Source organism: Nuphar pumila, chromosome 1 (assembly GCF_984573655.1).
Source record: "Nuphar pumila chromosome 1, dmNupPumi1.hap1.1, whole genome shotgun sequence".
In the NCBI taxonomy this organism is placed as follows: Eukaryota; Viridiplantae; Streptophyta; class Magnoliopsida; order Nymphaeales; family Nymphaeaceae; genus Nuphar; species Nuphar pumila.
The window spans coordinates 30,233,763-30,305,851 of record NC_143249.1 but is presented as its reverse complement, the minus strand read 5'-3'; the positions used below and the strand labels follow the sequence as shown (position 1 = coordinate 30,305,851).

The 72,089-nt window shown below is 37.3% G+C and overlaps 3 protein-coding genes and 1 pseudogene across 4 annotated transcripts; all 4 read right to left on the bottom strand.

Moving 5' to 3' along the window:
- Positions 1–1,590: 1,590 nt before the first annotated feature.
- Positions 1,591–12,390, bottom strand: LOC149848562 (subtilisin-like protease SBT4.14; annotated as a pseudogene).
- Positions 12,391–20,483: 8,093 nt separating this feature from the next.
- Positions 20,484–31,997, bottom strand: LOC149848561 (subtilisin-like protease SBT4.14). Its single transcript, XM_090004679.1, has 11 exons — positions 31,826–31,997; positions 31,433–31,596; positions 31,180–31,296; positions 25,488–25,519; positions 24,231–24,335; positions 23,624–24,146; positions 23,407–23,507; positions 22,871–23,092; positions 22,157–22,265; positions 21,779–21,992; positions 20,484–20,908 (listed from the first exon to the last, which is right to left on the bottom strand). Exons 1-11 carry the CDS (start codon positions 31,995–31,997, stop codon positions 20,484–20,486), a joined length of 2,184 nt encoding a protein of 727 aa, XP_089860805.1.
- Positions 31,998–44,129: 12,132 nt separating this feature from the next.
- On the bottom strand, positions 44,130–50,815 carry LOC149848560 (GDSL esterase/lipase At5g03610-like). Of its 2 annotated transcripts, none has more exons than XM_089996108.1 (5): positions 50,745–50,815; positions 50,437–50,655; positions 46,533–46,807; positions 45,445–45,751; positions 44,130–44,475 (listed from the first exon to the last, which is right to left on the bottom strand). In XM_089996108.1, the coding sequence occupies exons 1-5, from the start codon at positions 50,788–50,790 to the stop codon at positions 44,261–44,263; spliced, it is 1,062 nt and encodes a 353-aa protein (XP_089852234.1). In that variant the 5' UTR covers positions 50,791–50,815; the 3' UTR covers positions 44,130–44,260. The 2 variants fall into 2 exon arrangements, with proteins under 2 accessions (XP_089852234.1, XP_089852241.1); XM_089996115.1 differs by having other exon boundaries at positions 44,130–44,472; positions 50,745–50,814.
- Positions 50,816–54,644: 3,829 nt separating this feature from the next.
- Positions 54,645–60,109, bottom strand: LOC149848559 (GDSL esterase/lipase At5g03610-like). Its single transcript, XM_089996127.1, has 5 exons — positions 60,015–60,109; positions 59,007–59,198; positions 58,065–58,336; positions 55,463–55,769; positions 54,645–55,027 (listed from the first exon to the last, which is right to left on the bottom strand). Exons 1-5 carry the CDS (start codon positions 60,058–60,060, stop codon positions 54,798–54,800), a joined length of 1,047 nt encoding a protein of 348 aa, XP_089852253.1. The 5' UTR covers positions 60,061–60,109; the 3' UTR covers positions 54,645–54,797.
- Positions 60,110–72,089: the final 11,980 nt, after the last annotated feature.

Genomic DNA, 72,089 nt, shown 5'->3' with positions numbered 1-72,089 from the left:
TAATTCATGACATATACAAATATAATTAAAAACATGGTGATTGAGACAGCTGAATTCGAGATGAGCTATCAAAAGAGGTCCCAATTCTAGAACCGCTAAACATGAGCATGTTGAACCAACATGTCCGGAAGCAAGACAGTGCTTCTGTTTTTGGGTTTCTTCAACATCATCCATTCTCTACACTCGTTGGTGGTTCTAACCTGTAATAACTTTATGCTTGGGGTTGCCCTCTAAAAAACAATCTCATTCTTGTGTAACCAAATCAGCTGCCATTGAAATCAAAACCCAGCTACTCCACTTGTAGTCCCCTTTGCCCGATCCTTTTGGGAGAGGAACACATCCCACAGACTGCAAAAACTATCAGTTGTAACCTCGTTTTAGATGAACTCTTGCAGCTTCCTAAACCATATCCATCCAGCGAAGAGGTGCTCATTAGATTCCACAACACACTCACAAAAATAGCACCGACTAACCAGTTGAAACCCCATCAATTGGAGATTGTCATCAGTTTTTGCCATGCCGTGGAGAACGAGTCACCCTTGGAGGAAGGTCCCCCCGTGATAGCGATCTGGCAGCCAGATCGCAAAAAGGGTGGCCGGTATCTAGTAACAAGAGGTCATATTTTACTCTCCATCTTTCTCGTATTTTCACCTTATTTTGTCATTATTGTTCCTAATCCTCATTCCTGCCAATGATCACAGCAAATAGTGAAGCTGTTGGCTAAACTATGTTGTCTAGCTACATTAATCTGCCATTGTCCCTCAACCGACCAACTGTTGTGAAGTTTTTACATCTCAACAAGTTTTTCAAAAAGTGGAAAGGGATGGCTCACAATGCATTTAAAACTTTACAATACAAAGTATTATAATCCGTTTATGTTTAGCACTTAATTTAAAGACATACCAAAATCTTGAAAAATCATAATCTAAAACATACTTTTTACTTCCTTAAAAGAATATTAATTAAAAAATAAAAACAATATGTATTGTCTGATTGAAGAAAAACTCAATTGTTGGACAATATATAAGCACCATATGATAATCCATGATTGTAGAGGGTGTTCAAGTTCAGCTCATTTCTTGATTGAACTGAGCCATGGTTGAGTTTGTGAAAAGCCTGAGCCAAACAAGCAAAGTACAAGCTAGTTCATTTACAAAATATATATATATATATATATACTTGTTCATAGTTGAAAATAATAGAATTTACAACATAAACCTACTAAGCCAAACTCAAACTCGGCTCATTTACAAAATAAACTATTGTTTCAAACTTATAACGAATAGGATTTGAACTCTAAACTTATTGCGTGCAGGCTAAACACTTCAACCATGCATCATTTCATTTCCAAGCGCAAGCTTTAAGATTTGAATATGAAGCATTTAGGAAACTGAAGAAGAAGAAAGTAATAATTGAAGAGAGAAAAAAGTAACATTAAAAAGGGTAGATAAAGCCTGCATTTTTGCTCATCCTTGAGCCTCTTCTCCAAAATAAGTCATAAATAAGTTTTACATGAAAAAATAATTACTAAAAGAACAATTCTTCTTATAAAGTAAAAGTGTATTTTCAATATCATGAAAGTTTGACATTTTACATGTGGGTGATTCCTTGGAATGGAGCCAATTGATACACAACGATGGGACTTCTGACTTTATGTTTTGAATCATCCCAAACAAGTGAAGCTGATGCCATAGGATTGGCGCCAAGAGGATCACCATTCACCTCTACCTTAAAGGATAGACGTTGTCCCCGTCTACTAAATAAGAGAGTTTCTGGTGTGACACTGATCTTATGCCCACTTGGGACATTGACCATTGCTTTGTAGACTGAAGTTGTTGCACCAACATTGGTCACTGTGCGATAGAACACGGCATGGATCGGGTCGGATCCATTCTTAACTTGGACTTGAATCGATGGGTAGTTGAGACCATCATAGCCTTGGCCGACAGGTATGGCGGAGCAGTTGTTATATTGACCACCAGTCACGATTCCCAAGGCAGCACCGTCTATGTGATCTTTATAGAGAAATTGGGCGTATGACAATTGGTCCATGTCATACACTAGGCCTGGGTGAACAACATGTCTTGGATCAAATAGACCCGAACCGTAGGCAAATTCTGCGTCCTCATTCAGCCTTGGGTCCATCATCTTTGCTGGAAATGAGAAAGAAAAACGGTTAAAGATATGGTATAGGCACCTTTGAATCTTCAGACATAATGGGCTATCTGGGTTAGCAACTTCCAAGGTTAGGCACATCTAGAGCAGTTACGGTCATGGGTTGTATTCAATCCATCTTGTACATCTCACTTGCAAACCATGAGAATGTTAAAGCGGGGGGCCATACATAGATAGCTCCATCAAGTGAGATGTGCAGTTGCTATGGAATATAACATCATATACAATAGCATGACAACTGCCCTCGTTGCAACTATTTGTAAGCACCTGCCATGGTTTTTTTTTTTTCCCTTATATTGGCAACCTACCATGTTGAGAATTGAGTATTCATTTCAATGGAGAGAGCAGAGACATTTTGCAGATTATTTTTATGAATTGCAATATAGAACTATTGGCATGTTATTTGGCTAATCTCACATTATATTTTTGTTTGCAAAAGGCAAATCAATGGATTTCCAAATTCACACATTTACAGACCGAAGCAAATTAAAAAAAAATAGAGAACAACACTACTATTTTGATGCAATCTACCAACTATAGAATTCTTGGAGTGAAGTAAAGGATCAAACTTACGAAACCACAAAGACAGATCTATACATCTACAATCAGATACTAGTGTGTATTTTATTTGTTTTAAGGCATCATTGTCAATGCAAAGCAAATATTATAGATGAAAAATATCAAATAAAACAAAATAGAAAACAAATTTACCTGTGGTCATGAGAGCAGACTTGATTGCAGCAGGAGACCAACGAGGGTGGAAAGACTTGACGTATGCAGCCGCACCACTCACATGAGGACATGACATTGAAGTTCCAGACATTATATTATAGTTAACCATTCGTTCGTCATCCTTCTTCCCAGTCATTGAAGATAATGGTGTATATGCGGCCAGAATATCTAGCCCAGGGGCAGTGATATCAGGCTGTAATCAAGGGTATGGTTATTAGATCAAGCAACAATGATTAGCACTATCCCATCATTTAGAGGACAGAAGGGGATGCATGGCATCCAGTCATTGGGCAGAGTAGCTACTCAGCCAATGACCCGATTTGCTCTCCCTTTTAAGCATGTAAAATACTGCATTACCTTGAGGATTCTTGGTGAGAGTGTATTCGGGCCACGAGATGAGAAAGATGCAATTTGTGGAATGCTCACATTAACTGTATAAGACTTGTATATAACTGCATAAGGCGACCTTCAAGAAAAATAGAGGAAAAAATCAATTTTAATGGATGATGTTTGGAACAATCTTTGTGCAACAAGTATATACGTGATGTAATATAGCAATTCATAGATCTTAATTTGGAGAATAATTAAGATGGCAAAATCAGGTTTTTGGAAGGTCTGTTGGCTTCAGTCTCCCATTGCAGACAACATTGTCAAGAGTTGGCAGTCTTATTGATGTGGCCAAATATCGTGGGTGGGCTTTAATTAGAGTTCCAGATATGACTACTCCATTGCTTAACTTTATATTGACATCGAATTGCTTCCCAAATACGAATTCGGGTGATATTCAAGGATGGGTTTGTGTCACAAATAACCCTATCCTCCTCTGGAATTAGCTAGATGAACAAGGTTAGGGTCCCAACCAAGAAGGAAGGAGCTGTAGGCTGACAGAGAAGGATCGTCACCTACGATACTCGCCACCGCGCAACAACTACGCAATTGCGCAAAAAGGGAGTGAAGATGATTGTATAGTGGTGGTCAATGCATGGAAGCCTCTCACTTCAAGGTTTCATTGTAACCGTTACCCATGTCAGGAATTTAAGTGAGGAGATCGAGTTTCAATTTACTTACCTAGTGGAATTGATGTAATCATTTATTGTCATTGATTTGTTGGTATCCACTAAAACTGCTGGTAGAGCAAAAGGGAAAGTTGTGTCTTGGCTTTTGTAACTCTGAAAGATGATTCCAGCCCCTCCAATGTCCCTAACACTGGAGTCAAGGTCTCCATTTACCAAATCACAAAGAACAATCTTCCCTTTCACCTTGTTGGGATCTAGAGTCTGATCACAAAAACTGCAAACAAATTGTTAAGCAATCATGAGTACAAGCTATAATCCTATTGCACACATCATTTTATAGGGTGCGAATCTTCAACCCACTTTTGAAAAAAAAAATTGACAAATATAACCGTACGGATCGGATCTCTATGGTCAAAAACCTAAGGATTGCCTCTTGTAGCGAATTCTTTTAACGTGTACGTGAGATTTTATAAAAATATATATATATACACTACACGTGCAAACGAACCCCAAGAATTTCTAAAAATTATCTTGAACTTTCCCGAGGAACCCAAAGACTATACAAGTATGCAGTTGTTCTTACGTTGGATATGGCCCGTAGCCACCCGAACTGCTTCCTGCCTGGGCCTCAGTGATGAGTGGGTAATATTTCTTATTCGGGGAATAAGTATTTAATGATATGCCCTGTCATTTTAAAAAGAAGAACCAAATTAACAAACTTAATATATAAGCTAAAAAAAGCGACCTAGCTAGAAAAAAAGATTCTGAAGAAAATTTTTAGTGAAGAGCCAAAGGTATACTGTAATCTGCATGCCATTGCCCAGTGCAAGTTTGGTTCTGAACTGCCGATCAATGGAACTCGCCGCCACCGTAAGGATCCATGGTGACACATTCTCCACCATGCCAGGGTCAGGGCCATCGTTCCCGGCCGACGCCACCGTGATAATTCCCTTACTCATGGCATGAAACGACCCGATCGATATTGCATCCTTGAGGTATCCATTGTTCATGCCGCCTATGGAGATTGAGATCACATCAACACCATCGGTGATGGCATCGTCGAAGGCAGCAAGAATGTCGATGTCGGAGCAGCCAGTGTCTTCCCAGCATACCTTGTATGCAGCAAGGCGAGCTGCAGGGACTGCACCCCGCGCAGTGCCATTAGCAAGCCCATACATGCTTGCGTTTGGAACTTGGACACCAGCTGCAGTTGATGCTGTGTGGGTGCCATGACCCTTAGTGTCAACTGTAGATAGTATATCAGAGGGTTGAAGTTGCGTGAAGGGTCCGTCTATTCTATAATAGTTGGCTCCGATGAGTTTGCTCTGTCAATTTAATTATTGAAGGTTGGGAGTGTAAATCTTTGATTGAATCAGAGAGAGAGAGAGAGAGCATACTTGTTACACCCACTAAAATGCTCAGATCTTTCACATGTGCCCTTCCATTTAGCAGGAGGAGGTCCAAGATCCTTGTCGTCAAAGCTCTGTGAATGGGGGCTGATACCTATGTTTATATTAGGAAAGATGGCATCATTTTCTTGAAAAGAATCAATTTTATGAAAAAAAGAAGAAGAAGAGCTCCTTCAAAAAAAAAAAAAAGAGCAACAAATGTGACTGGGTCAAGTTGGCTAGAAAACCAAGGAACAACTTATGCATATCTAATCAAACCATTGCTTACATTCATAATACCCTTTAATGCTTACCTGTGTCCAAAACTCCAATGATGACATCACTTTCAAACTTGAGCTACCTTTTTACATTCAAAGGGAAGCCGACGAAATCCCACGATCTTGTGGTGTGAAGCTTGTGATAGGAATTAGGAAATACTGATGTCACGCCTTCAGTTTCTGCACATTATTAAGTAATAGTATATTAAACAAGCTAAACTATTGGAAAAATTGATTGTGTATACAATAGTCAATGTACTTGTGTTTCATACTAACCAGCTAATCTTTTTGCTTCCTTCAGTGAGAGTTTTGCAGCGAATGCATTGAAACTTCGCTTGTAACTGTAGACCATTGTCTCTCTTGCAATGTCATGGCTGCCAAAATGAATTTCATGAAATTAAAGCAAATTGCTCATCACATGCTCAAGGAATGCCAATAATTCATTGTGAACGAGTGGAAACTTTTTTCATAGTATACACATTTATGATTTAGTATCAATAACAAATAAATTTTAGAAACTTAAGTTTGATAGGAAAACTCATTCATTTGAGATACTACTGCTACCATTTTGATGTAGGATTGGTTGGAAAACATCATGTGGCACCAGCCACGATTGTTTGGGCAAGCTAGGTTTATATATATATATATATATATATAGAGAGAGAGAGAGAGAGAGATTGAATGCTAAATGAAGCATGTTATATGGGTTGTATGAATTTTTTTTGTTTTATTTTAAAAGTTTGATCATACAGATGAGATCTGTGTGCCTGGTATTATACGGATCAAGTCATGTAGTGTTTGGTTTCAAGACATGGTTGGTTTTTATAATGTTTGAAAAATTGATGGCCAAAAATCATAAATCTTCAAGACTCCAAATATATATCATGATAGACTGCACCTGTCGATGGATTTAGAGAGGGAGAGAGAGAGAGAGAGAGAAAGGAGAACATTCACCATTCAACATTACCAAAATACATCCAACAGAATATTGGATGGGAGAGAAACAAAAGAGAAACAGAGAGAGAGAGAGAGAGCGACCTGCCGGTTACAGATGCAAGCATGTGATGGTGCGTGTCTGAGAGAAAATTGGATGGCACGTCTCCCATGTACACGATGTATGACTGCCAATTTTAGACAGTTTAATATATGAAATGATTAATCTATGTCAAGTATCAACAGAAAATCTTAAGTCATGTAAACCACCAATAATTGCATGAGATTTATGACTTCCAAATAATCAAATAGGCAAAATGATATCCAATTGACTCACTAGCTACCTACTTGTGAGAAATAAATTTGAGCTAGTCTCATCAATTACTTACCTTCCTTTCCGTGGTGCTACTGCAATGGACCACCGTGAGTAATAGGAAGCAAATTATGAAGGGCATTTTTGACGTACCCATTTTTCTTTATCTGTTTGGCAAAAGATACTTGGAAGAAATTGGTAAAATGGATTTGGTAGGAAAAATAATGGAATTTATTTGAAAGGAATTTGGATTCTTTTTCTTTGACTGCCTTTTACATGCATGCCAAACGGAAAAACAAATGCATTTTGGAATCCTTAATTCCCAAGAATCGCTCTACTTCCCAAGCAGAACCTTCACTTTTGCTAGACACAATGGAGGGCAAGGAGAAGATCGGTAAGTTGTTTTCACGTGGTAAGTTGATCAGTTGCTAGCCTGTGGTTGAGATCTTTTTCCCTTAAATTCTGGATGTTAGAAAACTTTCTGCATTTAGACAATCATAAAGATACCCTTGGCATTACAAAGAATGGAAAATCAATATATGAGCTGGATCCCAGCAACCTGGATCCGAACTTGAATTTTATGCTGCAAATATGGATCTGAACTGAAATTGCAGTAGAGTTGAACTCGTATATGAAGTTTTATATGGTAGTACTGATTCTGACAGTGTTTGTAAACGAGAGTTTTCATGGAAATAAGCATAAATAGTTGATTTGTATTGTTGTATATATTTCCACACATGCATGGATCTAAATAGATTCAGATTGAGTCCAAAATAACATAAATATGAAGTCGATCTAAATATATAAGTAGATCTTATTTTAAAATCCATGTATGGGTAGCATGTCTAATTTGTAGTTTGGATCAAAAGTCCCTCTGGATCCAGTCCCATTGATGACCATTTCTGATCAATTAGACAAACCGTGCTTGGAGATCCATTTGTTAAAACAGGCTGGCTTAAGCCCTGGACAATGGAGCAGGGCCCAATTCTGGCATAGGTGAGGTTGGTCCAGATCTGACTCAATTCCTAATTTTCGTCATTTCTTTTTTGTAAACCCTAAATGTAGAACCACCCATTTTATACGTTTTGAACCGATTGATTGCCCTATTAATTGAGAATTAGGGTATCTTCAAAGGACTTGCTGTCAATTAGTAAATTGAACATATTTACAGCCTACAATTGTTGTCTTAAAACTAAAAGGCTCATCAAGTGGTTGGAAGACCATGAGCTTCGGGTCCTATGATTCGGTTCAATTTCAAGGGGTATCCAAGCTTTTGGCTTGAACCACATGTTTCGATCCCAAGGTAAAACCCAGTCAATGATTCTGTTAGTGTAAGTGAAACATAGACCCTGACAGACCATAAATTGTGTGCCTGGAAAGTAGTCAGTCTTCCATGCTCTTGTGGACATTCAGGGATTCCATGGAGCCAAACGTTTGCTTTGAACCTTGCAATGTTGTCCCTAAATGTGGGTCAATGGTTCCATTACCAGCCATGTACTGGACCTGCTACTTGGCTCACAACCTACCGAGCAAGTACATTTGGCTTCGCCAAAAATATTAAAAAACAAAAAACCAGTAACAAAGACCATCATAAGTGTTTAATTTGGTGCACCTCTCTTTCCATTATTCGATCCACATATTCTTCGCATTGGGAGTGTTAACTTGTACAGTGTAACTAGTGTCCTGCAATCTGGCGCTATAGATGTGTTTTGATATGGTCAATTTGCTAAGAATCTACAGTTGAATTATGCTTTTTTGACAAAATTACGTTAACTTTCTGATGAAAAACATGCTTTTTTGGGTTTAGAAAGATAACAATAATTATGGGATATTGATTTTTCAAACCCTAATAAAAAACATGTTTATGTACCAAAAATTTGAATGATGCGAGACTAATTCACTTTATTCTTGACAGTTTTGCTCTTTTGTTTGGTCAAAATCATAGCGAACAATTGAATTTTTTGAGGTAACAACTTACATGGCACATGATTTTTTCAAGTAATAACTTACACAAGTAGTTTAACCAAGGCACCTAAATTTTTCAGGCAACAAAAAGGCAAAAATATTAAGAAAAAACTTAATGGGACAGATTTGTCATAGTTTCTAAGACCTTCTCAGAGGCTTATCTTTCCAAATTAAGTTTTGCTAGCGGCATTGTTGTTTATCTTGTGAATCATGTGAATTTACCATAATAGTACTATAGCAGGTGATGAGATATCACTTGCTGCAACAGAGGATAGAGAATAGAAAAAACACAGTTACAGTCCACTGATCCCAATACACCTGCTAAAAAAACATTAGCAGCTGCAGAAAACATAGATAAGCAACCACATTAGACTACACTAGAGTCAAACTATGAGTCCATACAACTTCCATTTGACTGCAGATCATCTAGCTGATTGAAAAAACACAGTTACTGCCCACTGAGCCAATCACTTGTATATATAGGAGTTGTTTGCACCCTTTTGTTCTCATTGCTTTTACTAAGCATTTCATCAATAAAAGCTTTATTTTTTATATTTTGTTCTCTTGTATTAGCCCTTGTAGGCTTCTCGTATTGTCCTTAAAGAACTCGTGGTTGAGCACATAGTGAATCTGCTATTGTATGCCTTTAGTGGCTCTTGTCTTTTCGTCTTCCACTTCTTTCATTACTTAAGAGAGAAAGGTTGTGCCCTACAATTTCCATGGCCTTTAAAATGCAACTTATAGAAAAGATGTCCTGAGTAAATATGTTGTAAGCTAACAACAACCATGTAACAATTGATTGTTGTTTGTTTGAAACTCACTAAACATAAAGAGGAATAAGGTTCACACACGTCTAGCTGGTTGAAAGACTCATTAAAAGCCCATCCTTTTAACTTGGAATGTTGTCATGAAACTTATTGAACTGCATGTATAACCTTTTAGTAGTAAAACCAATCACTATAGAGATTGAAAATTTGTATAGAAACTCCCTTACAAACAAGCTACAATAGTAACAGGATTGATCAAAATAATATGAATCATAAAGCAAGATAGAAGTTGCATTAGTGCATGCTGAGAACCGATAATGAAGATCCCAGAGCTATGACAAACTGCATCAGCACCTTCGTTTTTAGTAATTTAAATATATACGAGGAGCAACTCCATTTTCAGCAATAACCTTGTTGAGCACATGCTTAACTGAACCAGTGAGGATTAAAAGAACTGCCTCCATCATGAAGACCATAAAGCTGCAAAACAAGCTACACAAGCAAGAATGTAGATTATGCAATAGAGAATAATAATGTAATTGAGATGACTCTGACGGTTATACGTGAAATTTATACAAAACAACATCAAACAAGTTATCTGATGCCAAATGAAAGTAGAATTATATAAAATAAAAGTTCATTTTCTAAATCACATCGTTCTAAATCTTTGAAGAAGCTCAAAAAGGATGAGAGAAGTGTGTCAATCCTCCCAAAAGAAAAACAAAATAAAACCCCAATATCTATGTCACACAGACTCGGCAAAGGAGGCACCGCACCCGTGTCGACACGCCCCAACATGGGTGTGGCTTCAGACACGGCCCGGACTCAGTCAATGCCAATTTGAACTCGGTCAATGAGTCAATGTTGAGTTTGTCCTTGTTTTGCACTCGGTCAACATTGATTGAGTCTATTTTTATCCATTTTTTAGGACAAAAATTTATAAAAACTAAAAAAAATATATCTTTTATATATTTTTTATATACTTCTATCTTTAAAGAGAAAGACTCTGCAGAGCACAGCCTTTACTCAAACTGTGCAGAGCACAGTCTTTACCAAACTGTGTAGATATATATATATATATATATATATATATATATATATATATATATATATATATATATATATATATATACTTTTACAAAAGATAAAGCCAAAAGAAAAAGAAAAAAATACTTTATAAAAAAGTTGCAAGGTTTTCCTTCACTCGATGCATCCCATTTAGTTTCTTCTTTCCCTCTGCCCTCGTCTCTCTCCAACTAAACCCATCTTCTAACTCCCAACCTACCCAACCCCACTCAGGGTTTTTGTCTGTGTTTTTCTTATTGAACGCATTTCCCTTTTTGTTCTCCTCTGATGGTTCATTTTACTTGATGATGTGAGGATCATTGATTTTTTGATCCCTTTAATTTTGGGGTTTGTGGGTTTGGCTTAATATTAGAAAAAAATGCATCACATCTAGGGATCAAACAAGGTCTTCACCCTAGCCTTGTCTTAAAATTCTGCCATCCATCCCTGCAAGTTTTGATTTTAACCTTTATCCTCACCTCCATCCTCTGTCCAAGCAAGCCGAGGTGGGACCCCATTTCCCCTTGGTCCACCACCATTCCTAAAGAAGGAGAGAAAGTTTTACTAATAGGGATCGTTGATTGGGTGGGTGGGGAGGCAAGGCGGGGTAGGAGAAAGCACAAGTCCATCCCCACCTCCATCCTTGCATAGATTTTGATTTTAACCTCCATCCTCGTTTCATGTCCTACATACCCGGTCCAAGGTGGGGCCCCATTTTCTCCCGATTCATTGCCATTCCTAATCACATTATAACCCCACCTTGAGCTTTAGATGGGCCTTGACCAGCCACTTCCAAACTAGTTGAAATATATTTGTCTAATATTAAGCTAAGGCATATAGAAAATGAAACGATTAATCACAAAAACCCAAATGATGGAAAGGAACAAAAATAACAAATTTGTGAGGGTGGGCCTACAAAAAGTGTTTCTTCAAACTACGAGAGCGAGAGAGAGAGAATGTGACGGGTAGGCATGGAAGTTGTAAAAGCTGCTTAGAAATCAATGGTCTCCACCTCTCCTCTCAAAAGAAAGCATAAGAGATTTGTTAAATAAATAAAAAAACACAAAGATAAGTTTCTTACCTTATTTTTTCCTTATGCTCTCTCAATTACCTTTTTTAGCCTAGCCAAACCTACAAACCCCAAATTCGAGAAAAAAAAAAAAATCAATGATCCTCACATCAACAAGAAAAAAATGGACCATCAGAGGAAGACGAAAAGGGAAATGCATTCAACAAGAAAAACGTACAAAGAAAATAAACCAACCTTTTCAACTTTGAACTCTCTTTCTGTTATTTTTTAGAGAGAGGGAGAAGCTGGGTTGGGGTGAAAAGGTTTCAGCTGGAGAGAGATGGGTCATAGGGAAGAAACTGAATGGACAACATCGAATGAAGAAAAACCCTACAATTTTTTTAGAAAAGTATTTTTTTTTACAATGTTGGCACCCTTTTTCTGTGGGGTCCACTTGGACAGCCAAGTAATGTTGTTGTCGAAATCAACACCCAAGACTAATCTCCATGTAACTTTGAATCCAATGTTCGCCAGCCTAATTAGTTTCTCATATACCTTACTTTCATTAGTAGTATATACATATATATATATATATATATAAATTAGAATATGTTTTCCAGCAACTGATTTTAACCAATAGCCATCCGATTTAGAGATCAAACAACTTCTATCTTTCCCCTTCCCTACCTTCCCCTTTTCTCTCCCACCACTTCCACCACTATGCCACCAGCCTTCTCCCTAATGACCATCGTCACCCAACAACGTCCACTAGTTTCCTCCCTATCACCTTCAGCCTCTATTAAAGTTGATTTCCTTCCCACCACCTACAACATTCATCTAGGTCAGTTTCCTCTCCACCTGCCCCAGTGTCTATCCAGGCCAGTTTCCTCCCCACCACCGGCTAGTCTCTCTCTCTCTCTCTCTCTCTCTCTCTCTCTCTGGAAAGTGACGACCATCGTCCCTCCGGCGAGCCTCTCTTTGGCACTTTTAACATTATCCCTCTCGTGAGCAATGACAACCATTCCTCCATCTACGAACCCCACCTCTAGCGATCTCCTGCTCTCTCTAATCGGGTTCTTCTCTGCATGTATCTCTCTGAAATCCACCAAATCTCCCCTTCCTTAATTACCCATGACCCAACTCCCCATTTTCTGCATTTCCGTCGGAAAGGCAAAACCGCAGATTTCCCTCATCGGTTGCTTCGTCTCTGTTTCAAACCCTAATTTTTTTCGATCGTGGAATCTCTCTGTCCATGCAAAGATCGAGGAATCTCTCTGTCCCTACAAAACAGAAGAGCCCTGGTTGAAACTCTAGCCTCTGCCCCTCTCGATCTTGACTCAAGTCTCACCTTCGTCCTGCGTTTTGTCCCCCTCTGCCACCATTCCAGCATCGACGACTGTGGGAGATTGGGAGTTTTTGGCATCTAGCCACCGGTGAAGGAGCAACCCCCCTCGCCACTCATAAGCCACTGTCGCCCAACCTCCTCTGCACGACGGCTCTTGTTGTGCTGGAACCACCATCGCTCGACCTCCTCTGCAGCTACGCCCCACCGCCCCTCAGACAGCAAGTTCTTTTGAGTTTTGGGGGTTTCATGTCTGCTGAAGAGGGCCTTCGACTGTGGATCCTCGATCCTTTGCAGATTTGGGGGTTGCATCACCCTCGCTCGCTCGTCGTGCTCCAACCCTAGGTCGACCTCCGACTGCAGTCATCCACCGCACCTCCTTCAGCCAGGTGCTCTCTCTCTCTCACCTTTCTTCCTCATGAATAGCTCGTCGCGTGTATTCTAGGGTCTTGCTTCTGATCTCTCTTTGAGAGCAAATCAACAGGCCCTCCATATCATTTCTCAAATTTTGAATTTTCAAATTCCAAAATGATTTCAGTTCAATTTCTTTTTCAAAATTCAATTTCATTTATCAAATTTCAAACTTTTAACTTTCATTCAAAATCCCAATTTAAACTGGAATTCTGAGTTTCAACTTTAAATTTCAAAACAAATTCAACGTTAAAAATGAATCTCAAATTCAATTTTGATTTTCCATTTTCAAAATTCAAAGTAAATTCATTTCAAAAATTCAATTTCAATTTTTGAAATTCTCAAAATTCAGAGTAAATTCAGTTTAAAAGTTCAATTCTAATTTCAAATTCAATTTTTTTATTCTAAATTTTAATTTCAAATTTCATTTTCAAATTCAAGTGTTAAAATTCAAGTCTCAAATCAAGTTTTCATTTCAACTTTTAATTTCAAATTCAAATTCAATTTCAATATATAAGTTCATTTTTCAAAACTCAATCTTTCAGAATTCCAAACTTCAATTCTAATTTTAAGTTCAAGTTCAATTATGATTTCAAATATCAAAATCAATTTCTAAGTTTGATTCTTTATTCAAAATGAATTCAAATTTGATTTTCAATTAATTTTAGATTTCAAAGTTCTCAACTTTGAATCCAATTTCAAAATCTTCAATTTCATGCTTTCAATTCAAGTTCATTTCAAGTTTTAACCTTTCAATTCAAAATTGATTTTTGAACTTCAAAGTTTACTTCTTAAAAGAATGTTTTTAAATACATTTCAGAATCACTTGGAAAAATCCAAATTTCTGAAACATTTCCAAAGAGCATACATATTTTCCAAGTTCAAAATTATAGCACAAGCATGATTCCATGTGCATTAAGAACTTAGAATAATTACTTAGACAAATTTAGGCAAAGCAAAAGGCATGAATTCGATCCTTTGTTTGATTACCTTTGGTAAAGGTGCTAGAAACAGTTGAACATCGTACCGACGAGCGAATCGCGTCTCCTCATTTTCTCATAAATTTCAAAATAGAGGTGAGTAATTTCAAAATATCTCTATAAAAGGTCAAGTGAGACCTTGCGAGAGTTTTTCTCTTTTTTTCCTAAAAAGGAAGAAAAGAAAAAACTTTGCAACGATCACAAAAACCCATAAAATTTTAATATTTTTAAGAAGAATAAAGGCAAATTTAATGTTAAAATATTATTTGAACTTAAGATATGATTAAATTGTAATTTGAGCTTTAATCAAGATTTAGAAGAAATTTCAAATAAGGAATTTATTTTGAATCTGGTTTTAATTTTTAATCTAGATTTATTTTGAATCTAATTTTATAGTTTATTGTGAATAGAATTTTGAGTTTTGATCTAGTTCAAATTTGACTTAATCATCAATAATAATTTAAATGTAACACCTTTGACTTTTTAGAGCATTTTAATTAATAAAATAATATTAATAAGGATTTTTCTATGAAAGAAACATAAAAATGCAAATTAGTCTAAGTTGAATTTGAAAAGATATTTTATAAAGAATCAAAGTTGATTTTATTGAAGTTTTCATTCAAAATTGAATTTATAAAAAGTTAGAATTTTAATAAAATAATTGGCAAATTGTGTCGAAATAAAGTCAAATATGATTTTAGATGAATTTAGGTTTAATTTTATGTGTATGTGATGTAATTTTATTAAGTTAAAATTTGGTTTGTATGGATTTGAAATCCACTCTAAAATAGCATAAAATAATAAATATATATTTTATAGAATGAAAAACTTGAATTAACAAAGTTTAATAGAATGATAGAGGTCCACATGTGGGGTGTCCTCCTATGTGGGCCCATCTTATGTGGCAGCTCATGTTGGAATTAAATTTAAAAGTTGTAAGTTAGAATCCCTGAAAATTGATATTTCAAAAGTTTCCTAAAAATAAAACAAACAAAGAGAGAAAAAATATATATAAGTTAAAACTTAACAAATAAGTGATGTGTGTTAGGCTAAGTTGTTTTGAAATTTAGAAAGTTTGGGCTGAAAATTTAGGAATTAGAAAGTTTTGTAAAGGAGACAAAAACTATATAAAGAGCCAAGAGGGGCTCATGCCCCCCCGTTATTGGTATGTTTAGAATTTTTAGCCTTCTCTCTCTACTCTTCTCTTCTCTCTCTTATTTTCTCTCTTTTTTATCTTTCTTTCTTGCTTCTATCCTTCCACTATTAAGTGTAAGAGGTCTGAACCTTTGTTGAAGTTAGGTTGATCAAGGAGTTGCAGCCACACAATCGAAAGAGTTTTAAAAATAGTTTATTGGAAAAAATGTATTTGAAATCATGTAAGTATTTTGCAAAACTTTATCCTTGTTGTACATATTGAAGTGGTGGAACTAATATGCTTATAAGTAAGTATACATTCAGTTCGTCATGGCTAATAAAAATATATATATATATGAGAAAGAACACTTATGTTTGTTTTTACTAACCAAACCGGTTTTCAAAATTGGGGTTTTGTTTAAACTAAACCCATAAAAAGAAAAGAAAATAAAAAATTTGCTTTCATGAATCTGTGAAAAGAAAATATGGAACATGTGTCTATTCTCTACTGTGTGAAAGATATGACATATGTCGGATAAATAGATCATATCTACCTCATTCGAAGGAGATTTTATGAACGGTTTATAGTGTTGGAAAGATGAGGAAATTTCATATATTTTAGAAAAAATTAAACTTTGTTCTTGAAATGTGCATAGAACAATGACAATTAGAACAATCAAGTATACATGAGCCTAAATCGATCATATCTCCTTAATCCAAAGGAGTTTTTATTAACGGTTTGCAGGATTGGAAAGCTGGTAAAATTTCTTACATTTTGTAAAAATTTAAACTTACTTCTTAGACTGTGAATAGAGCTGTCACAGTCGAAACAACAAAGCAGATATGGGCCTAAGCGAATCCCGAACCATGTATGAATCGGTTAAGCAATACATGCAGTGAATGTATGATTTGAGCCTATGTTTTTAAATGCTAAATAAGCATGCAGATGCAACCTATAATGTTGTGTTTATGCAGGTACTAAGTGCCTAAAGGAAGATGACCTGAAAAGAGAAATTTTTGCATGTGCTTGACTGAATGCACACTGCTTTTGAAGTGCATGTGTTATGCATTACGTGTTTATATGATATTGTAAAAATGCATATAGTTAATCATGATCAATGCCTATAAGTGAATGCATAAATGAGTTTGATATGTTATAATTGCATGTGTTACATGATAGTATCTTTGGCATTGAATTTTGCATTCATGAACCCAAATTAAAGGTCTAAAATTATACTCATTATGTATATGCATGGATAAATAATAGACTTAATCATGTAAACATTGATTCTATTGAGCTTATAATGAGAGGGTAAGTAGTACGACTTCATGAAACTTGTTTTGAGCATGGAAGGTTGATCCTTCTCTGCCACAAAAATAGGAAAATGCCTCCACATTAGTCGTGGGGTGGTAGGTCGCGAAACACATGAGTAGAAGTTTGATGCATCAGGAAAGTGGTGTTGGGAGCTCTCACCCAGGACAAGTGAAAGATGTCCGTCAAGAGCATAACCATAAATTGTTTGAATGTACCTCCTAAGTCATGGTCATGATCTTGATCTAGGTACTGTTTGTGTAATACCCACAGGGTTAAGAAATGATAACCTTAATTGTTTGTGCATTTAGTTAAGCATGGCATGCATCACGTAAAACAATAACCTAAATAAAAACAATTAAAGTCACTCATGCATGAAAGATCTTATGTCTTTGAATGGTCAGTGCATTTACGTTTATCTAATCATGCATAAGATTATAACTATTTATAAATGATATTCTTGTGATGCGTTGTGATGATATGTATATTTGAATGAATAATTGACTGCATCATTATGTGAGTTTGTTGAAATATGATCATGTATACTAGTTTTGGTTTACCTGGGTCGTTATTTCCAAACAGGCTTCCACGAGTCGGACCCATTTTATGGATTTTCAAGTGAGGTATGATGTATAGCTGCAGAGCGAATGTGGAAAGCTTCAACGTTGTTGAGAGCCAATCTTTTTCTTTTTTGAGAATAGTTTTGCAAAAATATTTATTGTTATTTTAGATTGAAAATACTCTAATATGATTTTTTAATTATTGAGACTGAATTAAATTTTAATAGTGAATGCTATTTGTATTTTAGTTCAGTTATGATGATTGCTCATACAGTAACCCACCCAGAATATTTAACCCAAAGAAAAAGGTTGTTTTTACTAGTTTTAAAAGAAAAAAAATTCTCAAAATTTTTTTGGTTAAAATTTTGGTGTGTTACAATTGCTTCGTTGGGTTCACTATATCAGACCTGAATAGAGTCTTAATCTTGTGACAACTCTGACAGATTTGTTGTGCTCATCAAAGTCATTAGGAGGGCTACCAAAGTCCATAGTAAGTTTACTTTTATTTATTTTTATTTTATTTATTGGGGTGTGTTTAATCTCTAATTTCTATATTTTTGTTTGTTTTCTATATTTTCTAGTGTTGGTGTTGACATATACCATCAACCACATTTTTATTTTTAGAAAAGCAAATCGAGGTATGTTGGATCGCATGACAGAGGAATCAAAAGATGAAATGTTCTTGTCCCGTCCTTGGTTTCAAAAAAATATTTGGATTGCCATGGTGGGGTTTTAAGTCTAATTTGAAGCTCTGTGTACTCTTTTAGAGATCTCTTATCGACTTATAATTTAGTGCCAAAAGGAAAGAACTGGCAGATTATTTGGAGTTGGTGGATTAATTATGTGTAGTGCTTGTTTTGGTAGGGATGAAACCCAAGGACTTTTAAGAGTAATCTTGCAATACTTTGAAGAATTTAGTTTTTATTGAAAAATCTTGGAAAATTATTGATATATACTAATAAGTCATAAATTTTTAAAAAATTATTGTATTAATATCAGGTTTTTATAATAGCAATTCTTTAAAATATCAAGTTAAAATTTTAACTTTTATAAAATATATATTTTAGATCTAGATTCAGATATGATTCTTATTTTGACCCAGATATGGATTTGTTATTAGCGTTTCAGGTTCAGATTAGGATCTCCATGATAATGCAGAGTGCAAGGAGAGTGGCACAACAAATCTCACGCACACACCGAAATGCCCACACCAGCACAGTGATGTAGCCCATTCATTATCTCAAATGAAGCTTGTCCCTCGTGGCGGCCTGCAATGGGTTTCGGCTACTCTCAAGATTTGTCATAGTTAATTAAATTCAAAATTTCTTGTACTGCCTAAGAATCCTTGCACTGATTGGATCCTTTTGCATATATTTTTGTTATTTGAATTTTAAATTGGATTTCATTTTTTTATTAGGTTTTAGGTTCATTTTGGATTCATAAACTTTTTCCTTTTTCTATAAACAATCATTGTTCAAACAAATTTGGGACGATTAGAGATTTATTTTTTTTTCTTTTAAGCTTCCAAAATTTTCGTTTTATCTTCAGTCAATTTTTAGTGTTTTGATAGTTTATTATGCAATAGTATAGATCGTGGTGTAGTTTTTACTATCCCACTTTGGACCCTTGCATCATATTCATTAATCATTTGGAAGAAAATCACTATTTGAGGGAGCTTTAATCCCATGAACCATCCACACAGGCACTTGTGTGTGCATAAGTAAAGCAAAGATATAATCCAACCAAAAGAAGGTCCAAAATCTATAACCAATGATTATCAGGCAACTCTCCTTCTCCAATATTTGAGTGTTTCATCAACTGAATCTTATATATTTATTATTTATAATTTATTTAACAAGATATATGTTTTGTGAAGATTTTATTTTTTGAGAAGAAAGGCAAACATTCTCATTTTGTAGAAATTAATTCATGACATATACAAATATAATTAAAAACACGGTGATTGAGACAGCTGAATTCGAGATGAGCTATCAAAAGAGGTCCCAATTCTAGAACCGCTAAACATGATCATGTTGAACCAACATGTTCGGAAGCCAGGTCGCAAAAAGGTTGGCCGGTGTCTAGTAACAAGAGGTCATATTTTACTCTCTATCTTTCTCGTATTTTCACCTTATTTTGTCAATATTGTTCCTAATCCTCATTCCTGCCAATGATCACAACAAATCCTGAAGTTGTTGGCTAAACTATGTTGTCCAGCTACATTAATCTGCCATTGTCCCTCAACCGACCAACTGTTGTGAAGTTTTTACATCTCAACATGTTTTTCAAAAAGTGGAAAGGGATGGCTCACAATGCATTTAAAACTTTACAATACAAAGTATTATAATCCGTTAATGTTTAGCACTTAATTTAAAGACATACCAAAATCTTGAAAATTCATAATCTAAAACATACTTTTTACTTCCTTAAAAGAATATTAATTAATAAATAAAAACAATAGGTATTGTCTGATTGAAGAAAAACTCAACTGTTGGAGAATATATAAACACCATATGATAATCCATGATTGTAGAGGGTGTTCAAGTTCAGCTCATTTCTTGATTGAACTGAGCCATGGTTGAGTTCGTGAAAAGCCTGAGCCAAACAAGCAAAGTACAAGCTAGTTCATTTACAATATATATATATATATATATATATATATATATATATATATATATATATATATATATACTTGTTCATAGTTGAAAATAATAGAATTTACAACATAAACCTACTAATCCAAACTCAAACTCGGCTCATTTACAAAATAAATTATTGTTTCAAACTTATAACGAATAGGATTTGAACTCTAAACTTATTGCATGCAGGCTAAACACTTCAACCATGCATCGTTTCATTTCCAAGCGCAAGCTTTAAGATTTGAATATGAAGCATTTGGGAAACTGAAGAAGAAGAAAGTAATAATTGAAGAGAGAAAAAAGTAACATTAAAAAGGGTAGATAAAGCCTCCATTTTTGCTCATCCTTGAGCCCCTTCTCCAAAATAAGTCATAAATAAGTTTTACATGAAAAAATAATTACTAAAAGAACAATTCTTCTTATAAAGTAAAAGTGTAATTTCAATATCATGAAAGTTTGACATTTTACATGTGGGTGATTCCTTGGAATGGAGCCAATTGATATACAACGATGGGACTTCTGACTTTATGTTTTGAATCATCCCAAACTAGTGAAGCTGATGCCATAGGATTGGCGCCAAGAGGATCACCATTCACCTCTACCTTAAAGGATAGACGTTGTCCCCGTCTGCTAAATAAGAGAGTTTCTGGTGTGACACAGATCTTAAGCTCACTTGGGACATTGACCATTGCTTTGTAGACTGAAGTTGTTGCACCAACATTGGTCACTGTGCGATAGAACACGGCATGGATCGGGTCGGATCCATTCTTAACTTGGACCTGCATCGATGGGTAGTTGAGACCATCATAGCCTTGGCCGGTAGGTATGGTGGAGCAGTTGTTATATTGACCACCAGTCACGATTCCCAAGGCAGCACCGTCTATGTGATCTTTACAGAGAAATTGGGCGTATGACAATTGGTCCATGTCCTACACTAGGCTTGGGTGAACAGCATGTCTTGGATCAAATAGACCCGAACCGTAGGCAAATTCTGCGTCCTCATTCAGCCTTGGGTCCATCATCTTTGTTGGAAATGAGACAGAAAAACGGTTAAAGATATGGTATAGGCACCTTTGAATCTTCAGACATAATGGGCTATCTGGGTTAGCAACTTCCAAGGTTAGGCACATCTAGAGCAGTTACGGTCATGGGTTGTATTCAATCCATCTTGTACATCTCACTTGGAAACCATGAGAATGTTAAAGCGGGGGGCCATACATAGATAGCTCCATCAAGTGAGATGTGCAGTTGCTATGGAATATAACATCATATACAATAGCATGACAACTGCCCTCGTTGCAACTATTTGTAAGCACCTGCCATGGTTTTTTTTTTTTCCCTTATATTGGCAACCTACCATGTTGAGAATTGAGTATTCATTTCAATGGAGAGAGCAGAGACATTTTGCAGATTGTTTTTATGAATTGCAATATAGAATTATTGGCATGTTATTTGGCTAATCTCACATTATATTTTTGTTTGCAAAAGGCAAATCAATGGATTTCCAAATTCACACATTTACAGACCGAAGCAAATAAAAAAAAACAGAGAACAACACTACTATTTTGATGCAATCTACCAACTATAGAATTCTTGGAGTGAAGTAAAGGATCAAACTTACGAAACCACAAAGACAGATCTATACATCTACAATCAGATACTAGTGTGTATTTTATTTGTTTTAAGGCATCATTGTCAATGCAAAGCAAATATTATATATGAAAAATATCAAATAAAACAAAATAGAAAACAAATTTACCTGTGGTCATGAGAGCAGACTTGATTGCAGCAGGAGACCAACGAGGGTGGAAAGACTTGACGTATGCAGCCGCACCACTCACATAAGGACATGACATTGAAGTTCCAGACATTATATTATAGTTAACCATTCGTTCGTCATCCTTCTTCCCAGTCATTGAAGATAATGGTGTATATGCGGCCAGAATATCTAGCCCAGGGGCAGTGATATCAGGCTGTAATCAAGGGTATGGTTATTAGATCAAGCAACAATGATTAGCACTATCCCATCATTTAGAGGACAGAAGGGGATGCATGGCATCCAGTCATTGGGCAGAGTAGCTACTCAGCCAATGACCCGATTTTCTCTCCCTTTTAAGCATGTAAAATACTGCATTACCTTGAGGATTCTTGGTGAGAGTGTATTCGGGCCACGAGATGAGAAAGATGCAATTTGTGGAATGCTCACATTAACTGTATAAGACTTGTATATAACTGCATAAGGCGACCTTCAAGAAAAATAGAGGAAAAAATCAATTTTAATGGATGATGTTTGGAACAATCTTTGTGCAACAAGTATATACGTGATGTAATATAGCAATTCATAGATCTTAATTTGGAGAATAATTAAGATGGCAAAATCAGGTTTTTGGAAGGTCTGTTGGCTTCAGTCTCCCATTGCAGACAACATTGTCAAGAGTTGGCAGTCTTATTGATGTGGCCAAATATCGTGGGTGGGCTTTAATTAGAGTTCCAGATATGACTACTCCATTGCTTAACTTTATATTGACATCGAATTGCTTCCCAAATACGAATTCGGGTGGTATTCAAGGATGGGTCTGTGTCACAAATAACCCTATCCTCCTCTGGAATTAGCTAGATGAACAAGGTTAGGGTCCCAACCGAGAAGGAAGGAGCTGTAGGCTGACAGAGAAGGATCGTCACCTACGATACACGCCACCGCGCAACAACAACTACGCAATTGCGCAAAAAGGGAGTGAAGATGATTGTATAGTGGTGGTCAATGCATGGAAGCCTCTCACTTCAAGGTTTCATTGTAACTGTTACCCATGTCAAGAATTTAAGTGAGGAGATTGAGTTTCAATTTACTTACCTAGTGGAATTGATGTAATCATTTATTGTCATTGATTTGTTGGTATCCACTAAAACTGCTGGTAGAGCAAAAGGGAAAGCTGCGTCTTGGCTTTTGTAACTCTGAAAGATGATTCCAGCCCCTCCAATGTCCCTAACACTGGAGTCAAGGTCTCCATTTACCAAATCACAAAGAACAATCTTCCCTTTCACCTTGTTGGGATCTAGAGTCTGATCACAAAAACTGCAAACAAATTGTTAAGAAATCATGAGTACAAGCTATAATCCTATTGCACACATCATTTTATAGGGTGCGAATCTTCAACCCACTTTTGAAAAATATTTTTTGACAAATATAACCGTACGGATCGGATCTCTATGGTCAAAAACCTAAGGATTGCCTCTTGTAGCGAATTCTTTTAACGTGTACGTGAGATTTTATATAAATATATATATATATATACACTACACGCGCAAACGAACCCCAAGAATTTCTAAAAATTATCTTGAACTTTCCGGAGGAACCCAAAGACTATACAAGTATGCAGTTGTTCTTACGTTGGATATGGCCCGTAGCCACCTGAACTGCTTCCTGCCTGAGCCCCAGTGATGAGTGGGTAATATTTCTTATTCAGGGAATAAGTATTTAATGATATGCCCTGTCATTTTAAAAAGAAGAACCAAATTAACAAACTTAATATATAAGCTAAAACAAGCGACCTAGCTAGAAAAAATGATTGTGAAGAAAAATTTTAGTGAAGAGCCAAAGGTATACTGTAATCTGCATGCCATTGCCCAGTGCAAGTTTGGTTCTGAACTGCCGATCAATGGAACTCGCCGCCACCGTAAGGATCCATGGTGACACATTCTCCACCATGCCAGGGTCAGGGCCATCGTTCCCGGCCGACGCCACCGTGATAATTCCCTTACTCATGGCATGAAACGACCCGATCGATATTGCATCCTTAAGGTATCCATTGTTCATGCCGCCTATGGAGATTGAGATCACATCAACACCATCGACGATGGCATCGTCGAAGGCAGCAAGAATGTCGATGTCGGAGCAGCCAGTGTCTTCCCAGCATACCTTGTATGCAGCAAGGCGAGCTGCAGGGACTGCACCCCGCGCAGTGCCATTAGCAAGCCCATACATGCTTGCGTTTGGAACTTGGACACCAGCTGCAGTTGATGTTGTGTGGGTTCCATGACCCTTAGTGTCAACTGTAGATAGTACATCAGAGGGTTGAAGTTGCGTGAAGGGTCCGTCTATTCTATAATAGTTGGCTTCGATGAGTTTGCTGTGTCAATTTAATAATTGAAGGTTGGGAGTGTAAATCTTTGATTGAATCAGAGAGAGAGAGAGAGAGAGAGAGAGAGCATACTTGTTACACCCACTAAAATGCTCAGATCTTTCACATGTGCCCTTCCATTTAGCAGGAGGAGGTCCAAGATCCTTGTCGTCAAAGCTCTGTGAATGGGGCTGATACCTATGTTTATATGAGGAAAGATGGCATCATTTTCTTGAAAAGAATCAATTTTATGAAAAAAAGAAGAAGAAGAGCTCCTTCAAAAAAAAATAAAAAAAAGAGCAACAAATGTGACTGGGTCAAGTTGGCTAGAAAACCAAGGAACAACTTATGCATATCTAATCAAACCATTGCTTACATTCATAATATCCTTTAATGCTTACCTGTGTCCAAAACTCCAATGATGATATCACTTTCAAACTTGAGCTGCCTTTTTACATTCAAAGGGAAGCCGACGAAATCCCACGATCTTGTGGTGTGAAGCTTGTGATAGGAATTGGGAAATACTTAATTATGATTTAGTATCAATAACAAATAAATTTTCGAAACTTAAGTTTGATAGGAAAACTCATTCATTTGAGATTCTACTGCTACCATTTTGATGTAGGATTGGTTGGAAAACATCATGTGGCTCCAGCCATGATTGTTTGGGCAAGCTAGGTTTATATATATACAGAGAGAGAGAGAGAGAAAGAGAATGCTAAATGAAGCATGTTATATGGGTTTTATGAATTTTTTTTGTTTTATTTTAAAAGTTTGATCATACAGATGAGATTTGTGTGCCTGGTATTATACGGATCAAGTCATGTAGTGTTTGGTTTCAAGACATGGTTGGTTTTTAAAATGTTTGAAAAATTGATGGCCAAAAATCATAAATCTTCAAGACTCCAAATATATATCATGATAGACTGCAACTGTCGATGGATTTAGAGAGGGAGAGAGAGAGAGAGAAAGGAGAACATTCACCATTCAACATTACCAAAATACATCCAACAGAATATTGGATGGGAGAGAAACAAAAGAGAAACAGAGAGAGAGAGAGAGCGACCTGCCGGTTACAGATGCAAGCATGTGATGGTGCGTGTCTAAGAGAAAATTGGATGGCACGTCTCCCATGTACAAGATGTATGACTGCCAATGTTAGACAGTTTAATATATGAAATGATTAATCTATGTCAAGTATCAACAGAAAATCTTAAGTCATGTAAACCACCAATAATTGCATGAGATTTATGACTTCCAAATAATCAAATAGGCAAAATGATATCCAATTGACTCACTAGCTACCTACTTGTGAGAAATAAATTTGAGCTAGTCTCATCAATTACTTACCTTCCTTTCCGTGGTGCTACTGCAATGGACCACTGTGAGTAATAGGAAGCAAATTATGAAGGGCATTTTTGACGTACCCATTTTTCTTTATCTGTTTGGCAAAAGATACTTGGAAGAAATTGGTAAAATGGATTTGGTAGAAAAAATAAGGGAATTTATTTGAAAGGAATTTGGATTCTTTTTCTTTGACTGCCTTTTACATGCATGCCAAACGGAAAAACAAATGCATTTTGGAATCCTTAATTCCCAAGAATCGCTCTACTTCCCAAGCAGAACCTTCACTTTTGCTAGACACAATGGAGGGCAAGGAGAAGATCGGTAAGTTGTTTTCACGTGGTAAGTTGATCAGTTGCTAGCCTGTGGTTGAGATCTTTTTCCCTTAAATTCTGGATGTTAGAAAACTTTCTGCATTTAGACAATCATAAAGATACCCTTGGCATTACAAAGAATGGAAAATCAATATATGAGCTGGATCCCAGCAACCTGGATCCGAACTTTAATTTTATGCTGCAAATATGGATCTGAACTGAAATTGCAGTAGAGTTTAACTCGTATATGAAGTTTTATATGGTAGTACTGATTCTGACAGTGTTTGTAAACGAGAGTTTTCGTGGAAATAAGCATAAATAGGTTGATTTGTATTGTTGTATATATTTCCACACATGCATGGATCTAAATACATTCAGATTGAGTCCAAAATAACATAAATATGAAGTCGATCTAAATATATATGTAGATCTTATTTTAAAATCCATGTATGGGTAGCATGTCTAATTTGTAGTTTGGATCAAAAGTCCCTCTGGATCCAGTCCCATTGATGACCATTTCTGATCAATTAGACAAACCGTGCTTGGAGATCCATTTGTTAAAACAGGCTGGCTTAAGCCCTGGACAATGGAGCAGGGCCCAATTCTGGCATAGGTGAGGTTGGTCCAGATCTGACTCAATTCCTAATTTTCGTCATTTCTTTTTTGTAAACCCTAAATGTAGAACCACCCATCTTATACGTTTTGAACCGATTGATTGCCCTATTAATTGGGAATTAGGGTATCTTCAAAGGACTTGTTGTCAATTAGTAAATTGAACATATTTACAGCCTACAATTTTTGTCTTAAAACTAAAAGGCTCATCAAGTGGTTGGAAGACCATGAGCTTCGGGTCCTATTATTCGGTTGAATTTCAAGGGGTATTCAAGCTTTTGGCTTGAACCACCTTGAACTGTGTCAAACGTAAAAAAGCTAATGTCAAGTGAAGATGATCATGCTTATCCTCAGCTTTGTACAAAAAATTCTCCAATAAACAAGGAACTGATTGTATGGATTTTTAGGGTAAAATGATCCGCCCCAACCCCAAATTATTTGTTCCAAATCTCTCATATTCGGATATGGATTATCTGAATCTCAGATTTTATAGGTCAGATCTACTTCGGAATAGGATTGAAGCTTCAGACCCATTTTTCACACCTACGCTATGCCACTTTTCAATGATCAGATCCAGTGTCGATTCAATCAAGACCGGATCCATATCCGGACCTGTTTCGATCCCAAGTTAAAACCCAGTCAATGATCCTGTTAGTGTAAGTGAAACATAGACCTTGACAGACCATAAATTGTGTGCCTGGAAAGTAGTCAGTCTTCCATGCTCTTGTGGACATTCAGGGATTCCATGGAGCCAAACGTTTGCTTTGAACCTTGCAATGTTGTCCCTAAATGTGGGTCAATGGTTCCATTCTCAGCCATGTACTGGACCTGCTACTTGGCCCACAACCTACCGAGCAAGTTCATTTGGCTTCGCCAAAAATATTAAGAAACAAAAAACCAGTAACAAAGACCATCATAAGTGTTTAATTTGGTGCACCTCTCTTTCCATTATTCGATCCACATATTCTTCGCGTTGGGAGTGTTAACTTGTACAGTCTAACTAGTGTCCTGCAATCCGGCGCTATAGATGTGTTTCGATATGGTCAGCTTGCTAAGAATCTACTGTTGAATTATGCTTTTTTAACAAAATTACGTTAACTTTCTGATGAAAAACATGCTTTTTTGGGTTTAGAAAGATAACAATAATTATGGGATTTTGATTTTTCAAACCCTAATAAAAAACCTGTTTATGTACCAAAAAATTGAATGATCCTAGACTAATTCACTTTATTCTTGACAGTTTTGCTCTTTTGTTTGGTCAAAATCATAGCGAACAATTGAATTTTTTGAGGTAATAACTTACATGGGACATGATTTTTTCAAGTGATAACTTACACAAGTAGTTTAACCAAGGCACCTAAATTTTTTAGGCAATAAAAAGGCAAAAATATTAAGAAAAAACTTAATGGGACAGATTTGTCATAGTTTTTAGGACCTTCTCACAGGCTTATCTTTCCAAATTAAGTTTTGCTAGCAGCATTGTTGTTTATCTTGTGAATCATGTGAATTTAGCATAATAGTGCTATAGCAGGTGATGAGATATCACTTGCTGCAACAGAGGATAGAGAATAGAAAAACCACAGTTACAGTCCACTGATCCCAATACACCTGCTAAAAAAACATTAGCAGCTGAAGAAAACATAGATAAGCAACCACATTAGACTACACTAGAGTCAAACTATGAGTCCAAACAACTTCCATTTGACTGCAGATCATCCAGCTGATTGAAAAGACACACTTATAGCCCACTGATGCCAATCACTTGTATATATAGGAGTTGTTTGCACCCTTTTGTTCTCATTGCTTTTACTAAGCATTTCATCAATAAAACTTTATTTTTTATATTTTGTTCTCTTGTATTAGCCCTGGTAAGCTTCTTGTGTTGTCATTAAAGGACTCGTGGTTGAGCACATAGTGAATGTGCTATTGTATGCCCTTAGTGGCTCTTGTCTTTTTGTCTTCCATTTCTTTCATTACATCATAAGAGAGAGAGGTTGTGCGCTACTATTTCCAAGGCCTTTAAAATGCAACGTATAGAAAAGTTATCCTGAGTAAATATGTTGTAAGCTAACAGCAACCATGTAACAATTGATTGCTCTTTGTTTGCAACTCACTAAACATAAAGAGTAATAAGGTTCACACATGTCTAGCTGGCTGAAAGACTCATTAAAAGCCCATCTTTTCTACATGAAATGTTGTCATGAAACTTATTGAACTGCATGTATAACCTTGGAGTAGTAAAACCAATCACTATAGAGATTGCAAATTTGTACAGAAACTCCCTTACAAACAAGCTACAATAGTAACAGGATTGAGTTAAATAATATGAATCATAAATCCATATAGAAGTTGCATTAGTGCATGTTGAGAACCGATAATGAAGATCCCAGAGCTATGACAAACTGCATCAGCACCTCTGTTTTTAGTAATTTAAATATATACGTGGAGCAATTCCATTTTCAGCAATAACCTTGTTGAACACATGCTTAAATCAGCTTAACCAGTGAGGATTAAAAGAAGTGCCTCCATCATGAAGACCATAAAGTTGCAAAAAAAGCTACACAAGCAAGAATTTAGATTATGCAACAAAGAATAATAATGTAATTGAGACAACTCTGACTGTTAAACGTGAAATTTATAGAAAACAACAGCAAAAAAGTTATCTGATGCCAAATGGAAGTAGAATTATATAAAATAAAAGTTCATTTTCTAAATCACATCGTTCTATTCTTTGAAGAAGCTCGAAAAGGATGAGATAAGTGTGTCAATCCTCCCAAAAGAAAAACAAAAAAAAAACCAATATCAATGTCACACGGACTCGGCTAAGGAGGCGATGCACCCACGTCGACAAGCCCCGACACAGGTGCGGCTTCGGACACGGCCCGGACTCGGTCAATGCCAAGTCGAACTCGGTTAACGAGTCGAGGCCAAGTCTGTCCTTGTTTTGGACTCAGTCAACATTGATTGAGTCTATTTTTGTCCATTTTTTCGACAAAAAATTATAAAAACTAAAAAAATATATATCTTTTATATATTTTTTATATACTTTTGTCTTTAGAGAGAAAGACTGTGCAGAGCACAGTCTTTACCCAAACTGTGCAGAGCATAACTATTACCAGACTGTGTAGATATATTGTTTTTAACTGTGCTGAGCATAGTTTTTACCAGACTGTGTAGATATATATATATATACTTTTTCAAAAGATAAAGGCCCCAACATTAAGAAAAGAAAAAGAAAAAATGCTTTTATAAAAAAGTTACAAGGTTTTCCTTCATTCGATGCAGCCCATTTAGTTTCTTCTTTCCCTCTGCCCCCGTCTCTCTCCAACTAAACCCGTCTTCTAACTCCCAACCTACCCAACCCCTCTCTCTAAAAAATAACAGAAAGAGAGTTCAAAGTTGAAAATGTCAGGGTTTTTTCTATGTTTTTCTTATTGAACGCATTTCCCTGTTTGTTCTCCTCTGATGGTTCATTTTACTTGATGATGTGAGAATCATTGATTTTTTGCTCCCTTTAATCTTGGGGTTTATGGGTTTGGCTTAGTACTAGAAAAAAAATCATCACATCTAGGGATCAAACAAGGTCTTCACCCTCGCCTTGTCTCAAAATTCTGCCATTCATCCCTGCATGAGTTTTGATTTTAACCTTTATCCTCACCTCCATTCCCTGTCCAAACAAGCCGAGGTGGGGTGGGACCCCATTTCCCCTTGGTCCACCACCATTCTTAAAGAAGGAGAGAAAGTTTTACTAATAGGGATCGGTGATTGGGTGGGTGTGGAGGCAAGATGGGGCAGGAGAAAGTGCAAGTCCATCCCTGCACAGATTTTGATTTTAACATCCATTCTCGTTTCATGTCCTACATACTCGGTCCAAGGTGGGGCCCCATTTTCCCCCGATTCATTGCCATCCCTAATCACATTATAACCCCACCTTGAGCTTCAAATGGGTTTGACCAGCCACTTCCAAACTAGTTGAAATATATTTGGCTAATATTAAGCTAAGGCACATAGAAAATGAAACGATTAATCACAAAAAACCAAATGATGGAGAGAGAATGTGGTGGGTAGGCATTGAAGTTGTAAGAGCAGCTTAGAAATCAATGGTCCCCACCTCTCCTCTCAAAAGAAAGCATAAGAGATTTGTTAAATAAAAAAAACACACAAAGATAAGTTTCTTACCTTTTTTAGCCTAGCCAAACCCCAAATTCGAGAAAATCAAAAAAATCAATGATCCTCACATCAACAAGAAAAAAATGGACCATCAAAGGAAGATAAAAAGGGAAATGCATTCAACACAAAAAACATACAAAGAAAATAAATCAACCTTTTCAACTTTGAACTCTCTTTCTGTTATTTTTTAGAGAGAGGGAGAAGCTGGGTTGGGGTGAAACAGTTTCAGCTGAAGAGAGATGGGTCATAGGGAAGAAACTGAATGGACTGCATCAAAAGAAGAAAAACCCTATAATTTTTTTAGAAAAGTACTTTTTTTACATTGTTGGCAGCCTTTTTTCTGTGGGGCCTACTTGGACCGTCAAGTAATGTTGTTGTTGAAATCCACACCCAAGACTAATCTCCATGTAAGTTTGAATCCAATGTTCGCCAGCCTAATTAGTTTCTCATATACCTTACTTTTATTAGTAGTATATACATATATATATATATGAAAATTAGAATATGTTTTCCAGCAACTGATTTTAACCAACAGCCATCCAATTTAGAGATCAAACAACTTTTATCTTTCCCCTTCCTTACCTACCCCTTTTCTCTCCCACCACTTCCACCACTATGCCACCAGCCTTCTCCCTAATGACCATCGTCACCCAGCAACGTCCACTAGTTTCCTCCCCATCACCTTCAGCCACTATTAAAGTTGATTTCCTTCCCACCACCTACAACATTCATCTAGGTCAGTTTCCTCTCCACCTGCCACAGTGTCTATCCAGGCCAGTTTTCTCCCCACCACCGGCTAGTCTCTCTCTCTCTCTCTCTCTCTCTCTCTCTTTCTCTCTGGAAAGTGATGACCACCGTCCCTTCGGTGAGCCTCTCTTTGGCACTTTTAACATTATCCCTCTGGCGAGCAATGACAACCATTCCTCCATCTACGAACCCCACCTCTAGCAATCTCCTCCTCTCTCTAATCGGTTTCTCCTCTGCATGTATCTCTCTGAAATCCACCAAATCTCCCCTTCCTTAATTACCCACAACCCAACTCCCTATTTTCTACCATTTTCGTCGGAAAGGAAAAACCACAGATTTCTCTCATCGATTGCTTTGTCTCTGTTTCAAACCCTAATCTTTTTTTATCGGGGAATCTCTCTATCCCTGCAAAGATCGGGGAATCTCTCTATCCCTGCAAAGCAGAAGAGCCCTGGTTGAAACCCTAGTCTCTGCCCCTCGTGGTCTCGACTCAAGTCTCACCTTCGTCCTGCGGTCCATCCCCCTCTGCCACCATTCCAACGTCGACGACGGTGGGAGATTGGGAGTTTTCGGCGTCTAGCCACCGGTGAAGGAGCGACGCCCCTCGCCGCTCAGGAGCCACCGTCGCCCAACCTCCTCTGTACGACGCCCCTCCTTGTGCTGGAACCACCATCGTTCAACCTCCTCTACAGCTACGCCCCACCGCCCCTTAGGCAGCAAGTTCTTTCGAGTTTTGGGGGTTTCATGTCTGCTGAAGAGGGCCTTCGATTGTGGATCCTCGGTCCTTTGGCGATTTGAGGGTTGCATCACCCTCGCTCGCTCGTTGTGCTCCAACCCTAGGTCGACCTCCGACTGCAGCCATCCACCGCACCTCTGGCAGCCAGGTGCTCTCTCTCTCTCACCTTTCTTCCTCATGAATAGCTCGTCGCATGTTTTCTAGGGTCTTACTTCTCATCTCTCTTTGAGAGCAAATCAAAGGGCCCTCCATATCATTTCTCAAATTTTGAATTTTCAAATTCCAAAATGATTTCAGTTAAATTTTTTTTTCAAAATTCCATTTCATTTCTCAAATTTCAAACTTTTAACTTTCATTTAAAATCCCAATTCCAAATTCAATTTAAATTGGAATTCTGAATTTCAACTTTAAATTTCAAAACAAATTCAAAGTTCAAAATGAATCTCAAATTCAATTTCGATTTTCCATTTTCAAAATTCAAACTAAATTCAATTTCAATTTTTGAAATTCTCAAAATTCAGAGTAAATTCAGTTTAAAAGTTCAATTCTAATTTCAAATTCAAACTTTTTATTCTAAATTTTAATTTCAAATTTCATTTTCAAAATCAAGAGTTCAAATTCAAGTCTCAAATCAAGTTTTCGTTTCAACTTTTAATTTCAAATTCAAATTCAATTTCAATTTACAAGTTCATTTTTCAAAACCCAATCTTTCAGAATTCCAAACTTCAATTCTAATTTCAAGTTCAAGTTCAATTATGGTTTCAAAACTCAAAATTGATTTCTAAGTTTGATTCTTTATTCAAAATCCATTCAAATTTGATTTTCAATAAATTTTAGATTTCAAAGTTCTCAACTTTGAATCCAATTTCAAAATCTTGAATTTCATGCTTTCAATTCAAGTTCATTTCAAGTTTCAACCTTTTAATTCAAAATTGATTTCTGAACTTCAAAGTTTACTTCTTAAAAGAATGTTTTTAAATACATTTCAGAATCACTTGGAAAAATCCAAAATTTTGAAACATTTCCAAAGAGCATACACATTTTCCAAGTTCAAAATCATAGCACAATCCTGATTCCTTGTGCATTAAGAACTTAGAATAATTACTTAGACAAATTTAGGCAAAGCAAAAGGCATGAGTTCGATCCTTGGATTGATTACCTTTGGTAAAGGCGCTAGAAACGGTTGAACCTCGTACCGACGAGCGAATCAAGTCTCCTCATTTTCTCATAAATTTCAAAATGGAGGTGAGTAATTTCAAAATATCTCTACAAAAGGTCAAGTGAGACCCTGCGAGAGTTTTTCTCTTTTTTTCCTAAAAAGGAAAAAAAGAAAAAATTTTGCAACGATCACAAAAACCCATAAAAATTTGAATTTTTTAAGAAGAATAAAGGCAAATTTAATGTTAAAATATTATTTGAACTTAAGATATGATTAAATTGTAATTCAAGCTTTAATCTAGATTTAGAAGAAATTTCAAATTAGGAATTTATTTTGAATCGGGTTTTAATTTTTAATTAGATTTAATCTAGATTTAAGTTAGATTTAATTTGAATCTAATTTTAGAGTTTATTGTGAATAGAATTTTGAGTTTTGATCTAGTTCAAATTTGACTTAATCGTCAATTTGAATTTAAATGTAACACCTTTGACTTTTTAGAGCATTTTTAATAAATAAAATAATATTAATAAGGATTTTTATATGAAAGAAACATAAAAATGCAAATTAGTCTAAGTTGAATTTTAAAAGATATTTTATGAAGAATCAAAGTTGATTTTATTGAAGTTTGTATTCAAAATTGAATTTATAAAAAGTTAGAATTTTAATAAAATAATTGGCAAATTGTGTCGAAATAAAGTCAAACACGATTTTAGATGAATTTAGGTTTAATTTGATGTGTATGTGATGTAATTTTATTAAGTTAAAATTTGGTTTGTATGGATTTGAAATCCATTCTAAAATAGCATAAAATAATAAATATATATTTTATAGAATGAAAAACTTGAATTAACTAAGTTTAATAGAATGATAGAGGTCCACATGTGGGGTGTCCCCCTATGTGGGCCCATCTTATGTGGCAGCTCATGTTGGAATTAAATTTAAAAGTTGTAAGTTAGAATCCCTGAAAATTGATATTTCAAAAGTTTCCTAAAAAAAAACAAGCAAACGACGAAAAAATATATATAAGTTAAAACTTAACAAATAAATGATGTATGTTAGGCTAAGTTGTTTTGAAATTTTGAAAGTTTGGGCTGAAAATTTAGGAATTAAAAAGTTTTGTAAAGGAGAGAAAAACTATATAAAGAGCCAAGAGGGGCTCATGCCCCCCCACCCTTATTGGTATGTTTAGAATTTTTAGCCTTCTCTCTCTTCTCTTTTCTCTCTTATTTTCTCTCTTTTTTATCTTTCCTTCTTGCTTCTATCCTTCCACTATTAAGTGTAGGAGGTCTGAACCTCCGTTGAAGTTAGGTTGATCAAGGAGTTGCAGCCACATAATCGAAAGAGTTTTAAAAATAGTTTATTGGAAAAAATGTTTTTGAAATCATGTAAGTATTTTGCAAAACTTTATCCTTGTTGTACATATTGAAGTGGTGGAACTAATATGCTTATAAGTAAGTATACATTCAGTTCGTCATGGCTAATAAAAAATATATATGAGAAAGAACACTTGTGTTTGTTTTTACTAACCAAACTGGTTTTCAAAAGAACATAAATATGATTTTTGATTCAAAACCAGCGGTAACCTTGAATAAATCAAAATTGGGGTTTTGTTTAAACTGAACCCATAAAAAGAAAAGAAAAGAAAATAAAAAATTTGCTTTCATGAATCAATGAAAAGAAAATATGGAACATGTGTTAGTCATTTCACCCGAATGTCTATTCTCGATTGTGTGAAAGATATGACATGTGTCTGGTAAATAGATCATATCTACCTCATTCGAAGGAGATTTTATGAACGGTTTATAGTGTTGGAAAGTTGAGGAAATTTCATATATTTTAGAAAAAAATTAAACCTTGTTCTTGGAATATGCATAGAACAATGACAATTAGAACAATAAAGTATACATGAGCCTAAATCGATCATATCTCCTTAATTCAAAGGAGTTTTTATTAATGGTTTGCGGTATTGGAAAGCTGGTAAAATTTCTTACATTTTGTAAAAATTTAAACTTAATTCATAGACTGTGAATAGAGCTGTCACAGTCAAAACAACAAAGCAGATATGGGCCTAAGCGGATCCCGAACCAGGTATGAATCAGTTAAGCAATACATGCAGTGAATGTATGATTTGAGCCTATGTTTTTAAATGCTAAAAAAGCATGCAGATGCAACCTATAATGTTGTGTTTATGCAAGTACTAAGTGCCTAAAGGAAGATGACATGAAAAGAGAAAATTTTGCATGTGCATGATTGAATGCACACTGTTATTGAAGTGCATGTGTTATGCATTACGTGTTTATATGATTGTGTAAGAATGCATATAGTTAATCATGATCAATGCCTATAAGTGAATGCATAAATGAGTTTGATATGTTATAATTGCATGCGTTGCATGATAGTATCTTTGGCATTAAATTTTGCATTCATGAACCCAAATTAAAGGTCTAAAATTATATTCATTTTGTATATGCATGAATAAATAATAGACTTAATCATTTAAACATTGATTCTATTGAGCTTACAATGAGAGGGTAAGTAGTACTTTTGACTTCATGGAACTTGTTTTGAGCATGGAAGGTTGCTCCTTCTCAGCCACAAAAATAGGAAAATGCCTCCACATTAGTCGTGGGGTGGTAGGTCGCGAAACACATGAGTAGAAGTTTGATGCATCAGGAAAGAGGTGTTGGGAGCTCTCACCCAGGACAAGTGAAAGGTGTCAATCTAGAGCATAACCACAAATTGTTTGAATGTACCTCCTAAGTCATGATCATGATCATGATCTTGATCTAGGTACTGTTTGTGTAATACTCACAGAGTTAAGAAATGATAACCTTAATTGTTTGTACATTTAGTTAAGCATGGCATGCATCACATAAAACAATAACCTAAATAAAAACAATTAAAGTCACTCATGCATGAAAGATCTTATGTCCTTGAATGGTCAGTGCATTTACGTTTATCTAATCATGCATTAGATTATAACTATTTATAAATGGTAGACTTCACACAATCTATGTTTGCAAATCGAAGAGATGGTGAACAACGTCCAACAACAAATTTAATGGCCTGCCGATAAACTCAAAATAAGAACTCTAGCAGCAAGGTTATACATCAACAAACGACTCTGTACAGGATGATGACGATCCGACAGATAACAGTGAACCACTGAAAGCAGCAGAAAACGATCACCAAAAAAAGGTGGATACACAATCGTTTGTCACTCAACACCATACGATCAGGGTTAGCATTCAATAATCTCAAGCAGAAAGATAAAGAATGAACAGAGAGCACTAGCTCAATAGTCCATCAGACGATCAAACCTTAAGGATCATCTCTCTTGCTCTGATACCATGAAAAAAAATGTAAGGCAAAGATTTATGTGGTTTGGCTTATAGCCTACTCCACGGGAGAAGAGAGGAAGAGATTGTTATTCATACTTGCAATGGAGATGATACATATAGATACAATGAATACCCTATTTTAGCAACTTCCAAATTTTTATTTTTTTAAGTAGCAATTATTAAAAAAACATAGTCAATCATATCGACTCCAAAAAAAGCAACAAATTCCTCAAAAATCTCTCCTCCATCAAGATTCTTGAAGTCAACCATTGCCTTGAGATGCTTCTCCTCCACAGCGTGATCGTGGCCCCTGTCATTCACCCACTTTATCTTCACGTCAATAAACAATGCCATCATGATAAGTTGGTAACCCTGAGTCTCCTCGAGGAGGTTAACACTACGGCGGAGGAGCGACAAATAAGTTGTTATTTCATTGATAGACCTCGAAACCGATTGTATGGAAGCTCTGCGTGCATTCATCAATCAACATGGATGAGAGAGAGAGAGGACAGGAACGAGGCCGAGAGAGTAGGGATGGGACCGGGGCGGGGGCAGGGGACAAGGTCTCCACCCCCACCTCCATCCCCATTTCATGTCCTCCAACCCCCATTCAAACAGGGGTGAGGCGGGGCGGGGCCCCATTTCCCCTCGGTCTATAGTCATTCTTTAAAGGAATGGAGACGGGGCAGGGCGGGGATTGAGACGGGGCGGGGCAGGGGAAAGCGTAAGTCCATCCCCGCACGGGGATACCCTGTTTCATGCCCTTCATCCCCGGTCCAAAGGGGTGGGAGGCGGGGTGGGGCCGTTGTCCCCTGGTCCACTGCCATCCCTACGAGGGAAGGGGCCCGAGGGCAGGGACGGGGCTAGAGAGAGAGGGAAGGGGCCCGAGGGTGGGTCGATCTCCACGGTGATCTTATCAAGTATTTTATGTGCCCATTTAAAGCTACGCTGTTTTAGCACCGCCAGTTTTGGTTCTTCCTCTGCAACTCCGTTATCCTCTACGCCTTCTCATTTCATCGGAATTCTTTTCGTTAAAGATATTGCTCTCGTAGGACTCTTGAAAACCTTCTTCTAGGCTTGGATCCATGAAGAAAAATGGAAAATTCATCATCTTACGACGTCTCAATTCATGCAAGACGATGGTTGGTACCCCTAAATGAACTTTCGTACGCCATCCATTAATAACGTACCCACTTCAAGACATTTTTTTCACGACTCTGGACAACTTTGGTCCACCTTGTATGGGATCATCCTTTTGTGGGAGAAACCCCTATCGGGAAAAGGTGAAACTGAGGGCTCAGCAAAGCCTTTTGGTTGATGTCAAGCTGCTGGTTCTAATGAAGACCTGCCACTAACTGCAAAGCTTAGCTTGGCAATCCATTGGAAATTGTTGCAGGCTAACGCAATTGTGTTGTTGACCCTTCCCCTCTATCTGTTGCTCTGGCCAGAGCACCGGTGAGAACCAAGACGTACTTCCGGCATGCTCGAGGCCAATGGCCAAGCTCAGAATGAGCACGTCTAGGCTCATCTCTCCATCGACTCTCATCGTTACCCTTCCCCCCTTCTCAAAGGGGCCTCCGAACACTGCAAGAAACCGTCTTTTCAATCCGCACCTTTATTTTAACGTCCTACTTGATTTAAGTAATTGCCCGGCCATGATCTTTTACTAAATATCTTGTTGCAGAAAAACTTTATTTTCCCATTTCATAAGTTGGTCCTGACCTATTGTCATTTTTCTTTTTAAAGAAGTGGAATTTCATTGACAGCATACAGAGCAGAACAGCAGAGACAATGGCGAGTGATGAGGTATCACGACCACTGTCGGCTACAACTCAATACAGACAGGTATACAAGTTACAGTAGAGCCCAGCCTATACACAGTACACTTTCTGTTGACAGAAATTCAGGAAAGAGCAGGAGATCAGGTTACAGCAGGAGCTCCATAAACAGAACATTTTCTGTTGAAAGAACTTGGAAGGTCAAGAAGAAACAGGAAAATAAAACAGAGTAGACCCACAGGGAACATGCTAATGCCTAGATCATTATCCCATTGCCCCCAATCCAGTTTTGCTGAGATCCAGGCCACTTCCGGCTCTAATCCTAAAGGACAGTTTTTATCAGCATTCTTAATAAAACCTCCTTGCAAGACAGAGTTTGATGAATACTCCCCTGATTTTGCTTATAAAACGCGTTGGACCACACACCAATCGCTTGATGAGGAAACCACTTTGCTAAACATAGTTTACTTAATTGGGAAGGGTACATGATCCAATTTTAAGTGGTAGTTCCATGTCGACTGTCCTTATGAAAAGATTGCCACACACCTTTTCCCAGTGGGAATCTAAAAAGGGACCCTTGATTAAGGTACTCGTCAATTCTTCAGATTCTGTCTTCATTTGTATAAATTGCATATGTTTGTTTGCTTGCTTGTTTTGTTGGTTTACATACATGGCTAGGCCATCTTCAAGCTGGGGCTTATACCGGTCCCCCAGCCTCGCTTTTTTTAATGTTTTTTTAAAGTGAAAATTTAAAAAATACACCTGAATTTTATGCAATAATAAAAGCATACCTATGTTTTCAGTATCGTTAAAACCACATGTAAACTCTTTCGTGGTTAATCAAGAAAACCCAGGTTCACTTCCGTCAAGGTTTCCCTCAAAATGTGTTATATAATTACCAAAAATAGGTGTATTCTTGATTACTGCCAAAATATTAGGTGTGTTTTTCATTTGTATTTTAAGAATTAAGTGATGAGAAGCCTACAATGATCGAGCGCTGATTAGCCAGACCTTATGACGTTTAACCTCGGGAGATAAGTGGACCAACCCTACTGTGCTGCTCCATGCCTGTTGCAAGTTGATCTTAGATAAAACCAAACTCATGATGTTCAAGGCCTTCCTAACCAACTCGGCAACCCCACAGAGGCATACTCCTTCCAATTCATTAGTGACAAAACTAGTATGAAGTTGTAGTGGGATGGGGCCTAGGCCGTTCAAATCTCATGGGAGTCGCTCCTTAAGCAAGCCAAAGCGTGGCGACTCCCTAAGGGTAAGGGTAAGGGGTAAGCCTGCAGAGTTTTATGCTGTCAGGACAGCAACTGTAAGTACAGCAGCAGAGCCTGCAAGGCTAGGTCTTTGTTCCTGGAGGCAGTTTATATAACTATGTAAATATATAAAAAAAAGAAATAGTTAATCACTTGGGGGTATAGCTCATGGTGAAACCTCTGGGAAAGATTCTTATAATAAAATCAAATAAATTTCTTAGAAACAAGATATGCTCTCTTTGGATGCACCTGCTTGTCTGCAAAAATGGGATAAGGTTCTTTAAAAGAAAAAGGGATAAGGTTCAAAACTGCGTTATAGTGTAGAAGGCAACACCCTAATTAATTAATCCATACTTTCAAGAATATTCAGATATTCTTTCTAGATATTTTTGTAAGGCGACAAAAAAGTCATGGGTGATGCACAATGGAGCTATCAAACTCAAGCAACATGTATCCACTTTGACAAAAGTTTGTCATGAGATTTTCAAAATTTTCGTGTCAGGTTTTTATCGGGAAAAGCGGAACACATTTAAAGAATTGGAAATATATATAATGCAATGAATACAATTTTAAAATATGTGAAAAACTATTTTCCGAATTAAGATTTGTCGATAGCAACATAAATATGATGATAAAAACACTATATAACACCATGACAGATTTAACTTTTAAAACAGATGTTACATATCAGGTTCTTTTGTGGTGTTTTTAAAAGTACCACGATATTTTTCAGTATCCGTGTATCTATGGCGACTTTAACACTTTGAATAGGTCCCAACATATCTGTAAACAATTAATCATCTTTGAGTGATTTTTTTATGCATCAAGATATCTATTGAAGGAATATCTCGGCAACCTGCTCATAAAGAATGACAAAGGGACTTGTCAGCTTGAGATAAACCATTAGTTGAATTTCAAGATTTGGCCTTGAATTGGTGAGTTGGAGGAGCTTTCACGACACTATTACTATCACTTGTGTGGTGTCTGTTGTTTATGTATCTATTCCTAAGCATTGCCGGAATTGGGTGTATTCTCTAGTGGGCAAGGGAGGCCTGGGGTTTTTATATCAATGAGCTCTCGAATGAGTTGAGATAGTCTTTTCAGACTACCAAAAAAAAAAAAAAACTTTGCACCAGAAAATTACAATTACTTTGATACATATGGTTAGTGATTGTAAGTCTCTGTTTGAGAGGGGAGCATATCCAGTGACTGAGCCCAAGTACTTTGTAAACACAGAAAATTGCTGTGGGTGTAACGATTTTCTGTGTTTTGTATGTTACACAGAAAATCTCTATGTCGTAATGATTTTCTGTGTTTTTTATTTTTGCACAGAAAATTGCTGCACGTGGCAGTGGTTTTCTGTGTTTTTTTTTTTGGCCCGAGTACTTTATAAATATCCCCAACACTTTCTGTTGTTTTGGAGCAACAGTATCTAATTGGGAATGGAGTTTACAACTCTAAACAAAATTTCACCATCATTCACAAAAAGATGTTTGCAACCTCATCCCCAAACTACATTTTAGCAACATTATGTTTGGTAACACATGGAAGTTGTTTTTCCATCCAACAAGGCTCTCAAACAGAGCCTTAATGTCAAACTCCATATATATATATAGATGCACTATAACTATCAACATTACGAAAAAGGTTCAACCAACATTGAACCCACTGGAAACACAAAAAAGGCCCAAGACATGCCTAGGAGCCCAGAAAACAAAAATAAAAAACAAAAGACAGTAAACCGATGAGATTCAGCCTGGATCGGGGGGGCAGGGTGGCAGATTGCGTTGAAGATCTGGGAGGCTAATGCGCAGAATGGCGTACACATATGCCAAAATACTGTTTACTAATTTATTGAAAACTGTCGAAACTTAAGAGTGAAGAAAGGTCGTCCGCTGATCTTGAGAGAGTACAACACTTCTGTGGTCAGAATGAAAGAATGTGGCAGCAGTCTATGAGGGATGAAGGCGAACTGTGCATCCAAAAAAATTTGAGGAGAGACTAAACGCATCCTATTTGCCATGACCTTGGCGATAATGCGGTATAAACCCTCTAACATGGATATCGGGCGGAACCGCGAGATGTCTGATGCGGCTGTGTCTTTAAGAATAAGAGAAACAATGGCTAAGTGAGAGTGAATCCACAATCGACCGTTGCGATGAAACTCAACAAAGACACTAAGAATGTCACTCTTAACGCAATGTCAGAATATGTGAAAAAAATCTACAAAATACCCATCAAATCCTGGAGTTTTCCAACCAGACAACTCTCGCACAGCCGAGAAGATTTCGTCTTCAGTGAAAGACACCTGCATCGACTTGGAGAGAGCCCGATCCATGGACAAGACTAATGCAAGACCCATAGAACTACCTGCCGAGTGGCTGCAGGAATACAGGTTAGTGAAATAATCGATAACAGTTTGGAGGACCTAGTCGCCCGAGTAGAAAACACCTTCGATGGACATAGATTGAATGGCTTGTCTCCTATGCCTACGAGAGACGAAGGAATGGAAGAACCTGGTGTTCCCGTCACTCGCTTTAAGCCATATCACCTGAGACCGCTGCTTTCAGCGAATCTCAGAGAAAGAGAGTATTAAACCATTAATTAAACTGAAACTCAAGTGTCCCGAATGTGCACATTTCCCAGCATGTGATGGGTAATTGATTCCTCTGTGAACAAGTTTAAACACAGTGATACATCTCAAAGTGTTTCACATGTTTCAGTTAGTCTAAAAGCTCAGGGATTTCAAGGCAAGTGGGTAGAGATGTCAACAGGTCAGATGTAACCCAATATCCGACCCGAATTCGAATATGATTAGTCGGTACCCAAATCCAAACCTGATTAGAAATCATATTTTGATTCGGTATTAGTTTTGCATTGAAATCCAAATCCAATTAAAACCCGAATCCAACTAAGATCTGAATTCAATTGAGTGTAAATATAGGGTTTTGGACTAGTAGGATCTGGATTTGATTTTATCTTTTTTCATCTGACTTCCAATCCGAATATGAATATGAATATGATTAAGTCAAATCCAATTTGGTTTTATCATTTTCCATCCCAATTCGACCCGTTGACATCCCTACAAGTGGGCTTTGTCTGTACATCAAAAAACTTGGATTTTGTCAAGGTATCAAATTTCTTTAACAATTTGATTCACAGATATCTCTTTGGCACTCACATATACAGTGGTGGAGGTACTGAAACGATTGTCTGGGCATCATGTGAATCATGACCAATTGGATCCGTTTGGGACATGGCTATGAATCATCAAAGTCCCAACAAATTAATGAGCTTCAACATCCAGCTCGAAAACCCATAATGTGCCAAGTAAATCTCCTTGCCTGGATACTTAAAAAATGAAAAGCACCACAAGAACCACCATGAACACCTTCATTTTTTTTATAATTAAGCTAAGATATACGCCCATGGGGTTTGAACCCGAGACCCCTCAATTACGATAGTGCGATATAATTTTGCATTTTGGATTTTCTTAACAGGAACCCTTAATTACATATAAATTATGTCACAAGGACACGCCATTTTGGCTACCTGTCCCTGGTGACAATAGCCGACACACTAATTCGGAAACAGATTAGTGCCCCCATTAATTCTTTATTTTTATATTTTTTCAATAAAATTTTTAAATATTGAATATAAAAATAATAGTTTTTTAATAATTCTTAATAAAAATAGAAAATAACTACTGTATGGTAAAATGATATGTTCTTGAAAAAAACTATAATTTTCAAAAATTGACCTGATATCTAAAATCACAACTTTTCGACTGTAAAAGGACCTTTTTGCGCTTTGCACATGTGAATTTTCTTTGATATGCGGACTTCTCTCTCAAATATCCTAATATGCAAATTTTCTCTCGTATTTGCAAATTTTATCTCAAATATGTAAATTTTCTTCTGCAGATTTGCGAATGTACTGCCTGCCTGCTTTCACATTTGTGAATGTCTTGACCTAAGTATTTGTTGAAAAAAAAACTGACAGTTCAAAAGCAAGATGAACCTTTAGTGACACCTGAAAAGTGCCACAGCCTTTAGCTAGCTTCAAAAGGGCGCTAATTAAAGTTTTTAGAAACGCTTCAAAAGCACATATTTGAAAGATAAAATGTAAAATACAGCAGACAATCACATATTTTTAGTAGAAAAATTATATATTTGGGAGGATATTTGCGTATTCTCATATTTTGAGAGGAAATTAACAGATGTGTCGGAGAAAATTTGTAAATAAATGAGAAAAAATGCATATTTGGATATTTGAGAGGGAAGTTCGCAAGTCTGGTAAAAATTTGCATGCATAAAGGGTGGAAAAGGGTCCTTTTATAGCGGAAAAGTCATGATTTTGAACATTGGATGAATTTTCAAAAATTATAATGTTTTTCAAAAATACCCATCGTTCTTGTGATCATACAGAAGAGTCATTTCTGAAAATTTCCGCACTCGTCAATCGAACCCACCACATCCTCATGTCCACGCATCTCTGTGACATTTTGCATTACCGTAACAACTCTCTAAACAAACCAAATAATATTGACATTCAAGATATTTCTTATTTTGACATTTTAGTTCTTGAACGCAAATAGAATTAGGTTTAAACTTTAAACTGGCCTAACACCACTATCATTTCCAGCATGATGCAGCTCTCAAGAGAACAATTTTTGGAGAGTAGGGTGGAGGAATTGGACAACTGCAGACCAGGCAGCCTGTGTTGGGTGCGCCCTGTCCCAGTAGACGGCAGTTGCTGGATTGTCACATATCTTGTACAATGGGTTCCCTTTCAGATCCACGTCTGAACAGGAGTCACTGTTGGTCAGTCCCGCACAGCATGGCCTCAGTGGATTCTCAAACCTTGCTCCTGCTGGAAAAAAGATTAATCATACAACTTTTACCATAATTGCATTTTAACCTGCCTCCATCCCCTCACGGGTTTTGATTTTAACCTTCATTCTAGTTTTAAACGGGGCAAGGCGGGGCGGGGCTCGTTTCCCCTTGGTCCATTGCCATCCCTAAAGAAGGATTGGGGATGGGGCAAGGCGGGGATCCGGATGTGGATGGGGCAAGGTGGGGGAAAGCGTAAGTCTATCCCCGCACAGGTTTTGATCTTAACCTCCATCCCTGTTTCATGTCCTCCATCCCCGCTCCAAACGGGGCGAGGCAGGGCCCTGTTCCCCCCCCCCCCACCCCCGCGTCCACTGCCATCCCTAGTGGCAACTGACTGTCAAGGCTTTCTTTCCAAACACAAACTTGATCATGTTGTTGTCAAGCCATTTGAATGGCTGCCTAAACCCTTTAGCTAGAGCTATGAACGGGTCAGCCAGTCAGGTAACCGACCCATCAAGGTGTACCCAAACTCAGTCTAAATGATTAATTGGGAATTAAGGTTTGAGCTTGAGTTTAGCGGGGTCAAGAAAATGAAATATCAAACCCTTTTTTGTTTAATTTATAACCCAAATAAACCGCGCCTGGCACGAAGACCGGCCTGGTCCCGCTGGCTTAGCCTGCCATACCTATGGTCGTCATGCCGGCAGCATAAAACTCCAAGGCTAAGACCCCTGCCCCAAAGTCCTATGCTACGCATTGGCTTGCTTAGAGGGTTGACGCCCATGAGAATCGAAACTTCACTGTCCATCTAGCAGCCAAGGCTCTACCCTACTTAGGGCATGAAATCTCAAACCTGAAACCTATAATTTAAGGAGCTTAGTTTTGCCAAATTAAATACTTGGGTCAAGCCAGGTTGGGTTAGACATCGACATAAATTATAAACCAAACCCGACCCGTTATTACTTGGGTTGGACTCGGGTCGAACTAAATAATGAAGAGAACTTACCAAGTTTATTATGACCTTGTAATATCGATTGGAAGGCGTCATAGAGATCAAGGATCGTGACTTGTGATCGATGGCTGGGATGCAAGTTGATGGCATCGACGGCTCGGCGCAGCAAGGTGTTGTGATAGATGGTATCTTGGTTGAAGGTCTCAATGCACGATGAGTGTGAACTTTGCAGCGTGATCATCGGGATGCAGCCCACTGGTTCCAGACCCACAACCGCTATCTTTCCCATCCCCATCCTGCTTAGGCGCTGTAGGTCCAGTGCAGTTTGGTTCACCACAGAATGTATGAAGCTTCTCAAGCCCTAGGGTTTTCCACATAGAGAATTACCAACAACATACATGAAATCTGGGTCAATAACTTTGTCACGATTCTCTAGCGGATTTTGGATCCAGATTCATTTATGAGGATCAGAGGTTGGATATCTATCGGCGTGCAAACTGACAGTGTCCATGACAATTTATATGGTGAGTCCAGATCCGGTAAAGAATGATGGAAACAAGCATTTTATGTGTAAAAGTTGTGTGTGAGGCTTGAACTGAACTCGAGTATATGACCAGAACCAGACCCAATTACCGTGTCAGTCCTTTTGGCATGACTTCAGGCCCACTCAGTCTTGGACCCGAGCTGGGTGTTTAATCCCCATTTGCAAATCATGCTTGCAATGTTTTAAGTGATATGAAAATTTTTGCAATTATAGTGACAAATATTAACTTACTTTTTAAAAATCATGATACCTTTCCCTGAATCTAAAAGTACAAAATTTTTTAATAAAATGAAAATATCATGATATTTTTCATTGAAGTGAAAAAATATATTGTGATCTTATCGGTACATATACTTTTATATAATTTGTTTGGCCATAAAAATTGAGGAATATAAAAATTTGAATATCTCATGGGAAAAATAGCAGTCGTTTTAAACTTGTGTCACTATGCCTAAGATTAAACCGGGTCAGGTGGACCCAGGTTCGAGATAATTCAAGATCAAACCGAGTCTCATTGAGACAGCCAAGTTTACCCTAACCGAGATCGTATACGAGTGTAGCGTTTCCGAGTCTTGGTGGTTTGGTTCAAAATCTGTACCTCAATGGTGCCATTTTTGGAAAACAGGTAAGTGAAATAATCGTTGCCTGCGACCGAGACGAGAGCCATCGACGATCTCAGTTGACGCGGATGGTACGTGCCTTCCTGGATGAGCTGCTCCAAGTAGTCGATCTGTGTCGTCATATTGGGCAGGGGAGCGTATGTGTCGAACACACCAGTACCCCCATAAGCAAAATTCATGCCGTATCGCTTTCGGCTTGGGGCGAGTCGTCTCACTCTGTAAGGAATAGGAGATGGAATCCCTAGATGGGCAGCTGCAAGAAAATTTCAAAATGAGATATAATGAACAGACGTGATTACGTACTTGGTTACATAGGAACATGCTCTTGGATCAGCGGAATTACGACATGTAAACATATTTTTCTTAAGACTTAAAATCAATATATGGCCTAAGATTTTTGTAAATATTTAATCATCTAAAAGTCGTGCATTTTTTTTATCGAATAGTTGATTACTCACGAGGGAACCATGTTGAACATATTTACAGGGTCGAATTTGTAAAAAAAAAAGAAACCAAGTTCACATAATTTTCAGTTCTCATGTTTCTAGTACAACGATTAGCTACTATATATATATATATATATATATATATATATATATATATAGAGAGAGAGAGAGAGAGAGAGAGAGAGAGAGAGAGAGAGTAATTGAACTATATAAAATTGTGCCAACCAAGAATTTCATGGGTTTTTTCTGATTTTTTTTTTATTATATTTGTAGAACTCTATGGATTAAAACGACTAAAATGCCTCTAAGTGAGGGCAACTTAAAAGAATGAAGTTGCTTTTTTAATGTAAAAGAATTCCTTTTTTCAAAATAAAATTGTAAGAGTACAACTTTTTTTACTTTTTGAAAAGTTAGTTTGATTTTTATATTATTTTAAGAGTACCGTTTGGAAACTGCGTATTGGGGATGAAAATGTGGATTCAATAATAGTCATGGATTTTAGCAAATCCTTTGGTTCTTTAAGAGCACTCTTTAAAATCCATTAAGGATTCCCCATTTTCATGGTCATGATGTTTGGGACGGTTAGTACTCTCATCAATGAACTGAGAAGGCCACCGGTGCGACCATTAGAAGTCTCACTGGTGTAGCATTCAGGAATTACCAACTCACCGGTTGTTGAAATGAGGAATTGGAACTGACAAATGTCATGCCCTCTTCTTAGGTTCAGGGGCGTAGCTAGGATTCATGTGAGTGGGGGGGGGGCAAACAGGGGTGTAGCAAAAAAAAATTTATTTGTGTGATAGTCCGGGTTCGGGGGCAGCGCCCCCCCATTTTTTTTTTTTTGAGATAAAATAAAAAATGGCTACAATTATTAATAAAAATCTATTTCATATGGACAAATCAAACTATTTGCTGCAGTCAGGGCTGGGCTAGGACTGGACTGGGCTACAAAAATGGATAAAAATCTATTTCATATGGAATCAGGGCTGGGCTAGGACTGGGCTTTTAAAACAAAAAAACAAAAAAAATTAACTGTTTCGGGAGGCAGGACTGGGCTAGCTACGCCCTTGGGCCTGTTGGCATCTCTGTGCTGGGATGAGCGTTTATGCATTTGGTGGTCCCGAGGTAAAATCTTGGTCAAACTATCTCGGTGATCCTGTTTGGAATCTCGACGCTGGAATGTGCGTTTATGCATTTGGGATGGAAAGTGAGGCCCTTTATCTTTTGTATTTACACTAAATCATGGATTTGGCAGCTGCCATTTCTTCAAATGCATAAACTCCACAAAGGCCCATCCCAGCTACAGCTACAGATTCCAAACAGAGGCCTTTACTTTTCCACTCTTTTTTATATTGTTTGGCTTCCAAACAGTTTTGGAAGTGAGAAATCTACACTAATAACTCCGGTGGTCACTTCCCAAACAGAGCCTTAAAAGGAAAGACCTATATCCTGAAAATGTCATCGATTTTAAGGGTGTTTTTCGAGATTTCATTCACTTTGACTCTCACGTAAAAAGAAAGGGGCTTCGTTAGGTTGGAATTGAATACTACCAACCATCACTTCGTTCATATCGAATTACTAGACTGTTGTGGGCGTGACTTTCGAACTTTTCACAGACAGTGGTTTTAGTAAGGTATGGGTGGGCAGACGTAGGCCATTTACGTAGGGTCAGTCAATTGGACCAAACATTTTGTTAGGTGTTGGGCCCACAACACTGGGTCAAGTTCAAGTTTGACTTGGCTTTCAAGTCAGCCACACACACACATGCATTGCCAGCTCAACTAGGGTTGTCAATGGGTCGGGTTAATTTGGCCCGAACCACACCCGCACCAAACCCTGTAGGTAGGGCTATATATTAATTAAACGAGCCCAACGAACTGAACAGGGCATGTAGCTCGTCTTAGTGTTCAGCCCCCTCATCTCAGAACACGAGATGACTCGTGTAAAAACATTCCATATTATTTATACATTAAATATATATAATTTTATATATTACACTTAAATCATATTTTATATTTTATGTGTATATTTTTCATTTGTCTTTCTCTTTTTGTATATATTTAATTTATGCATTCTTCTTTTATATAATACACTTAAAATATTATTATAGATAAATATATATATTTAATTTACACAAGCTGTCTTGAGCTGAACCGAACACGCACGACCTCAACTCGTTTAAGCTAAAAAGGAGCTGCTCGTCGCTTGGCTTGCCAACTATAAGAACTGATCACAAACGAGTTCTTGACAAGCTGAACCAAGCCGAGTTACAAGCTGATTGGATCGTTTACCAGTCCTACCTGAAGGGTCAAGGTTTTGTGATAAACAAGGAGTTCTGATTAGAATGATCTGGGTCAAACTCAAAGGGTCGGATTAATATATGAAACCGGTTATGGTTTGTAAAATTTCATACCACCTTAATCTTTCAATGTAAAGAAGATAAAAAAAATTGTTAATTTATCGAGTATGATCTGGCTTTGATTCATGTTCTCTTTATAGGATCTAGGTATGGGTTTTTTTTTTTTATAGTAGATCCGATTGAACCTGGTTTCGGACCTTGTACCTGCATCTCAAATCAAATCTGAGTTTTGACCCACCTAGGTTCGCACAAAACCCGACCTATTGATTGACAAACCCAGAGTCAACTGAACACCAATCTGGAAATGATTTAGACTCTCACCCAACTTGAAACCTGGAAGTGGTTTTGCACACCAGCCAAGACTGTGGCCGTGGGTGGCCGAAACACAAATTTCTTTGCATTTTCAAATCTCTGCCATCCATGCTTCAATTACCACCATTAGTTGCAGTAGTGGAGCCCACTAAAAGTGATGATGATGCGATCATTTGTACAATGTCATTGAAGTCATGGACGGTGGTGATTGTAGTATCTTTGAAGGCATTGAGTCTTTGAAAACAAGCCACTTCGTCCCTCAGCCCTCCTCTGCACACTAAAGACATGATAAGGTCAGATACAGGAAGCCAAATTTGCAAAATTTGGCTGTCCTGGATCTGAACCGATCCCACTTTCCAATGTATTTTGGGATCCGAAATCATTAGGGACGTTTTCTATCAGTCGCTAAACGTACAAACAATTATTGAACATTGATTTTCTCTTGAAAATGGCAAATTAGAAAAACATGTTTTTTGCAAATCACAAACATAACACCGTTTTCCTCTCGAGAATCGCTAATTGGTAACGTAGTTTTTGCGAAAATCACTCGCACGAACGTGTTAGCACAAAACGTGGTGCATGCACGCAGCGTAAGACACGTATTGCATTTTCGGTAGTTGAGTACCTTGAAAGGTGCTCTGTCCGATCACTGGCTCTACTCTTCTGAATCTCTTAGTTGGAGAGCAAAGACAGATGCAAAGTGAAAAATACAGGAATCCAACCTAATTAGGAGCTTGGAAAAAGAGGTGGAGGAGAAGAAAGTACCAATGAAATCAGTCAAAACACGGCCGTCGGAGAACCTGCCGGACGGTTTGCCGGGGAAGGTAATGCCGTAAGGAACCTTCCAACAACTGGCTAGGGGCTTCAATATGTTTCCTGTGTCTACATAGGAGTCACCAAATACAAAAAGTCGCTTTAGTAGATGATGGTGTTGGTGTTGGTGGTGATGATAGTCGTCGTGATGAAGACCTTCTACGTGGGTACCTAAAATTAATCGACACAAGAAGTTGGTTAATCCAAGCAATTACTTGCATGCCTTAATCTCATCTTCCAATTGAAGGGACTAACATTACCTAAGAGAAGCACCGCAATTATGCACAAGAAAGAGCTTGCCTCCATTGAGAGAGAGAGAGAGACCCGATTCTCCATGGAATATATATATATAATATATATATATAGAGAGAGAGAGAGAGAGACCCGATTCACTGTCCAATACGTAACTGAGAATGATATTATTTAATATTGAAAGAAGTAGCTTTCGAACTCAATGCCAAAGGAAACAGTGAGTTGTATATGGTCCCCATACCACGTCAACTTAAATACAGAAAATTACCAGAAAAAGAAAACTTAAATAGTGAAAAGGATCTGTTGGTTGTGTATAGTTACTTTGATACAGGGAAGTATGATATCAATTCTCTCTCTAGGGAGTGCAATTTGGCATAAGTCTTGAATGTTAAGTTACAGATGCATGGTGGGTCCATTTACTGGCAGGTGGAGAGTTAACTTTTCCCACGATTGGTTGAAAATGTTACAGTGAACGATTTCATAAGCTCAAGGAAATCGTATGCAAGAGTAATGGAAATGCCTACCGTCGAATTTTAACTTGTCCAGTTGCAGAAGAAACGTGTGAAGAGGTTGTCAGTTTGTGCCATGATACCGACGATTCCCAAATGAGATTGTTGACGAAGCACTAAAGAATTAATTATGGGTATGGTTAAAGGAGAAGTGGACGACGAACGGTTGGATGGTGTCTTTCCAATTAATGATTTGAAAACAAAAAACAACTGTAGGATAGCGAAAGATAATTTAGTGGGATTTTATGTGTGGTTTTAAATCTTTCGACACATTTGCCAGTGTGTAAGGGAGAGAGAATCAAAATAAAAAAAGAAAAGAAATTTTCTCTCTATAAAAATACAAACCGGTTTCATTCATCACCTATGTCATCCCTATCTTCATGCCCCCCTCATTCAGATTTTATTGATGCAACTTATTTTGATCAAATGAGACTCTATAGTTGTGTTCTACGTCATTCATTTAGTAAAGATCAACATTAAAATCGTAGGTTCTTATTAAATCAACCATATTGAATCCATCTATAAAGTCAGATTTGGACAAAACAACTTGCATCACAAGATTTAAGAGTGTGAAGATGGGGGATGACATAAGAGACGAGTAAATCCAAACCCACAAAAAGAGCAACGGATTTCACCCAATGACCCCTTTTCACTCAAAAATGTAGAATCATTTTCTTTTTTGTCCCATTCTGCAACCATATAGGAGATCAATTTTCTCTCGTTTGCACGCAACTTTTTGGTCCTATGTGTCATGAGAATTATTTTCTTGAAAGCTAGACAAAATTATTCTAAAAGGGTTCTATGCAAACATTCCTTTTAAGTATTGCCAGAAACTCCACTTACATGTGGGTGTGGATCTCTGAATTTTTAAAAACGAAAAAAGGGAAAAAGTTTTATAAATGGTTCCGGAATCGGATTCAAATTTGAGAGTGTTGTGGAACCCATTCTATAAAGTTGTGTGCCTTTCCTCTTTCTTTGAACAAGGATTAGCCCAACTAAGAACCCTTGATCTTCATTTTTAGAGCAAGGGCTTGCGAGTGGATGTATCACGTACACGAATCCTAAAAAAATAGTGAGTTTTATGGTGAAAGATACCAAAACTGAAAAAAAAAATGAAACAAATGAAATGTACGAACGTTAAGACTTTCAATACTTATAAAAATACATTACAATGAACGAAATAATAAAAAGAAGAGGAAGTGGATCTCACCTCAGGCTTAGGTATTTCTTTCTACATCGACGAGTATGAGAGAGCATGGGCAGCACTTTGGCTAGGCGCAAGATCTAAAAAGGGGTATGACATTAGGGGTATCTGGATTTTAGACTAAGCTAGATAATGATAGACTAAGGTAAGTGAGGTAGGCCACACAGAGATTTTGATAGAGTAGTGCTAAAGCTAGGATAAAAAGATCATATACTGAAATAGGGGTGCCTCCCTATTTATAGTTTTTCTGGTAAATCTGAATACATTTTTATTGTATTTAGGATCCACCACTTCAGATTCAATTTAGATTGGGATGGTCAGCTCCCAATGGGCAGCTTTTGAACGAAGGGCTGAGATTCGTCCAAAGATTTATTTTTTGCAAAAGGGTTTTGGGCTTGGAATATTCTATTGCGAGTTTGAAAGGAGGGTAGGCCGAATAAGGATGACAACGTGCTTTCTCAAACTAGCGGGAGTTGCTAATGACAATTGTTGCATATAACAATTTAATTTGTCATCATCGGCACGTGTTGACAACAATTCATGGGCTCACTCCTAACGACACCATGAAAAGTTCTAACACATTGGAATTTGCCAAGGATAATTCATCATTTTTTTTATGCTCTTGACCATACATAAAAATGCTAACAATAATTCAAAAAGTGCTAATTACACATCATGTATCGTCAGAATTTTTGGCCAACTTGAATCATTTTTTTTCTAATTAGGACATCTTATAGTTAATTTGATTAGGGTTGTTCTTGTATTTGATTAGGGTTTGAATTAGGGCTTTTTATATTTAATTTTATTGTTTATTTATGATTTCTTTAATTTTTTGGTTTATTTTTCTTGTAGTTTAGGATTTTTGGTATATTTATGATTTATTATTTGTATTTTAGGATTTTATAATTTATTTATGGTTTTTGCATTTATATATAAAAAATATAAATTGTTATTTTTTCTTAATTTACCCAAAAATTAAACATTTTTTTATATTTGAATCCAATTTAAGATCCATATTCAAGGCTAAAATTCATAATTTTTTGATAAACTTTCATCATTAGATCCAATATGACACTAATTAAAGCATTTTTATATAAAAAAATATCAATTCTTATTTTTTTATTAAATTACCTAAAATTTAAATATTTATTTGGTTTTTAGATCTAATCTGAGATCTATATCTTGGGCTAAAATCCATAATAAACATGTTAAAACAGTCACTCATATAGTGGGACAAATCCAGTCATACGATCCAAAAAAAAGTTATCCGACTCATTATCCATATGTGTTTATGTTGTCCACACAATGTAAAAAGCAAACACCCAATACAAGGAACACAACTTCTTGTCCAGTCGAAACAAATGTTGAACGTAATACAGTTCATGTCGTTTGTCTATAGTGTTTTGTTCTCATGTCCACTCTTGGACAGGCAATCAAAAATGCCCTAAGTACCCTTTGGCATATATAAATAGGATATATGCATTTATTACAGATAAAATTCGTTAACATCTTTTTTTTTTCGATTAATATAGCTATTGAGACAAGCGAGAGTCCAATTTTTTTATTTAATAGGAGTGGCATCTACGGCTAAATCCAGTAGAGGCTTAATTTGAGCACTTTTCAGTTGGTTTTTGTTTTTGATAGGCCAAGGGAGAAAAACCCTATCAATGACATTGGCTCATCTCCTGTTGGTAAAACTCTTGAGGCAGGTGGGATTCGTCTAACACTTGGTTAGTCAGCCATATTAATGTTATATGTATTCAACTGACTGAAATAATTTTATTTTATAAACACAAAAGTATTTTTTGATATAAAAAATTACTTTCATGCTTTAAATTCAAATATGTAAATTACATCTTATTACTTTTTGAAAAAAATGTATAATTTGCAAACTTTACCTAGAGAAACTATGCAAATAGATGATAACGGCACCGTGGGAAGAACTAAAGGATTAATTAAGATAATTAAACAAAATAATTGACAATACATGATAAGTGTGGTTGCCCGTTGAGGGTTTTCTTCCGAATTTTTTTGTTTTGTCACTTTGAGTCCTGCAAAAATGCATGCCCATCGATGATTTTCTGCGAAAACAGCCCACTTTCCGTGACACACAAACGCATCCTTAGGGTCGCATCTGGAATTAGGAAAGTCACCATGGATACCTCTTGGTTTTCTTAATACTAAGAGTCTTCAAATGCATAATAAGAGGCAAGCCTTTATTCATAGTACCGAGACTATCTGAACATTACAAAATAACTTACATTCAAGATTAATCAACACCACTCTAGTTCAAGAGGCCAATTTGCTTTCCAAGTATGGACCAAATCCAACATATATTCTACTTCTGATCAAGACACCAATTGTTGGAGAGATGGATGGAGGTACTGGACAACTGCAGACCACCCAGCCTCTGTTGGGTGCACCTTGTCCCAGAAGAATGCAGTTCTTGGGTTAGCACACTCATCATACAGTGGTTTCCCATTCGGATCCACGCTTGCACAGTCACTAGCCAACAGTCCCGTGGCATTACTGGAATGTCCCAAGCAGCAAGGCTTCAGTGGATTCTCAAACCTTGCTCCTGCAGATAGATAGATAACCCTACAAAGCTTAATAGTTCTCCTAATCAAGAATATATATGGAAGATCTGGATACAGCGCAGGGGCCGCTCAAGAGAAGTGTTGAGGTCCTAGGCGAAGCCTTCAAATGTCGCCTTAATTTTTTTTTTATATTGTACATAAAAATTCTATTATTTATTAAAAGGATTGCACCTTTTTTTCTTGAATTCTTAATATCCTCTATATTTTTTACTAATTAGGTTTATATATATATATATATATATATATATATATATATATATATGTATATATATATAGTACTAGTTAGTATGATTTTCTTTTGTTGGTTCATATCGCCGACTATATATATTGATCATACTACACCAAAAAACATAAAATAATTTAAAAAATATTATCTAAAATCAATACATGGAACCCAAAGAAGGGAAGTCACTCACCAAGCTTGTTGTGGCCCTCCAGTATCGACAGCATGGCACCGTAAAAATCAAGGATCGCTATGCGTGATGAACGGCCGGGATGAGCGTTGATGGCATCGACGGCTCTGCTCAGCAGGGTGTTGTGATTGATGGCAGTTGGGTTGAAGGAATCGATGCATGAGGAGTATCCGGTGAGGGCCGCTGTGAGCGGATAGCAGCCCACTGCTCCCATCCCCATAATGGCTATTTTTCCCACTCCCAGTGAGCTTAGGCGGTCTAGTTCTAAGGCCAGCTGGTTCACCACCAACTTACTGAAGGCTGCAAATCCCTATTTTTTTTTTTTTTAATCCCATGGAGGAAAATTACAAAAAATATACACAAAATCTGAGTCAATCAGCCATGTCAAAACTATCTTAGATACTTTGAAATCATCTCAATTTTACCGCAATTAATATATATTTTCAGACACCAATATAATCTACATTAACCTGATAAACATCACTTTGACAATTTTTAGTGTCCTATTCTTTGGGATAATGATGATTACTGCATGCCCCCTAGCGGGGAGATTAGATAGGTGATATGTCAAAACACAATTTTTTTTTTTTTGAAAGGCAGAACCCCACCAGTTATTATTCAACATACCACCTGAGTTTTGAACCTGAAACGTCCTACCACAAGAAGACGTACACTGACAGCTCATACCAACCACGCGGAGCCCCCCGTTGGTGTAAAGCACAATTTCTTTTGGTGTTGGCTTTTATCTTTGTGTTTTGACATATCACCTGATCTGACCTCCATAGCATCAGGTTGACCAAATCTGAACTATATATGTATTCAGTAGCATAAAAAATGTATGAATCAACGCTTGGATCATATTTTTTTCACCAAAAATATGATTTTTTTTCAATGGGTTGGGTTTGTACCGGGTACCCGACCCGATTCGAACCTGAATTCCTGTGTATGGGTATGAAAATTGCTGACCCGAACCTGACTGGAGCAATACATGAGCCGGGTACCCCACCCAATACGAACCTGAATTCCGGGGTATGGGTATGAAAAGTGCTGACTCGAGCAATACATGAGTCAAGTACCCAACACGACCTGGTTTATTCCCTGTTACCTGATCCGACCCGAGTATTTTATATGTATTTTTCAGTAAAAGTAAATTTCTAAAATTATGCCGGTCCAGGTTTGGGATTCCATTTTCATGACCCAGCATAACCCAAACGTGACCATTTGTTAGAGGGGTGGGTTTGGGTATACCCTGATGCGTTCGGGTACCCACCTGTTGACATCCCTGTATATGAAGCTAGAATGGGTCAGACATGACTTTATGTCTGTTGTAGGTCCAGATCTGTTCATGTAAGGGCCGGATCTGACTTGGTTCTTCATAGGTGAGCAAATGGATTGGACACTCGATGTATCAAGGGCTGGATCCACAAGAACCAACATTACAGACAGTGGATCCTATTGGTTGATATCCAATAATGTAGATCCAGTTAGGGGTGTCAACAGGTTGGATCTGCTTCGAACTCAGGTGGGACTGAACCTGTATCTGATTTAAGGTGCTGGTACCAGGTCTGGTTTTGGTCCAATCAGACACACCATGAGAGAAATCACACTTAGGTCCTATAAGGATTACATGAACCAGACCCAGTTCATACCCTGCAAAATAATACTTTTATTTTATTCACATTGAAAAATTGCATATCTTAGTGGAACTCAGGTCGGCCCAGGTCTGGTATGAAATTTCACAAACGATACCAGGCTCCATATATTTATCGGACCCTTTGAGTCTGACCCAGATTCTAATCTGACCTCTTTCTTTATCACCAAACCCTGACCTTCTAGGATTTGGTACGGGTCGGTTTCAAGTCAAACTCAACCCATTGACACCCTAGATCCAATCATGGGAAGACATGTGGCCCACTCTTAACCGACAGAGCTCTGCTTGTTAATTATTAAGCACAGTCAAAGTAAGAAGGGATCAACTTATAAAATACTGAACATGGGTTGGAAATCAAGATGACAACAATCCAATGGGACCAGAACCAGACCTAGACCCAATTACAGTTCTAGTTAAACTTATCAGGTGGCTTTGGCAGGACTTCGGGTCCAATCAATCTCGGATCCAAATCCTGTGTTGTCCATTAAAGTTCTAACGCAAAACTTTGTTCATAGTGACATAAATTGCGATATTTTTAAAAACATCTATAATATCCCAATAATTTGAATTTACCATGATATTTTTTTTTTATCAAATGAAAATACAGCACGTTATTATTGGCAAAATATTAGGGGAAGACCGTTTTTGTGTAGTTCTGCATGATTTTAATTTCAAATGCTTTTTCAACTTCTTAAAACTTAATTTTATTTGTTTTGGCTGGTAAAAATGTAAGAAATATTAGATTTTGAAATTCTCAGGGAAATTAAGAGCCATTCAAAACTTTTATCACTACTATGACAATGACTTGTCCGAGCCGGTTGGACGTTGGTCGGAGCTAAATCAAGATCAAACCGAGTCTCGCCATTTCAGTCAAGTTTACCCTTAACGAGACGAAGTCGATACGAGTCATGAGTTGAGTTTCCGAGTCTAAGTGGCTTGGTTCAAAATTTGTACCTCAATGCTGGTATTTTTTATAATGAAAGTCCCATAATCGTTGCCCCCGGACGAGACAAGAGCCATTGACGATCTGAGTTGCTGCTGCCGGTACGTTCCTTGCTTGATGAGCTGCTCGAAATGATCGATCTGGATCGTGAGATTGGGCAGGACAGAGTACGTGTTGAACACACCAGTTCCACCATAAGCGAAATTCATACCGTACCGGATTCGGCTTCCGGCGAGTTGTCTCAGTCTGTAAGGAGTAGGAGATGGAATTCCTAGATAGGCAGCTGTATGAAAATGACAAAACTTCAGGGAGTATAGTGAAGATCATGAAAGCAATTCGTGTCACTAATAAATCAAAGGAACAACCAAATGACAGCGGTATTGCATTTCAGAATCCAGCCCCAAAATCTGTTCAACGAATATGGGAATTATACCGAGATCTAATTCTTCTGCAAATTAATAAAATAAAGCTTCATTTTCTCTAGGGACCCAACTTTTCCCATATTTTCGAAAAGCTGCCTGTATTTTTTCTGAAAAGACATTTCAAGACCACCTTTTCACTGTCCGAATTCTGAAACTGTCCAGTTGATATCCTTATAAAATGTCACTTTTAACTTTTTGTTTTACTGCTTTGCCTAATTTACTACACAAGTCTAAGGATGGTCTTGAAATGCATTTTTTACATTATGAAGCTGTCAAGTTGATATTTTTAATAAAATGCATTTTTTTCATTATAATATAAAAAAATAGTTTTTTATTAATTAAAAATTTATGTGTCCCCCGTGTCCATGAATCTTTGTGACATGATTGGACCCTCGTTTCAACTAAACCAAAGTCACCCAACTAAAAGAGCCAAAAAAGTACAAGAAAAATGAAGAAAGCAAATTCTTTTTTTTATGAGGCGGAAACCACACGACCACCGTGCCTTGAGTTGGAAGCAAATTAAGTACGTACCAATGACATCAGTGAGAACACGGCCATCGGAATACCTGCCGGCAGGTTTTCCGGGAAAGGTAGTGCCGTAGGGAGCCACCCAACAACTGCCTAGGGGCTTCATTATGTTCCCTGTGTCCACGTCTGAGTCACCAAATACAAAGAGACTCGTTGCTAACTGCTGCGGTTGGTTCAGGCCTTCTATGCAGGTGCCTAAAATCCATCAACAAATTAAACAAGATATACATGATGAATCATGCTACTACCTCGCTCCAAATCTCGGTCAATGGCATTGAGGGGATTTTTTTTCCTATTCGTCACATGTAATTTTCATGGGAAATTGTTAATCCGGAGCAACTTTTCCTCTCTTTTTCATAAATAAACATTCAAGTATAATGGTAGGAAACGAACATCCAAGCATCATGGAGAAAAAAAAAAACCCAGAAAAGGTCGGCCTCAGTTTTTCCCACCACCTTTCTATTTTCATCTGTAAATCCCTTGAACACCCCCAACACCAAAACATTTTCATGAGAAGGTTTAGTAGGCAGGAGACCAGAAACATATCAAATGGGTTCCACTCATCCCCTATCTCATCTCTATTTTCATTATCTTCCTTGGGACTTCATTGATGCAAGTTGTTTTGATAAAAATGGACTTCATAGATGTGATCTACATTATTTATTTTGTGAAGGTCGACATTTAAATTACTGAAATCTGACTTATATGTAGGATTTTTTGAAGATTCAAAAATCAACAGTTGACAAAACATAAAATCTTGTGATTTAAACAACAAATTTTTTTCATTAAAAAAATTCTTATTAAATCAGTCATGCTGAATTCATATATAAGGTCAGATTTGATCAAAACAACTTACATCATAAGAGGGGTATGAATATGAGAGATGAGAGGGAATGAGTGGAACCGATCGAACTGGAAATGTATCTTTCTCATGGAAGACCTTTCCCTGTCATGGGAATAAACAAACCGGCCTCTAAGGAAAGATTATCGAGAAAAAGGGTCCAACTTTACCTAAGAAAAGCACCAAAAGTATGCGTAAGAAAGAACGCTGCTCCATTCGTGCAGAGAGAGAGAGAGAGAGAGATGTGAATTCTCCATCCTCGAGAAGAATATATATAGCTAAAGAATAATGGATAAACTATTGCATGTTGTACATTTCCAACTTAATGTCCAAGGAGCAGCGAGCTGGATCTGGTTCCACATATTAAATACTCAATAGAAACAGTTGGTGGTCTATTGGTTTTTATGAGGGGAATGTGAGCAATTCGAGTATGTGTTGTCAAAGTGGACATCTACTGCACGCTGACTCCATTTGCCAGCGGTAGAGTTCATGATTGGTTCAAAAGAATTTCGCAAACAATATAACTTCAATTTTTTGGGGGGGAACAATATAACTTCAATTTGTGCAAAAATCCCAGGTCCTCTTGCCCACCAAAGAGTACACCCAACTTCAACCTCAATGTGTGGGAGTTGGCTATCTTTTTCACCTTTTTTCAAAAAGTATGGGGAATCCCACTAAATGGGGATGAGGGGTACCCATAAAGCAACTAGTGGAGGAAGTTGGAGAGGATTGTGCTAAAGGGAGGAGAGGGCAATTTTGGAAAATCAGTGCACCCACCAAAAACGTGGGATGGGGATGGAGATTTGAAGTTATAAACTTTAATAACTTCCCTAATCAAGAGGAGTGAAAGGAGGGACTCAAAGTGAAAACCGTGCAACCATTATTGACATTCTCTCTCTCTCTCTTTCTCTCTCTCTCTCTCTCTTTCTCTCTCTCTCTCTCTCTCTCTTAACGTTTTTTGCCATCCTTCCCTTCCACCGTGGTGGTCGACCATCGTTGCTGGACGTGTCGACCTCCTCTGCCGATCATGTGGACTCCATTATTGAAGTGGTGTGTCACTCCAACGAAGGAACAAAGTTGTAGTCGTGTTATCGCGAGACTCCAAAGAGGTAAGGAGTATTACTTTGGTATGTAAGTGTTCGATGTCCCACAACGCAACCCTGCTGTAGCATCAAATCTACCGTGTTTGCACCATCTGTTGGTGTGGGTGTTGGGGTCCCGAGGCCCACCCATTTAGGGGATGAACCTTCTAGTTGCCAAGATGGTTATACGAAAAGTTTAGCCAATGGATTTTGCCATGGCAGACGCAAGGCCACCATGACATTTTCTTTTGATCAAGCACGCAGTCTAGTGCTGGGATGTGAACCACTACTATGATGTTCATGGCGGAGATACGATGGGTATTTTGCTTCAAAGAAATTTATTGGATTCTAAGTCCACCACTCAGCCGAATACCCACACGTATTATACGTCTTAAGTCATTGATGAAGTATGTGTTTTGGCCATTGGACGTTGTCAACCTGTTACTACTCATGCTGCCTTACTATGTCATGGCTGGAACTAACATTGGGAATATGCTGTATGACTTGATATAAATTTTGAATTTGTTGTTATTTCATAATTGGATAAGAAAGATAAGAGAAATGAAAACATATATAGCATGCCACTATAGGACTAAATTTAATGCTAGTGTGAGCCTGGTATGCATGTAGCACGTTAGTGTACAGAAATACCAATGCAAACATTAGATTTTTATTATTGTTGTATGTTCAGAAATGTTGGAAAATAACGTTAGCCCTTTTGAGTATGGTAGCTATAATGCCAACAAGGAAAGAAATGTCACACTAGATTGTGGTTTGAAATAACATCTGAAGCATGGTTAAACACCCTTGGTTATGTTTAATATGTGTCATACATGAGAACCGTAATGGGGCATGTAAAGATGGGTTGGCACACGTTCATAGTGCATGCCTTGTAAAAAAAAATGTTGCTTGTTGAGTTTTGGTGTGCTAATTGTTTGAACAATGAAATGAGTTGTGTGTTGTAGAACTAGTTTGACAAATCATATACATCTTTGTTCATTTAAGTTATAGGGATTGTAGATGTTGATGATTGAATCCAGATGTATTTAAAAAAAAAAACAAATAAACCTGTAGCTCTTGTTGAATACATACTTCATGAAGAAAACAAAGGGATATTCAATGTTAAAATAAATTGAACAAAACCAATGAGTTATAACACAGATCACACGGTAACACACGGAGAGATTCTCCATGGTAGCCGTCAGACATCACTTATGCTAGCAGCATTGTGGGCTCTATTGGGTTGGAGCCATGGTGCGTACGGTAGGCTGGCAGCAGCCTGTTGCTATCGTTCCCTACTGAATGCTGGGGATTTACCTTGCTGCTCCAGCACGAGCTGGGTGCACGACTGTCGGCTAGGGAAGGTGGTCAAGGTGCGGGCGTTGCGACTATGTCGCAAGCCACTAACACCACAACAAAGCAGTGGATTAGCGACGACCACATTATGTCGCTATTCCATCGCTAATCTGTTGCTAACCGGCTTAGCGACAGATTAGCGACGACGAGGCGACGGTATGTTTACGTCGCGATTTTTTCGACGCTAACTGGCGACAGAATAAATTTGTCGCCAGGTCCGTCGCTAATTGCGACAGACTAACGAGTGATGTATTCTGTCACCATTCCGCGGGTACTAAACGGCGACCTCGACTTGGCGACGGATTTACGTCTGTCACTAAGTCGTCGCTAGATTTATATTCATAGCGACGGATGGTTCCGTCGTAAATACGAAAAAAAAATAAAAAATTTTATTTGAAAATTAAATACTGAGAACGGTACAATTTATATTTCCTGTACAATTTATATTTCCTGTAAATAAAAAACAAACCACACAAAAAAATCCATATAAAAGGAATCTACAACAATTCATCGTTCCACCTTAAAATTAACAAGTTTAATTATCAATAATTACATTTAAGAAACAAAAAAAAATAGAACTTCTTCAACACAGTTCTCTAATTATCGCCAAGATTTTGTGCGTCTTCTTCTTCATTGCCTTTATCTGTCCCTTCAGCTTCGCTACGCTGATTATCGCTAGCAGCCTACACAAGAAAAGAACAGTCAGTATTGATAAACAAAATATAATGAAATAAATTACACACTATATGTGATTCTATCATGTGCTCATATGTATTCTAAGGCAATAAAAAAACTTTATATGTGATTCTATCATGCTCATATGTGCTCTACGGCAAGCAAAAAACTCTATATATGATTCTATCATGAATTATATGTGTTTTAAGGTATTAAAAAAAATTTATATGTGATTATATCATGCTCAGATGAGTTCTAAGGCAGCTAGAAAAACTCTATATGTGATTCTACCATGCTCATATGTGCTTTAAGGTAGACAAAAAGCTATATATGTGATTCGATCATGCACATATGTGTGCTAAGGCAGTCAAAAAATTGAATATGTGATTATAGCATGCTCATATGTGTTCTAAGGCAGGGAGAAAAACTCTATATGTGATTCTATCATGCTCATATGTGCTCTAAGGCAGGCAAAGCAAAAAACTTTATATGTGAATATATCATGAATGATATATGTTCTAAGGCAGTAAAAAAACTTTATATGTGATTTTGGCATGCTCATATGTGTTCTCAGGCAGTCAAAAAACTGAATATGTGATTATAACCTGCTCATATGTGTTCTCAGGCAGTCAAAAAACTAAATATGTGATTATAGCATGCTCATATGTGTTCTAAGGCAATAAAAAAAACTTTATATGTGATTCTATCATGCTCATATGTGCTCTATGGCAGGCAAAAAACTTTATATGTGATTATAGCATGCTCATATGTGCTCTAAGGCAGGCAAAAATCTCTATAAGTGATTCTATCATGCTCATATGTGCTCTAAGGCAGACAAAAAGTTATATATGTGATTCGATTATACCAGAGAGGGACCTACAATCAAAGATCCCCTATTCAGCACAAAATTATTGATCTCGTCTCGGAGAAAGGGGGCGACTGTGTCATGGAAGTAGTCATTCATTGTGTCCTTAATGATCTGGTGTATATCATCACCAGAAAGAATAGGCTGCTTCTTGGAGCTTATGTTGGCGAAAGAAGTCTGTGAGCCGTAACTGGAAGAAGCAATAACTGGTGAAGTGTTCAGATTACTCCCGAACACACGACCTTTTTTGGGTTCACCTGCTGCAGTCACCCATGCTGCAGGATCAAATGATGGATGCTGAGTAGCGTCATCGCCATATCGCTCTACCATATGTTGCTCATATGCCTCCTACAAAATACTGTTTAAAGTATTCATTAATAATTAATGATAACATTATGATAACTTGCATATATATTGCAATGATTATTAATAGAATTAATACATACCATTGTCGTTCTCGCCTTCTCTGATACGAAGACTCTCGTGGTCTTCCATTTATGTGTTTCAACAAACACATCCTTATATGGTACACTGTCTCCTTTTTCTGCTTCCTGCGAAGTTAAATAACAAAAGATTTAGTACACAAGTTTGCAACAATACTTATAAAATTAATATTATATATTAATGAGTTACCATTTTCTTCAGGTGGCTCCCAAATGTCCTAGATCCACCTGTGTGTAGATGGGCTTCGGGCATCTTCGATCGATTTTGTGCAGCCTTCGTAGAGCGATTTCTAAATGCATCTCCCGCCCACTTATCGCACATTTCATCCCAGTAATCTCTCCTGATAGTAATAGGACCATGGCCCTTCCACAGTAATGGATCATCTACTACGTCAGATGCTTTTTTTGCTGCAGTCTTCATAGTTTGCAGCATGTCTGCAAATCGATTGGCAGCCACCTTCTGCCACACCTTCCTTGCATCATTTTCTTCCACCGTAGTTGCGAAGTGATTCGAAGCCTATAAATATTTTCAGAAAGTTAGTAGACATTACTTAAATAAATTAAATATGAAACACATTAAATATGAGGAACAACTGTATATCGTGAATGAGGGCCACAATCTGTCTAACACCTCCTTTGGGTACTCTTTCTATTGAGCAACCAGTCCTGGTAGATGTTGAAAAAGTGAATTCCTAATCTCCCGTACTACTTCTTGTGGCTCAAACCAGGTGCTGCACATGAATTGTTACACAGTAAATATCAATATAAAATATTTATAAGATATACAATAATTGAAAATGAAATACTTACGCTCGATTATCGATATACACTATTCGAATGAGTCTTCTTGTGCCAGACTGAGAAGACCCTGCTTCTTGTGTTGGCTCATGACTTGTGTGATCAACTGGTGTAGGTGGGTCATGTACAGGCGAAACATCATTTGTAAAAAAATATGTTAGAAATTCTCAGAATGCGCATTTGAACTAATCAAACATCCAATTAGTTAAATGATATACCTATCACAGGAGCCCGTGAATATGAAGGTTGGGCCTGGCTACTACTGGATGAACGACCACTGTAACCTCCATGAACCATATTCTAACAAATAACATATGTCATACAATATATTCAAATAATTCATATCAAGTATTACAATACATTCAAGTCATTCACATCAAGTATTACAATAATTCAAATCATTCGCATCAAGTATTGCAATACATTCAAATGATTCGCAACAAGTATTACAATACATTCAAATCATTCATATCAGGTACTGCAATGCATTCAAGTCATTCACATCAAGCATTGCAATGCATTCAAATCATTCACATCAAGTATTACAATGCATTCAAATAATTCAAATCATTCACATCAAGTATTACAATAATTCAAATCATTCGTTGCACAAATTACAATACATTCAAATAATTTAAATCATTCACATCAAGTATTGCAATGCATTCGAATCATTCGTATCAAGTATTACAATACATTCAAATAATTAAAATCATTCACATCAAGTATTACAATGCATTCAAATAATTCGTATCAAGTATTACAATACATTCAAATAAAATTTTTAATCATTCACATCAAGTGTTGCAATACAACTCATTCATTCACATCAAGTATTACAATACATTCAAATCATTAACATCAAGTATTACAATGCATTCGTATCAAGTATTGCAATACATTCAAATAAAATTTTTAATCAAAGTGCTTACAAGCTTCAGCGTCAACATAATGCGTGATCTTGTTTTCATCGTGTCAAACTTTATTTGCATGTCATCTCATGTGTTTAGCTGTCTTTGAAGACATATACAATCGTTGCAATCTAGGAGTGATAGGAAAGTAGCGGAGCGACTTGTATGAAACTTCATTTGATCTCGTGCTACCATTGCCTCTTGTCTTTGGCTTAAACCGAGGATGCCCACATGACGGGCATGATATGTTGTTTTCTTGCTCCTTGAAATACAACATGCAGTGATTTGGAAAAGCATCAATCTTTTTGTAACCCATACCTAAAGCGTTGACCATAACTTTCGCACGATAGAAATTTTGTGGCAATTTCTCATCTTTGGGCAACATACTCTTCACAATCATGCACAAACGGTCAAAACATGATTGACTCAAATTATACTCGTACTTCAAATTCATTAGTTGAAGAACTGCAGACAAGATAGTGTGACTCTCGCAACCGTTCCAAAGTGGCTCATCAGCATCTCTAAGTAAATCATAAAATCTACTAGCTGCATCGTTTGGTGATTCTTCATCTACGGTAGTTCTTACATCACTAGAACTCATAGCAGAACCCAGTTCTATTCCTGCGGCATCAAATATCAAATCCGTATATGGATTATCGTGCACTACATTCACCCGTGCATCAAAATTGTTTCTAAATTCTTTTCCATGAAACGTCCAGTTCTGATAATCACTCACAAAACCCTTCCTGTATAGGTGATGTCTAACGCTATAAGGTTCTACAAATCGATTATTCTTACAAATCTTGCAGGGACACCTAATCTGACCTGTGGGATCCACTGTACTGACACTTCCTATTGCAAATTCAATAAAACTGTCAACACCATCCATATATTTATGCAATAACTCATTGTCCACTATCCTACGGTACATCTATTCACGGTTTGCAGTCATTTTCTTATGATGTTACGAATAATAGCCTAACGAATCAAAAGAGAACAATCAGAATGCTACGATAAAGAAAATATCAAATTTATCATGCAATATATGATGTCATAAAATAACAAGAATTTTGATACATGCATTGATAACTTAATATTTTCATATGCAAACTATTAATGACACGATACAATCATTTGAAACATGCTTTCAATATACAGGTTCACATGGAAGTCATAATCAAATTGAAAGTAACTACATGCAAGCATGGATACAATTACATCAAACATTGCAATACATCGTAATCATTCATATCAAACAAATGGCAAACATGTACCTGCAGCAAACACACTTTAATATCTCACTAACTACTACCATGCCTAGCATGGACTTTGTACTCCAAAAATAAGAACACTTCAATATTCATACATTAAAATCATGCTCAGCATGATCTCCGAACTCCAACAAACCTAAATATCAACAACTAAGTGAGTGTGTGAACAATAAAGTGTTACATCTAATAAATTAAATAACATGTGATACGCTTGCATCACTTACTCACCACGGGTATTTACCTGATTTGCATTGTTTTTTACACTTACTTACCATAGGTGGTTGAGCACAAACTGGTTCCGTTGAAAAATTTGCAAAAAAAAACACTGTTTTAAAATGAAGTCACCACGAAAAAAAAAGGTTGTTCCGGCAAGGGGTTGACTCCGCTGCTGTTCCGGCAGGGGGTCGACCCCCTTACGGAACATAGGGGGTTAACTGACCCCCTGTTCGGGCAGGGGGTCGACCCCCAGCCTTTCCGCTAGTGAGTCGACCCCCTGCCGGAACAGCAGGGGGTCGCCCCCCTGCCTGAGCAGGCAGAGGGTCGACCCCCTGCCTGTTCTGGCAAGGAGTTAACCCCCTGCCGGAAAGGTAGGGGGTTAACCCCCTGCTGTTCTGGTAGGGGGTTTAACCCCTACCGGAAACGCAGGCCCCCCCTTGCCAGAAACGGCAGGGGGTTAACCCCCTGCCGGAAAACGCAGGGGGGGGGGGGCGTCCTTTACCTGTCTGCGGACGGTGGGACTGGCAAACAGCGGGAGTGGGACCGGCGAGCGGCGAACAACGGGAGCAGCGAAAGAAGAAAAGGAAAAGTTGTCTGGGATTAGGGTTATTCGAAACTTAGCGACAGAATTAATCCGTCGCTAAGCCCACGTAAATCAAATTTATGAAACGAGCGACGGACTATATTTCGTCGCCAAGTCCGTCGCTAATTAGCGACGGACTAGAGTTTGTCGCAAGAGTCGTCGGCAAATGGTGCGACTGTAACGACAAAATAGTATGTCGCAAAATCCGACGCTAAGTAGCGATGGACTGGGAGACAGACTATATTTTGTCGCTATTTTCGTATGTTTCATTAATTATAGCGACGGATGTTTGTCGCTCGTTAATCCGTCGCTAACTAGCAACTGAAATATTTTGTCGCTACAGTCTGTCGCTAACAACGTATTTTCTTGTAGTGTAACTGGAACATGGCAGCAGACCAATAAGGGTCTGTTGTGGCCAAGAAAGACTACGTGAGGATGCCAAACAGCCTGGGGGGCAGTGCAGCCAGCAAAGCTCGACTCCTCTCAGCGCGGTTATGGGAGCCTCACATGCGTGAGAGTATGAACCTAACAAAGTGGTCCAGCTCCACCTAAAACAGGGGCGACTAGGAGGTCACTTGTTGCAGGTTGCGTACACGTGTGGTGGCAAATTTGGGGCCACGTCGAGTTAAGAGCCCATTGAACTGGGGAAGTGCCTACGGCTTCACCAAACCATGTGGGAGCCTTTCAAGATATATATATATATATATATATATATATATATATATATATATATATATATATATATATATATATATATATATATATATATATGGTAAGGGATCGAGTCAATTTGCCACATGGATGGCAAAATTAGTGGGTATAAACGCGTACGCCATAACTCGAGAACAAATATTTAAAAATATGGGCTCCGAGTCGAGCCATGTTTTGAGAAATGCTACATTGATGGTGCTTATGGCATCCTAGCTCAAAAATGCATACTATGTGTGTAAACCCCAAGTCGGGTTCGAGATTTTGAGAATCCCTTGTGGTGCGATGACTCACACAGGAAAATAATTGAGAAATCAAAATGCATTCATAAACATGAGGTTCGTGAGGCTCTGGGTATACCTAAAAGAGGGTATATGTGACCAGACCCCTCGTGGTGCAATAGCTTGCACATGGTTATAAAGAAAATGTTAAATAAAAACATAAATATAAAACCTTCGGGATTTTGGGTATACCTGAAAGATGGTGTATATTACCAGATTCTCCGAGCTCTGGGTACACCTAAAAGACGGTGTATGTTTTCAGACCCATGGTCTACCTTGAAAAGGGTAGGTGGTATAAGCTTCGTGAACATTCGAGTTTCGTGAGAGCTAGGCATCGCACCCAGTCCCCAGTCCACAAAGTTAGGGGGTCAGGACTACTAGTGCGTCTTAGGTGGTAGATCCAAGTCTTCTGCAGAAGTGCCACAGGGTGCATATCCTAATTCTTGTTCTAGCCACTGGAGAGTACTCTCTCGGTCACAGACCATCCCCTTTGGATATTCGTACGGCTAGTCATACGGGTTATTAAATAATAGACCCCCATATGGTATTGGTCTGATACGATGTTGTATGCCTATGGATACCCACAGGATAATTGAAAGATAAACATAAAAAGTTTACATTTTTTTCCAAATTAATTCTGAGTAAATGTTGAATTCCTTGCATTGGATCTTATAAATGTTAGAAACACAGTGCGTGTAAGAATGAATACACATCTGGTATTTTTTATGTTTTCATAGCAAAGTAGAAAGCATGCTTATCTCAGTAGAAATTTCCTTCTTAGCAAGCTATATTGCATGAAACTTTACAATTGTAAATCTATAAATGTTGCACATATTTGTACACAGGACACTGAGCACACATATGAATATAATACTTCTTACACAGATAGAGAAGTCTGACCCTTCTGCTTTAAATGTTTTATAGATAGCAACTAAATCGAAGTATTGGGGTGTCGTTATGGACATAGCCAAGAGATCTCATTTATTTTAGTATTTTATGTTTGAACTCTGATTAGTAGATTTACATTTCTGTTATGAGATATAATTAATGACATTAATGCTTTAATTAATGAATCATATGCTTTTAGTACTTCTATGTTTTACCCTGTAATGCACCCAACTCTTGTTTTCACACTTTCACTATTTCAAAAAAAAAATTTATCCAAAATTTTACTATACAAAGTTGGGGCGTTACAATCCATACTTGCATGAAGTTATTTTCAATTTGATTATGCATTTCATGTGAAATTGTATCATGAAAATATGCTTAAAATGAATGTATCGTGTTTGTGAATGTGATTTTATTTTTTAAAATATCTTTGTGATGTGTGTAAATATGATGTGATGGTGTTATACACGAAAATATTGAATTACCAATGCATGCATAATAGTTCATGGAATAACATTTTATGTTAAGCATGTTTGTGGTATAGAGGAGAAGACAATTTATGCATTAACTGAAACAAAAAAATTGTTCACCAACAATCACCAAACAAGAATTTCTAACAGATTTGTAAACCACAACAAAGTGTCAACCAACTCAACACAGGCAACAAGCAAAATAAAGACTTTATGACCTACAATATGCAAATTATAGCAAACCAACAAGAAGAAATCAGTCATTTTATTCTCATTAACTTGGAAAAATGGAACCTACTTTGTAATTTCATCTGAATGTGTGGAAAACTACTTTTGCTTGATAGTAGTTTTCTTGGAGGTGAATGACTTCATATATATATATATATATATATATATATATATATATATATATATATATATATATATATATATATATATATATATATATATATATATCAAATCATTACATCCACCATCAATGCATGAAGAATTAAATATTTTCTTCATCATAGCATTATTATGATTCTCTTTTAACTGGTTAAGATAATATCTGCAACATCATAGGACAAAATGGCTGCAAACCATGAATGGATGTACTGTAGGATAGTTGATAATGAGGTGTCACTTAAATATATGGATGATGTTGATAGTTTTATTGAATTTGCAATGACAAGTGTCACTACAGTGGATTCCTCTGGTCGGATCAGCTTCCCCTGCACGATGTGTAAGAATAATCGATTTATAAAACCTCATGGCATTAGACATCACCTATACATGAAGGGTTTTGTCAGTAGTTATGGGAATTGGACACTTCATGGTGAAGAATTTTGGAACAATTTTGATACACGGGTGGATTTTTTGCACAATAATCCATATGTGGATTTGATATTTGATGCCACAGGACCAGAACTTAGTTCTGCTATGGGTCCTAGTGATGTACCATCTGGGGTAGAGGAAGAAGCAACAAACGATTCTGCTAGTAGATTTTATGACTTACTTAGAGATGCTGATGAGCTACTGTGGAATGGTTGTGAGAGTCAGTCTATCTTGTCTGCAGTTCTTCAACTACTGAATTTGAAGTAAGAGTATAACTTGAGTCAATCATGTTTTGACTGTCTGTGCTCTATTGTGAAGAGTATGTTACTCAAAGATGAGAAATTGTTACAAAATTTCTACCGTGTAAAGGTTATGGTCAACACTCTAGGTATGGGGTATCAAAAGATAGATTTTTGTCCAAATCACTGCATGTTGTATTTCAAAGATCAAGAAAATAGCAGATCATGTCCGTCATGTGAGCATCCTCGGTTCAAGCCAAAGACAAGGGGCAATGCTAGCACAAAGTCAAAAGAAGTGTCATACAAGTCACTTCGCTACTTTCCTCTCACTTCTAGATTGCAACAATTGTATATGTCTTCGAGAACAGCTAAACACATGAGATAACATGCAAATAAAGTTTGACATGATAAAGACAAGATCATGCATCTTGTTGACATAGAAGCTTGAAAGCACTTTGATCGTACTCATCAAACCTTCGCAGTATAAGTGAGAAATGCTAGACTCGATTTATGTACAGATGGATTTAATCTATTTGGGGGTAGATCAACCTCATACTAGTGTTGGTTGGTATTTGTCACCCCCATACAACCTTCCTCCAAGCTTGTGTATGAAGCGTCAAAATCTTTTCTTGTCTTTATTGAT

Excerpts from the sequence above, each read along its gene's own strand:
- LOC149848560 (XM_089996108.1), bottom strand. The coding sequence starts at position 50,790 with ATGGAGGCAAGCTCTTTCTTGTGCATAATTGCGGTGCTTCTCTTAG. Across the intron at positions 46,808-50,436 it reads TGTTTTGACTGATTTCATTG|CTGCCCATCTAGGGATTCCA; the intron begins GTACTTTCTTCT and ends ATTTTCTTGCAG. Across the intron at positions 45,752-46,532 it reads CCAAAAATGGCACCATTGAG|GGCTTGAGAAGCTTCATACA; the intron begins GTACAGATTTTG and ends GGAAAACCCTAG.
- LOC149848559 (XM_089996127.1), bottom strand. The coding sequence starts at position 60,060 with ATGGAGCAGCGTTCTTTCTTACGCATACTTTTGGTGCTTTTCTTAG. Across the intron at positions 59,199-60,014 it reads ACTTTTGGTGCTTTTCTTAG|GCACCTGCATAGAAGGCCTG; the intron begins GTAAAGTTGGAC and ends GATGGATTTTAG. Across the intron at positions 58,337-59,006 it reads TGTTCTCACTGATGTCATTG|CTGCCTATCTAGGAATTCCA; the intron begins GTACGTACTTAA and ends ATTTTCATACAG.
- LOC149848561 (XM_090004679.1), bottom strand. The coding sequence starts at position 31,997 with ATGGTGGTTCCAGCACAAGGAGGGGCGTCGTACAGAGGAGGTTGGGCG. Across the intron at positions 24,147-24,230 it reads CATTTTAGTGGGTGTAACAA|CAAACTCATCGAAGCCAACT; the intron begins GTATGCTCTCTC and ends AAATTGACACAG. Across the intron at positions 23,093-23,406 it reads GGCTACGGGCCATATCCAAC|TTTTTGTGATCAGACTCTAG; the intron begins GTAAGAACAACT and ends ATTTGTTTGCAG.